General features: G+C 44.3%; 2 protein-coding genes across 2 annotated transcripts; one reads left to right on the forward strand and one right to left on the reverse strand.

The window, feature by feature from the left end:
• Positions 1-10,712: 10,712 nt before the first annotated feature.
• Positions 10,713-32,446, reverse strand: UBASH3A (ubiquitin associated and SH3 domain containing A). Its single transcript, XM_064647016.1, has 14 exons — positions 32,315-32,446; positions 28,796-28,849; positions 27,325-27,511; positions 25,179-25,377; positions 24,505-24,674; positions 23,484-23,692; positions 22,550-22,676; positions 20,280-20,388; positions 19,040-19,162; positions 18,169-18,261; positions 17,094-17,238; positions 14,079-14,185; positions 13,457-13,563; positions 10,713-12,487 (listed from the first exon to the last, which is right to left on the reverse strand). The coding sequence occupies exons 1-14, from the start codon at positions 32,425-32,427 to the stop codon at positions 12,350-12,352; spliced, it is 1,881 nt and encodes a 626-aa protein (XP_064503086.1). The 5' UTR covers positions 32,428-32,446; the 3' UTR covers positions 10,713-12,349.
• A 2,857-nt stretch (positions 32,447-35,303) lies between these two features.
• On the forward strand, positions 35,304-55,303 carry TMPRSS3 (transmembrane serine protease 3). Its single transcript, XM_064645618.1, has 13 exons — positions 35,304-35,546; positions 35,797-35,941; positions 37,884-37,994; positions 38,868-38,984; positions 40,405-40,528; positions 41,574-41,699; positions 42,435-42,478; positions 43,204-43,369; positions 44,849-45,018; positions 46,580-46,675; positions 47,754-47,896; positions 49,306-49,458; positions 53,149-55,303. The coding sequence occupies exons 1-13, from the start codon at positions 35,304-35,306 to the stop codon at positions 53,167-53,169; spliced, it is 1,659 nt and encodes a 552-aa protein (XP_064501688.1). The 3' UTR covers positions 53,170-55,303.
• Positions 55,304-55,934: the final 631 nt, after the last annotated feature.

The raw sequence follows: 55,934 nt of genomic DNA on the forward strand, positions 1-55,934 counted from the left end.
TAGCCCCTGTACCAAAAAGTTGTCACCCAGGTGTTTTAGGAATCTCCTGTGCCCTGTTGACTCAGCTGTGTGGGGTTGCCAGTTAACACCTGGCCAGGTGAATTCCTCCACAAGGACAAGGGCAGGTCTTGAGGTGTCTCTTGGTTTCTTAAAGAAGAATTCATTGGTGACGCCATCATCGTGGCTGGGAGGCCAAGAGCAGCCTCCCGTAATGACAGTGCACAGTATTCTCTAACAGATGTCCAGAACTAGGGTCACTTACAGTAAAGAAATGCCACTTACATCTATGCTGAACTGGTATATGGGAGATGTTCTTCATCTCTAGCACATCCATGGTTTTAAATGCTCAGGATATTGGATTTACTACAGGACAAAATACCAGCTAAGTAGCCAGGTGGGCTTTCTTCTTCATGACTGGACACAGGCCCAGCTCAGCTACAGGGAGGGTACGTGGTCCTGTGGTTGACATTCTTTCCATGCAATAAAGGCAGCACTACAGATGAGACCACAACTCCCTCCCTTTCTTCTTTCCTTCTCACCGTCCTCCCACCCATTCCCTGAGGCTGGATGAGCATTGACCATCTCTGTTCAACACCCAGCACCTGGACACTCCTAAAGAACAAAGCTCCCAGGACAGCATGTCTGGTCAGCAGACAAGTTCCTTTATTCCCCAAGAAGGGAGTCTGCAACTGCTTCCACAATTGGGGATGCTCCAGCGAGGCACAGCTGGCTCTGAAGGTTTCCTTAACAGCCTCTGCTCCCCTCCCATGGCTAGGAGGGCTCAGAGCAACTCTCTGCATTTAGGTCTGAGCAGGGACAAGTAATATTTCTCCTGCTGTCACAAGTCAGGACCTTCAGCAACTTCCCTCAGAGCTGTCCCCATCCACTGCTCCAGCCAGCACAGCCCCCAGACATTCCTGCACCACAGGCTCAGGCTCTCCCCTCTGTGCAGACGCTGCTGATATCCCATTTCTCCTCCCTGAGGGTGAACAGTCTCCACAGCTCCTTCTGCAAGTCCTTGGTGCAGCCCCTGCACCACCCCACAGCTCCCCCAGGGAAGGAGCCCATCACCTACAGCCCTGGGAGAGGCTCAGACACAACATTCCCCTGCCCAAGCCCTGCCTGGGCAGTCCCCACTCACGTGCCAAGGGAACTTTCTTCCCTGCTGCTGGAGATCAGGCCCAGTGGCTCCTCAGCGTCGGTGTCACCCAGTCCCCACTGCTGGGAGGAGAGTTTCTGCCATTCCCCAGCACCCACACACAAGACCAAAAGCTCTGCTTGCTCTTCTCCCATCTCCCAGTGGAAGCAGTGTCCTGACGGAGCAGGCAAAGCCCAGTTCAACACTCCCTCTCAGCAGGCAGAGAATTACTGAACATGCAGCTACTTTCAAATCAAGAATCCATCACTCAGGAAGCAGCCAGTGGGACACAGCAGCTGCAGAACCCCCCTAGAAGCTTCCAGAATCCAAAGGCAATATATAAATAGTAAGTTAAAGGTGCAGAGCAAGTTAGAGCTGCACAAAGTGTTGCACAAACACCAAATGCCACAGACAGATCTTTTTCCCTCTTCTGCAGGTGACTAAAGCTGCTTGGAACCTTTTTCTCCCTCATAATATGTGAACAATACCTTATTTATTGACATGTATCTGTCTGACTTTAATCTGCTCTCTCATACTGTGGGAATTTTGATAGGAATGCTGATGGGCCTGGAGCCTGAGGTAGAGAGTTACCAGCCAGTAGCAGTTTGCTTTTGAAATAAAACCACAAGTCTTGCCCCATTTGGGATAAGATTGTTGCATTGATATTGGTGAAACAGGACTTGCATTTCCTTATTCTTTGCCTCAGAGCAGGAAATCAATATTAATTTTTTTGTTTAGGGAAAAGAGGAAAACATTTTAACAATTTCCCTTTCTCTACAACTCGCAATTTCAGCAAAGATATGTCATAAAATTTGAGGGTTGGTGTTAAAATAGATTAACAGAAAGATATAGAAACAAGTAATGAAACAGAGTTTATTCCTTCTTCCATGCAAGTTTTTCTCCTCTCAGAAATGCCACAGAAAACTCCATGCAATCTCTCCTTTCCTATCTTACATGCCGTTTTGTTTGCAATTTCTTGTTCTGCTCAGGTGACCTCAGTGACCATTTTAGAGGTGGTTATCTTTTCCTCTTTCTGCCTTTTTTGGCAAAGAGAAATGCTACAATTCCATTGTTACGGTAGCTACATCATGGCTTGATAATATTGTGGCTTTTTCTTTTTTATGTGGTCTTTGTATAAAAAAAAATTAAAATCACTAGTTTACTTGCTAGTTTTAATATAGTCTACTGTAAATTTGAGAAATATCTGTACAACATATTTCCTAACTCACTTCCATTTGAAGGTCATCTTGAGCTCAAGTTGAGTTCATTCTTGGATAGTTTATATTCCCTTTTTCCCTGCAGCACTGCACTGTTTGTTAGTACATGAGGGACCTCCAGTGGTACACTGGAAATAAGAAATGCATCCTGTCTGGAATACAATCGGGAAAGCCAAGAACATTGGGAAGTCTCTCATGTGTTACAAAGTGCTCCCGAGAAGAGGAATTGCTCCTTTGGAGACCTGGAGTGCTTTTGTTAGAGGAGTCAAAAAATCCACTCAACTGCTTTACTGCTCACCTGTGATTTAAAATTGTGCAAAGTGAATGGAAGTATTGACTTCTCTGAGTGCTGTCATACCCCAACCAACTGGTGGGGAAGTTACTTCCAAGTCCTGCATAGATTTGCTCATTCTTTTAGGAAACACAAGTCAGGAGCTAGAAGGAAAAAGAAAATGAATGCTGGTGGCGCATCATTTTTCCTGGGGGTAAAGCTCTCCTTGAAGACTGAAAGAGCTCTCTGGAAATTCTCCAGCTCCTTCTGCACTCCCCCTGCCAAACATTCAAAGCAGGGCTAACTCAGAGCAGGGGGTTTAGGACCTTCTTGAAAATCTGCAGAGGTGAGACAGGGACTTTTAGAGGGACAGAGCGTGACAGGACAAGGGGCAATGGTTTTAAGCTGGAGAAGGCGCAGGCTTAGATTAGATATTGGAAGGAATTCTTCCCTTTGAGGGTGCTGAGGCCCTGGCCCAGTTTGCCAGAGAAGCTGTGCTGCCCCATCCCTCAAGTGTTCAAGGCAGGTTTGGACAGGGCTTGGAGCAACCTGATCTAGTGGAACGTGCCCCTGCCCATGGCAGGGTGTTGAACTGAAAGAGCTTTAAGGTCGCTTCCAACCCAAACCACTCTGTAATTCTGTAGACAGCTGTACAATCTCAATCCTCTTTCCCTAAACCATCCATCACCAGTGACAGGGACCTGCCAGCAGCCCAAGATTTTGGAGAACAAGCCATCCCATGATCTGCACGTGCTACAAACCCAAACCAAACAGGCTGAGCTCCCCCTCCCAGCTGTGCCCACCCCTGCCGAGGCCAAGCCATTCCCCTTCCCATCTGCTCCCTTTTGCAAGGCCACACTGCAAACAGGCTCCTAACCCTGCCACGCTGTTTCACAGGGGATGAGCTTCATGTCTGCTGAAGGAAACAGTGAAGACCACCTCAGTCCTTGTTCCTTAGGGCTCAGGCCGTCAACCTTTGGGCGCATTTCACAGGCACCGCTGACAGACCCCGGAATTGCACTGCAGGGACTGACAGGATGGTTTGAGGAAGCCCATTCCTAAACGTTAGGATTTAGGATGGCTATAAGTCCTGCTTAGAGACTGCAGGAGAAAGGTGTACAGCCCTGTCTCTCATTCCACCCTCTGGGGTAACAACCCCCTTTATGCCCCCGGGGGAACAATCCCCTCTGGACTCCAAACAATGCCTGGCACGGGGCAGAGGCACTGCTGGCCATTCCCCTGAGCCCCTGGGGACCCCCAGACATGCTCACCACACCCCAGGGACCCCCAAATCCCAGGGCAGGTCCCCCCACATGGGACACCCTCCCCTCCACCGGCCCCCCCAAGCAGGCACCCTCAGGGGCTTCCGAGGGGAAAACCCCATAAAAATATCCAAATACAGCAACAACAAAAAAAGCCCAATACTTGCCTTTCCAAAAAGAATGAGAGGTTTTTATTTAAAAAGCGTTGCTGTGCTTGGTCAGTGTAAATGTCTTGTGCAGAATTTCATTATTCCAGTCCTCACTTTGCTGAGGAGCAATTGAGATCCTGGCAGCCTTTGCAGACTATGTGAAGGGAACCTACTACTTCATGGAGGTGAAGGGGTGATTAAAAAAGACAGTTGTTTTTCTTTTTCAGTGTTGATACCTAGAATTGGGAAATTGCCCTCCCCACTAGTGGTGTTACTGTTTGGTGCACTTTTTGCTGCCAAACAACTGATGTAGTGTCCTCTTTTTTTCTTTCTTAGAAAAAGAAATATTTAAAACCCTTTCCAATTTAGCAGTCAGTTCCACTGTCCATGGGGGGCCGGGGGTGGCCCTTTGTGACACGGGGGCGCCTTCCAGGGCCCTTTGTGACGTGGGACACGGGGGTGCTCAGAGGCCTTTGTGACACCCCAGACCCCGCCCTGCCCCAGGGGTATATAAGGGGTGCAGAGCTCAGCCCATCTCAGCTGCTCCCTATGAGCAGCTCCTTCTCTTTCTCTCTCTCTCTTTCTCTCTCTCTCTCCTTCCCTCTCCCTTCCTCTCCCTCCCTCTCCCTCTCTCTCTCTGCCTCCCTCACTTGCCCTCTTTGCAGCACAGGACGACGCCAGTGGCCAGGAACAGGACAATGGCCATGGATGAGGAGAAGCCCGCCCAGGCCTCCTCTGCCTCCTCCGCCCCCCGCGGATGGACCTCAGGCTTCCACAGGATGGGGAAAGAGCCCCCAGGATCCTGGGCTTCCCATCGGTCTGGCCGACCCAGCTGGATGGACACTGGGACCAGGATTAACATCCCAGCATGAGGGTAGGGATCGACGCTGGGACAAGGATTAACCATCCCATCCTGTGGATCGACGCTGGGACAAGGATTAACCATCCCATCCTGTGGATCAACGCTGGGACAAGGATCAACATCCCATCCTGTGGATCGATGCTGGGACAAGGATCAACATCCCATCCTGTGGATCGACGCTGGGACAAGGATTAACATCCCATCAGCTGGATCAACACTCTCTCTTCGTAAGCATTTTTTGCCATCTCCTTCCCTCCCTCCTTTCTTTCTCTTTCTTTCTTTCTTTCTTTCTTTCTTTCTTTCTTTCTTTCTTTCTTTCTTTCTTTCTTTCTTTCTTTCTTTCTTCTTTCTTTCTTTCTTTCTTTCTTTCTTCTTTCTTTCTTTCTTTCTTTCTTTCTTTCTTTCTTTCTTTCTTTCTTTCTTTCTTTCTTTCTTTCTTTCTTTCTTTCTTTCTTTCTTTCTTTCTTTCTTTCTTTTCTTTCTTTCTTTCTTTCTTTCTTTCTTTCTTTCTTTCTTTCTTTCTTTCTTTCTTTCTTTCTTTCTTTCTTCTTTCTTTCTTCTTTCTTTCTTTCTTTCTTTCTTTCTTTCTTTCTTTCTTTCTCTCCTTCTTTCTTTCTCTCTTTCTCTCTTTCTCTCTTTCTTCTTTCTTTCTTTCTTTCTTTCTTTCTTTCTTTCTTTCTTTCTTTCTTTCTTTCTTTCTTTCTTTCTTTCTTTCTTTCTTTCTTTCTTTCTTTCTTTCTTTCTTTCTTTCTTTCTTTCTTTCTTTCTTTCTTTCTCTCTTTCTTTCTTTCTCTCTTTCTTTCTTTCTCTCTCTCTCTTTCTCTCTTTCTTTCTCTCTCTCTCTTTCTCTCTTTCTTTCTTTCTTTCTCTCTTTCTTTTTTCTTTCTTTCTTTTTTCTTTTTTTCTTCTTTCTTTTTCATCCCAGGAGGAGCACCTTTCTCTCACTCTCTCTCTCTTTCAAACACTCTCATTTGCTCTCTCACTCTCCCTCTGTCTCTCTCTGCAGGACAATGGAGATGGCTCTCGCTCTCACTCTCAATGGAGATGGGAGGGACAAAAGGATGACAGAAATGAGATGGACAATAATAGGACTATGGGGATGGACGAGGAGAGAGGGGAACCCCAGCTCCCAGCCTGCCCAGGGCCAATGGCTGGGCCTGTGGAGGAGGCCAAGTGGACGTCCCATTGGCCAGAGCGCCAAAGGCGGATGAACACAGAAACCAGGATTAACATCCCATCAGCTGGATCAGTGTTGGATTCTGGATGCAACAAGCACAGGTGATCACTTTTTCTTTCCCTCTCTTTCATAGCAAACAGTAATAATAATGAATAACAATAATAACAAATAAATGTTTAATAGAATCTCTAATTGTTTGTGGACTCTCTGACTCTCGTCGCTCCTTCCCACCACAAGCATTTACGACTCTCGGCTGCTCCCTTTCCCTTATGGCTGGGTTGGCACAACCTGTTCAGAAAAGATGCTGAGTTTTCCAATCCTGCTCCTCTGTTCCTGGTCCATCTCAGGAGCACGGTGGGTGTTGGCAGCAGGGAATCACAGAATATCCTGAGTTGGGAGGGACTCATCAGGATCATCCAAGTCCAACTCCTGGCCCTGCCCAGGACACCCCAGCAATCCCACCCTGTCCCTCAGAGCATTGTCCAAATGTTCCTTGAGCTCTGGCAGCCTTGTGGCCGTGCCCACTGCCCTGGGGAGCCTGGTCAGTGCCCACCACCCTCTGGGGGAAGAACCTTGTCCTGAGATCCAACCTGAGCCTGCCCTGTCCCAGCTCCAGCCCTTCCCTGGGTCCTGTCCCTGCTCACACCGAGTCGAGATCAGGGTCTGAGGGAACAGAGACTCCTCTCCAGATTTCCTGACCCCATCTCCCTCTTGTCCAGCACTTCTCAGAAATGGGACAGCACACAGGGAAACTGTAAAAAAAATCCTAGGTTTATTCTTGCCTCATTTCCCTTGCAGAACCACAATCTCATGGGTGTCCAACACTGCCCGGCCCAAACAGGGCAGGTGCCCCCATGGTGATTGAGGCTGAAACTGCCCAATTCCTCACCCAAGGGGACATATTTTTAGGACTTCTTCTTAATTGGAAATTGTCTGTAAATTTATTTTTTTTTTTAAGAAAGAGAAAAAGAGGAAGCTGTATCATTTGTTTGGCAGCAAAAAGTGCACCAAACAGTAACACCACTAGTGGGGAGGGCAATTTCCCAATTCTAGGTATTAACACTGAAAAAAAAAATACAACTGTCTTCTTTTATCACCCCTTGACCTCCACAAAGTAGAAGGTTCCCTTCACACAGTCTGCAGAGGCTGCCAGGATCTCAATTCCTCCTCAGCAACGTGAGGACTGGAATAGGGGAATTCTGCACAATACAGGACATTTAGTCTGGCCAAGCTCAGCAATGCCTGCAACAGTTCTTGGTATCTCTCAAATCCCCATGGGGACAGTTCCTCAGACTCCACATCTTCCCACTGGGACAGCTCTCAAACTCCCTCAGCTTCCATTGGGACAGGACATTGGTGTGTTGGGAGTTGGGGTTTGCCCTCTCCTTGAGCGTCTCCATGGTCCTCTGCCTCAGAGGCTCCCAGGGAGCTGCTGCCTCCTGAGCGAGGTGCTCTTCGGAGAGGGGGCACCCCAGGGCTTTGCAGTGGGAGAGCTCCCACCACTAGAGCTCTCCAGTGAAGGAAATGGAGGGCACATTAGGAAATGAATGCATGGAACTGTTCAGTATATGGACAGCATCTTGGCTGAGAGCTTGTGGGTCACCAAGGATTTGAGTGTGGCACAATGCAGTGCTGCAGGGAAAAAGGGAATATAAATTATCCAAGAATGAACTCAGCTAGAGTTCAGGATGACCTTCAAATGGAAGTGAGTTAGGAAATATGTTGTACAGATATTTCTCAAATTTACATTACACTATATTAAAACTAGCAAGCAAACTAATGATTTTAATTTTTCAGATTAAAAAAAAAAAAAGAAAAAACCCACAATATTATCAAGCCATGTTTGCTTTGGTGTAGCTACAGTAATAATGGAAATGCAGCATTTCTCTTTGCCAAAAAAGGCAGAAAGAGGAAAAGATAACCACCTCTAAAAATGGTCACTGAGGTCACCAGAGCAGAACAAGTAATTGCAAACAAAATGGCATGTAAGATAGGAAAGGAAAGATTGATTGCATGGGAATTTTCTATGGCACTTCTGAGAGGAGAACAACTTGCATGGAAGAAGTATTAAACTCTATCTAATATTTCATTCTGCGATATGACTTGTTGCTCTATCTCTGCTTTCTTTTAATTCATTTAGCACCAACTTTCAAAATTTGGATATATCTTTGCTGAAATTGTGAGTTGTAGAGAAAGAGAAGTTGTTAAAATGTTTTCCTCTTTCCCCTAAACTAAATATTTAATATCAGTTCCTTACTCTCTGCTGAAGAATTAGGAAATGCAAGTTCAGTTTCACCATTATCAGTACAATATCTCATCCCAAATGGGCCAGAACTGGTACTTTTACTTCAAAAGCAAACCTCTGCTGGCTGTCAACTCTCTACCTCAGGCTCCAGGCCCATCAGCATTCATACCAAAATTCCCAGAGCACGAGAGAGTCCATTAAAGTCAGACAGACACATGCCAATAAGTAACTCCAGACTGGAAAGGCCTCGGGATGGGATTCTCATAAACCAACACAAAACCTGATGCAGTTCAAACTGCACAGAGATTATTTCCAAATCTAGCAGTTTTTCCAAGCTGAGCCTCTTGAGTTTTCACATGGCAGGTGAACATTCCCTTAGTTCCAAACCAATACTGAGGGCTAAACTGAATTCAGACCAGAAATATTGCAGAGAGCTTTTAATTCAGGCAGCAAAAGAGCGCTGGCACAAGCCTTTATCCCACACCACCTTTTGATTTCTCAAACCAATATGAAGCCTGAGGGGGTTTATACCTTTAGAAGCACAAACTACCACCACCTGTGGGAACCAAAGGAGGAGAAAAAGAAGAGAGGAGAAGGCAAGAAATTAGGAGTTTGTCCAAAGGCTTGAAAATAGAAAGCAGAATTAAGAGGTCTAGTCCGGGCAAAGTGCAGCATAACTGCACATTTATCTTGCACCAGTATTAATGATGGCACAAGGGAAAAGCTTAAGAAAAATCAGGATCAGAACATTCATAGAATATTTTTCATCTTGCTTTTCAGAAGAATTGGACTCAAATGTCTCTCCAAGCTCTTCTGCTTAAAAGTAGTCCCAAACTTTATAAATTTTGACGTTACTGTCCTTTCAAAGAGTGTGGACAGAGCATTATTTTTCAAATAAAATTGTTGGTCCTCCTCTTCATCCCTCAATCACACAGGATCTTACTTAGTCCTGTAAGTCTGAGGTTGTGTTTTCCCACAAGGTGTCACCATAGATTAGCTTCACTGGAGGTCTTTATCAAAAGAAGTTGTATTTTTACTTTCAGGTTGTAAAGAAAACATTCAGAGTCTGAAGGCAGTACTAGAAGCATGTATTAAAGTACATAACTTTGTAATGGAATAGGTCCAATTAAAAACCATTGCAATGGAGTAAAGCAACATCTATTTTTAGAAGTGGAATAAAAAGAAGAAACTGGAAAAGAATTTCCTATTTCTTTTGCTTAATACAAAATCAACTTTGAAACTTCCCAGAACATTTTCCTCATTTCCCCTGTGTTTAGTGATTAGTCTCATATTATGTACACAGCACATTAGGAATTCTCTCTCTCCTAAGCACTAGACTGTGCAACTAAGAAACCTTGTATGTTTAAGTTATAATTTCAGCTCTGATCTTAAAATGTGTTTAGAGGTGAGTCTGTGCTCCCACGGGAAGCCAAAAGCAGGGTCCTTGAGGGTCCTTGTGAATAGAAGAGCTTGTCTTGCCCTTCCATCTCAGTCATGAAACTATCTCAGTTACTAAGACTGAGATAGTTTCAATGGCTTGCTGTGTGTGCTGCCTGTTCTTTCTGTTCAATGGAATCAAACACTAGAAATGGAGGAGTCTTTATAAGCTAAATACAATGTTTTGATTAAACATTTGTCCTCATCTACTTAGCACTGTGGTGTCTGGATTAGAAACCACCACAAGAGAATACTTAAGTCCTCAAACCCTCTTTCCCACATGCTCCCAAGTTCAATTCCTTGTTTTCACTGAAGTAAAATTCACTGGAGTGCCTCTGTATTGAAAAAAACGGAGTGCAGTTGGATTTTGGTCCAAGTGTTTTAGTGATATGCCTGTTAAATATATTTGGCTTGTCAATGGTGTTGTTTGTGCCCCATTGGCATTTGATTAGACATCAAGATGGGGTGAACTGATTGAAACCTTCCCCCATATCCCCACCTGTAAGAGGCAGGCAGACACTTCCCCCATCCATGTCCTTCTCCTCTCCTCTCACCTGCCTCTTGGGAGCTGCACACACTCATTATGGATAGGAGCTTGATGGACAATAACAGCATCACAGTGCCATAAACTGGCTTTTAGTAACATGATTGCTGCAGACCAAAAAGCTTGAAAAGCAAAGAGAAATATTTCGTTGCTATTTTGTACACTGTGGCAGCAGAGTAGGAAATCTGATCAAAAAAAAGGAGATGGAGCAAAAGATTCTGTTCTTATGGATTGCTTTTCACAACGGACCCACCTTGACAACATTTCTGGTGCCACTGGGTGAAGGGAGAGGTGTCGCTTGGTATTTTATTTTGCTTTTTTTTTTTTAAAGGAAGACCCAGATTCTTTACCCAAACTGGTGTTTGCAGCACAATCTAAGATTAATATATCAGATAACGTCGAAGAAAAAAACCCCTGACATAATTTCTAAAAAGATAGAGGAAAATTTCCCATGAAAGCACATGAAATTTTATGTCTAATGCTTTAAAATGCTTTAAAACACTTTTCATGTCTATGCTTTAAAAATGACCAGTCTTTTAAGTGGCATTGAAGACTCTTGTCCCTGAAGGAAGTTTCCTTTTTCTCTTTCTTGTCAGTTAGTGCCAACTCCATACCCTGCAGGCAGGTGGGTCGTGCAAAAAGGGGAGCACAGGGCTCACCTGCCTCTATCTGCACTTTTTGTTACATCCCTTGGTAGTTAAAAGGCTCCTGCCTTGGCCGTGGGACATTTGATTTTCACTTGAAAAATCACAGCACTGTCAGAAAATCAAGATCTCAAGCAACTTCACCAGAGCTGGAAAGTCAGAATGAGTCATTTCAGGTGCACGGGCGAGACAGTGAAATCTCTACACCCACAGATGAAGGTGCTTGTCAGACACCTCTGAGCCCCAAAGATGGAATGTGGGGTGGGCTCTACCACTTGCCCCGAGGGGGCATGAATGCAGAGAGATGTCAAATAGGAGCAGGTAGTGAGGAGTGAAAATGAAAACATTTCCAGTCATGCCTAGAGGCAAACATTTCTATTTTTTTCCTTTCACTGAAAGGAAAATTTGTGCTTTCCTGGATGTAGTTATCTGATAACTAGAAATGAACATTATTAGAAAGAAAAACAGGCTGTGGAAAGGCATTTTCCTGCTTGTGCCTAATATTTCAGGGTTACATTGTCTTAATTAAACAAATCACCCAGAGGAGATACAGAGACATTTTGGATGACCCATCCAGGAGATGTGTCACCATTTATACAATTTGGCACAGAACAGCACAAAGCAAAGCTGTTGTCCTGCAAATGCCATCACAGGAAGGGTTCAGAGTTAAGAGTTGTTCATGTCATGGTTTTGTCACCAGTACAGTAACACACTTTCTTTGTCCCAGCAACAGCAAAACCATCAGTTTAGTTTTCTTCAAAAAGGAGGAATTTAGACCCTTTTGCAATATGGATCCCTCGAGAATAGCTGAATGAGGAGCTGCTTGATAGAAAATGAACTCCCTTCATAGAAGAGGTAAATAAAGAGTCAGTGTGGTATTTTCTCTCACAAAACTGATGGAGTGAACAGGAAACCCAGTGGTTTTAGGTAGAGATGATCCCCTCTTCGAGTAGGGGATGACTTTTTTCAGTCCCAGTTTTTGTGTTGTCTGAAAATATCCACGTGTCTGAAAATAAAAAAAAAAGGAATTCTTGCTGCAAGTAGTTTGGTCTTGAAAATACAACATTATCTACTTCAATGCCTTTTGCAGTGGAATTTATAATCAGGTAGTTAGATCCGTATTTATTAAACATTTGTACTCTCAGAAAAGGTTAAAAGGAACTTTCCTCACCACTAGAAGTGTTATTTGTCACTTGAACTCCAGTACATAGTTCCCCTCTTCTCAGTCACCAAAATAAAAACAAAATTCAGGCACCAAACTTGGAAGTGTTTTTCTGTGCTTTGACAACTCGGAGAGGGCATTTCCCACCCACTGTGTGTCTTCTGGATGAATCACTTGGCTGTGCTGAACCATAACCTGCCTTTGGCTCATTTTTGACAACTGCAAAGGCAGAGCTGACCCTTTAATCTTCCAGGATAGTATTTCTCCAGTTAAATGCTGCATTTGCTCCGTGAGTTAAGGTCTTCACTGGTGGGTTGACCATCTGCCACTTGTTCTCCTCTTTCAGTTCTTCACAGTAACACATGCCCAGGGAAGGGATCTAGGAGAGAAGTTACCAGCAGAGTTACCAGCAGGGTCATTGCTTGGGCATGAAGGGGGGCCTTTGCTACAGAAGGGAGAAGATCCTGATATTCTGTCCCTTCTGAAATGAACTAAAACCATTCTGGAGGCGTGAGGTGAACTTATCTCTCCACATTCATGCTTGGCTTTGATGACCAGAATATATTCACCCCTTCTTATGCCTCAACAGTGGTAGTAAAAATATATCTAAATATATCTAAAGGCTGAATAAAACTGTAGGTTACACTCACCATGAGGAGGAGAAGGAAGCCCTGTTTCACAGAACCATGGAATCACAGACTGTTTTGGGTCAGTTCCAACCCCCTGCCATGGGCAGGGACACCTTCCACTAGCCCAGGTTGCTCAGAGCTCCATCCAGCCTGGCCTTGAACACTTCCAGGGATGGAGCAACCACAGCTTGGGCAACTTGTGCCAGGGCCTCACCACCCTCATAGTAAAGAATTTTTTTCCTAATATCTAATCTAAACCTACTCTCTTTCAGCTTGAAGCCGCTCCACCTTGTCCTGCCAGTCCTGGCCCTTGTAAATAGTCTCTCTCCATATTTCTGGTAGTCTCCCTTTAGGTACTGGAAGGCTGCAATTAGGTCACCCCAAAGCCTTCACGTTTCCAGGCTGAAAGGAAGGAGGATAGCTCCAGGTTTCCAAATGTGCCTCTTGGCTGTAGGTGTTACATGGCATTGACTTTCCGGGGGAGTTGGTTGAAAATCTTCTCCAAAGACATAACTGCTAGTCACATACAAAGCCTCCCAGATGAAATCCTTCTCTTGACCTCCAGTGCTTTGCTAAAACTGCGTGAGATTCCCTTTGGAATGAGAAAGCTGACGTCATTGGTATTGGCGTGCTCACGTGTCTCCCTGCACAAGCAGGCTCCCTATTAGAGGTACAATAAAAAAACCCAAAAGCTTCCTGATGGCAAAGAATCCTCTTACCTTCCGTACCATCTGGGCAAAGTCACTGCTGTCTCTGCTGGGGAGCCCCATCAGAGGCCGGGTGAGAGATGCCAGGGAAGAGCCGTGGCCCACGATGAGGATGACGCCTGGTACACCCAGAAAAAGCAAAGAGGAGTAGTAAGGGAGCTGCAGCACTGCCAGGCTCCTCATCAGCAGATGGGTTTGAGGTGCTTTCGGGGATGTTCATCTCTCCAGACCTTTTTGATCATGTGGCTGGGTGTATTGTGTCAGGCAGAAAAAAATCAGATGTGTTGTAGCACATCAGCTAGTGAGAGAAGGAGTTTGCTAGTGAAAAAGAAAAAAGCTTTCCAGAAAAGTGTATTATCTTTTGCTGAGCTACAACCCAATGTAGAAATTCCAAAGAAAGAGCATACTCTTGCAATTTAGTACTCTACTGTCTCAGTTTAATTTTACTTTTTCTCATTTCTAGCTCATAAATTGCATGTATTTTTACTTCAGTGTAGCCCAGGACTTTCACTCAGAGTACTTTAAGCTTTGTGCAGTACCAACAACTCACATTAAATGTGATTCTGCTGGCAAATCTCTGCCACTTCCTGTTTCTGAATGTCTGACAGAATATACAAAGATCTGAAACCTTCACCTTTGCTGGGGCAGGCAGTGATGATCTGTTTCATAACCACAGAGCTTCGGCTTAAATAGTCTTCATAACTTTCCGATGGCACCAGAGAAGAGAGTGGGAAGTTACCCCTGACAACAAAATCACAAATATGTTAATCTAGGTGTCTGCTGGGAGGCTGATAGCACCCCTGAATGATTACACCAGAGAAAAGGCACTTGGTTAAAAGCTTTGTCTGCTGTCTTGGCTGACACACTGTGACCTCAGCTTGCCTGGAGCATTAGCTTTCCACTGGTCAAATGGATAGTAAAGACTTTCACTCCCAGAGTTAAAAAGAAGGTGTTTCCAGGAGAATTTATCGCAATGTATCCCTTCTAAGCACCTGAGCACTTCTGCTGAGACCAGGCATTTCTTCTTTCTTTTACATGCCAAAGCTCTTCCTGCACTGAATAAATATTTTCAAAAAAATAAGAGTCAAAGTGCTGCGAATCAGGGAAGCCTCACAGGACTGGTGGGGCTTGGGTCAATGGACAACATTCCCCCTGCACAGACCCATCCTAGGGTTCCACAGCAGCTTCCAGGACACCAGTTCTGCCCAGCCCCAGGAGGAGGCCTGGGGACTGCTCCAGGCCGGCAGCAGCAGGGAAGAACCTGAAGGGCCCTGATGCGCCCTGAGGTGCCAAGGGTAGGTGGTTGGGAACACCAAATTCCCACTGAGGGGAGACCCTGTCAGCCTTCTGAGATCTGCAGGACAGGCAAAATAGGCAGCAGGACCACAGTCATTTGCTCCTCTCACCAGACTCCTGTCTTTGATACCTACCCACTTAGCTGATGCTTGAACCAGGGCTTCTTGGCAACAGAATAAAACCTCCCCAAACTCATGTCATCCATATAATCTGTCTTCTCCAGGAATGGGAAGTGTTCACTACTACAGCTGGCAAATCCTTAGCCATGTGTTGTGATACAACACAGGGTGTTAATTTTTTTCTACAAACAACTGTCCCCCCTTGCCCTGACTTGACTGTCTCCTTATTCAGTGAACAGGCAGGAATGAGACTAGATTAATATATTGCAATAAGGTGTGGTATCATAGTGTTCTTTCACAGGTGAGTCCTCAGTACATTAAGTCATCACAAATGGCAGAAGTAGAAAGTATGTAAAATCTAATATTTATCTTGGCTAGATCAGACAAGTCTAGATTGGGGTGCTCAAAACTGGTCTCCATTTTGGCAGAGCTGCAATTATTTTTTTTTAATGTGTTGTCCTGTTGGCACCTTTGTCCCTTCAGTATTAATCATGCTGTTAACCAGCTGTCCTGCCCCAGAACTGAGCATCTCCAGCACCAGCCCAGGTGGTCTCCAGGCTAAATACCAACAGGAGTGCTCAGCCCAGGCTAAGATCTCACTGAGAGTGCTGTGTCCAGCTCTGAGTGCTACAGGCCAAGTGACACAAGGATCAACAAGCAAAAATCCAGAAAGGACCGTTAACAGGGGTCCAGAAAGCACAGCCCACAGGGGAGCACAGGAAGAGTTCAGCTCAGAGGAATGGCTGAGAAGGACATGATAACAGTCTGCAAAGGGCTGTTGTGGAGAGGGAAGGTTCTGTCATCCATCCAGAAGATGAAGAGGAAAGAAATAAGGAGATTTCACAGCAACTCGAAGTTATTAACAGCAGGAACAGCCAAGGCAGAGTTTATTTTGTCCTGCTTTGGGACAGAGAGCACAGAACCTCTGCTTCTGTGAGAGTGTGAGAGGAGAGGGAGGCAGAGTTAATCCCACCCAGCTGCCTACAACTCAAGTGTCTGGCAAGGTCAGTGGAAATAAATAAGGTCCTGCAGAGGGAAATTCATGCTATCCTAAGTGCCTGACACAGGTTATCTATGATGGAAAATCAGTGTCTTGGGAGTCCCCTTCTTTCCACCATCAAGAAGGCTGCTAGGTAACCATCACAGCCCAGGCACCCAGCTCCTGGGTGGTTTCATCTCAGCACACACCATGTGAGAAGCAAGTGTTTCAAGTGCTCTCACGTTGCCTCTTAGTGGCACTGGAAACAGGAAAATTTGAAACTGGTCCACTGCTGACAGGGAACAACCAGGGACCTAACCCAGCTGAAGGTTGTCATTTGCACAGGCGAACATGGTCAAACCAGACCCTGGGACCTGAGGATTTTTAACCCTGCACGTGGTGGGAAGAAACTGGCAACACATGTGCAAGTTTATAGTTCATCCATCCCGGTTTTGCCTGGACCTGAGTGAGCTGGGAGGGGCCTGAACACTGTAGTTAGCATTGCTTCAGAGCTTCCCTTCTGAGCTGCTCAATGCTGTCACTTTTGAGGCAGGTGATTTTGTGCAAAAAAAAAAAAAACAACGTAGGGAAAACAGTCTGTTGGTGGAAAAAAAACCACACCAGAAAACCCTGTACTCCAAGAAAATGAAGGATTTTGTTCCTTCATGCAATCTCAAATGAAGATGCTTGTCTGTAAGAAATGCATTAAGACATAAGAGGTTTCCTTCCCCCCTTTCTTGAATATGTGGGAAATCCCAGAGACACTTGCTTTTATCAGCTGAGTAATTTCCTGGATCTGGCTGTGCACTGCAAACACAGAGCAGCCTGGTTTGAGAGCAAGATGAGGAGCTAGATTGAAGTGGAGCCTCATCATTTCCTGCCAGGGTGTGGTTTGCAAGTGCTCAGAAAAGGCATCACCTCTCACCCCACCAAGTTATGAGGGCCCCAAAAAGTCCTTGCTGAGCACAATATTAATATTTAGGCAAATTAAAATAAAATAAAAAAAACAACCTCTCAAACATGAATTATAGAGAAACACTGTTGTCCTGCCTGTCCCCAAAATCAGGACAGGTGGCTCATGTCAGGCTCACCTCTCCCTCCCCAGACCCTGCGTACTCTGCCCCAGGGTGCAGAGAATTTGATCAGGATCACTCCATCTTTGCAGTGTTTGTAATGATTTATGACATATAAAAGGATAAGAAATCTTAGGGAAAAAAACCTCCACAACTTTATCAGCTAGAAATGGAACAATTACCTGTAACTTGTATCTATGTTGTAAGATGCCTCTGCCAGTTCTGCCACAGTCATGAAGTTAGGGATTACTTTGCTTGCTTCCCACTTGGTCCATTCAAACAGACCTGGTTCCACCCTGATTTTGACTTTTTGATTTAATTTAAGCCCTGCAAGAACAAGAAATACATCTTAGGAGAAAGGTACACCCAAAGTGCTGCATTCAGGCTATACATTCTCCCTTGTTTGCTGCAGTACTTTCATTAAAGAAAACAAATTACTTATTGTCAAACAAAAGAGGATCATGTTGATTAAATGAAGGCACTGTTATATTCTTGTCTGACTAATGTTAAGACAATTCAAATTATTATTATATTATTATTATTATTATCATAATCATCATAATTTCTGAAGCTCGCCCTCTTGTGATGCTCTGCTAGAAGAAAAAAAATTGAAATCTGAATAAACTTTGGACAGGAAATGTTTTTACCATTTTTATATAGCATTTTGCTCGGTGTTCCACAGTGGGGCAGTAAATTGTCTGATGGTGTTAGAAATGGACTTCCCTTGTCAAAAGACACATTTTTTATTTTATTGAAAAGGGACAGGAAATGAAAAAAGAAGAGAGGGAAAGGAAGGGGGAGAAAGAGGAGGAAAGAGGTTCTACAATATGAAGGCATTAAAATAGTTTGGCTTGCAAATGAAAGGAAGAAATCTGTCTCTCCTGATTCAGATCCTTCAGAGCGCTGGAAACATCTGCTTTTTGGCTCCAAAGGTTTTCCAGCAGAGGTGACAGTGGCGATTTGATGAGCAGCTACCAATGTTGAATTCAACCTGATGTGAAACACCTCCGTTTCATACAACACTAGATCACATTTCACTGGTGAGGACTGGAGTTAATGGGATTATATCCCACCAGACTGCACACACGGCAGCAGGTTTGTTGCTGCCTGCGTTATCAGCGAGTCAAAACCACCTTGACTTCCCTGCTTAAAGATAACCACTAATAATAACCACAAAATCTTTTTATTTGCTTGTCTCAGAGACTTCACAGAAGTTTGATGAAGATATTTTCGCTGTGGCTGGTTTTGGTGCCTTACCCTGCAGCACGTGTTGAGCTGTCTGTACACAGCGGAGGGCAGGGGACGAGTACACGTAGCTGACCATCACCTCCTGGTTCCACAGAGCTTCCCCTGGATGGGAACAACCAGGTGTGACAGATGAGAAACTACTACAACATACTTCCTAAAAAAAAAAACCAACAGCTTGGAGCTTTGCACTTTCATTGACATGAGATCCATTGACAGTCCCTTTCTATTCATTTTTTCATGCTACCTGCTGACTGAGCTCATTAAAAAGCTCGTTCTGGTGGAAACAGCAAGTTTAAAGTGAGTGTTGGAAAGATAACCACAGAAGAATCACTCCAAATCTGCAAACAGCAGTTAGGCATTTGGCTGTCCCCACGTACCTGAACCATCAGAGACAGGCATTTGCACCAGGCCGGCACCGTCACAGTCAGGCACCTTGCTCAGGGAGCACAAGCAACTTCATCTGGTGAGTGAATTGAGTCAGACTAACCCACACCACCCATCCTTCATCTCCCTGTGACAATGTGACCACACTCTGCTGACCATGAAGCTGCTTCCTCTGGCCAGACCCTTCACTCCTCACTGCCCATTCAGTGACAACTGCACAAGCCATTAATCACTTGCAGACAAGCAGCAGGGCATAGACAGTGTTGTAGCTTCTTTCTTCCAACTTTCTTTGCCAGGAACTGGCAGTTTGGGCCCCAAAGACAAGCAACCAGCTGTGTACAATCTCTATTGTACTATTTGAGATCTTGCAGAGAAGCCTAACCACAGTGAGTGCTGGTAGGAAGTTTTCCTATCACAAGCCAGCATGAGCTTTGGCAGATGGTGGCAGCCTGCTTCCCAAACCCTTAGATTTGCAGTAGGATATTATCCAGCTTACCTATAAGCCTTGACTGGAAAATACCACAGCAAGATAAAGGAGGATCATTTTCAAACTGCTTCATGCTGTCTTTCCTCTTTGGCAGGGCAGAGGGGAAGTTCAGATCCGCTCTGTAGTATTTTCCTAAAAAGAGGTGGGACATTTTGCTGTGGCACAAGGGAGGCAGCAGCTGTATTATGTCAGTACTGCAGACACAGCCAGTATCTCACTGATGAAAAACATCCAGTGCTATTACCTTAAAGGGGTTACATTTTAAGGTCACAACACTGGCTTGGGGAACCACCTGTCCTAACAGAATAGCACCTCTTCTGCCAGCTCAGAAGGAGCAAATGGGGAGGAGGAGAGGCAGAACAGGAAAGCATGAGAATTCAGCTTTGTGGGGCTCAAGTGAAACAAAAAACTCTATATTCTTTTACCATTGCCAAAATGACAGAAACCCAACATTTACACTGAAGAAAAATGAAAACAATGCATTGATTGTACAGCCAGAAGGTGCCCACCCTCCTCATCTGATGTGAATTTCACCCACTGAACATAGGGAATCTCCAGCATAGCAAAGGTGTGACTTTCAGCATAAAGCTCTTGCTTCTGAACTCACACCTTCTTGTTCCCCTCCTTCCTCCTGACACAATTCCCTGTTTTGTGTCAGTTTTCTTCACCTGAAAACATACTCTTTGTTTTTTTGGTTTTCTTTGTTTGTTTGTTTTTTGGTTGTGTTTGTTGTTTGTTTTTGTTTTTTTTATTTTTAAGAGAGAGAGGGAGAAGGCCAGGAAATTTGGATTTTAATTTACGTCACTTGCTGGCATTTCATTTCCACCACAGGTTGCTCTTGCTCACCTTCCCCAGGTTGGACTACTGATGTGTTGTGACTCTGATCAAGAAACCATAATTCTGACTCAGTCATGGAAAGGTGGAGGGGTCTGACGACCTCCACCTTCTGCAGTGAGTGGTGGTGAATGTGATCTTGTGATTTGTTCATCTGCCAGTGAGACACACTTCTATCGGTAGCACAAGGGCTTTGTTTGTCTGCAGGGTTTATTGAGCATAAGCATGGAAGACTTGGGGAAGTTATGACCTGGTTAGGTGGAGGTCAAAGCAGTCAAAGCTGGGCCTGCCTTGCAATGGTATTCACTATTTTGTGTCCATGTTTACAATAACGGGTAGAAGATTGAATCTCTTGTACCCATTACGGGGGTTAATTAGCTCTGGTTTGCTAAGATCCTCCTGTTATCTCACTCACCATCTGCAGTCAGGCACTGTCGGAGCCAAGATTTGCCGAAGACCTGGTCAACTCTTTCCCCGTGGCGCATCACCAGCACCGCTCTGCGCAGGGGGCCGTTCTGAGGCAGCTGTGGGAAAAGGGGTTTTCATTATGATGTTACACATAACCTGCATTAAAAGTCTGGATTCCCGGACAGGGTGGATGTAATAGATGCCTGTCTTTAGGACAACAATAAGCCTGACTCCCTCTCCACTGAAGGCAAGAGAAAGAAACAGAATTATGAAATCATTAAGGCTGGAAAAGACGTTCAGGACATCGAGTCCAACCTTTGACCAATCAGCACCTTGTCAACTGAACAACAGAGCACTGAGTGCCACGTCCAGTCATTCCTTGAACACCCCCAGGGATGGTGACTCTACCACCTCTCTAGGCAGCCTGTTCCAATGCTTGGCCACCATTTCATTGAAGAAATTCTTCCCAATGTCCAACCTGAACCTCCACTGGTGCAGCTTGAGGCCGTTTTGTCTTGTCCTGTCAAAGGTCAGATTCCCGACCCCTGTGGGCTACACGAGGTTTTAACTCTATTTACACTAGTGAAAGGTAGTGCTGATAACAGATCTTTCAGTCCCAATGTGGGAAGGAATTACAACTTTAATTTCTATCATATGGTTGATATAAACAAAAAAAAAAAAAGGAAAATTAGCAAAGATTTAAGTGACAATGCCCTTTTCTACACCAGGATTAACACCAAGCTTCTCCTTCTTTTCCTAATGAAAATAGTGCTTCTGATTTTCATAACTGTGTGGCCAAGTCAACAGTGAACCCAGATCTTCTATGAGGCTGCTTTTTTTTTTTTTTTCTCAGACTGCACGGAATTACAAATAAATGTTAAGCAGTTTGAGGTTAGCGTACAACGCACATTAAATATGGACGAGAACATGAGGAACAGGTCAAAGGCTTTAAAACTTTAAAAACTGCATTACTGCTGCAGCCTTGAGGTCAGTGACATGCATCTTCAGCAGCAGAGAAGGAAATTCTTAAGAAGCTTTATGAGATGGCTATTCATGTACTCTGTTAAACACCATTGCATTTCTGCCATGAAACACCAATCAACTGCCACAAGATCAGAGTTTAAAACCAAGGTTTTGTGGTCTTCCTCTTCTGCTTGAGAGGAAACCAGAGGCCAGGAAGACTCTAGACTGGAGAGGTGCCCATCTGCACAACATGTTCCTCGGGCCAAGTGGTGGCTCTGCCACAGATCTGACCTAGATAAGTGAGACCAAGAGCAACCAAGAGCCAGAGGAAGGGGATGTGACCTGTTCATAATTTTCTGTCCCACAGTCATACACTGACAGCATCCTGCAGGCCCCAGGTGGAAGTTCCTTCGAGGTGCCCTCAAGTTTCTCTGACATTAACACAAACAAGCCTGGGGTTATCCCCCAGCACAGCAGGAAGAGAGGCTGTGGGGCCAGCAAGCCCAAAGGAGTTTCTGCACCATGTCAGTGTGCTGGAAAGGACCATCTTGGCATCCCTGGCAACCAGAGCCAACAGTGCAATGCAGGTGCAAATGTGCTCCAGGTAAAAGTCCTTATTTGCTTTGTTCTTTCTACCAGAAGACCAGTGGAAAACACTGTGAAAAATTGATAGCTGTTGATTTTGAAAGTCAGACAAAAGTGTAATCCTATCAGTGCTGCTAACCACTCCAGCTAGCTGTTCTGGGCTGTTATTTGCATTAGCTACATATCTAAAAAAAATAAAGAAGAAAATTAAACATTTAAATGTGATCTGGAACAATGGAAACCATGAAGATGACAGCTGTAGAATCTGGACATAAGAGCAAAAATGAAAAATGAGCCTGATTCAGATAGAGTTGCTCTGCCTTGAACCTATGTGGAAGTCAGGAGAAGTTGTGCCTGTGTGTCACTTGTCAGACTTGTCTCCATACCTCTGCAGAGCTTGCCCAGGAAGGCTGTGCTAAGAGAAACTTGAGCAGGGAATTCATGTGTTGTGCCATTTTGACAGGAACAAAAAGAGTGTTATGAAAGGCAAGAGGGTATACATCATATATACACTACAAAATATTTATGAGATACTATACCATACAATAAGAGCGTGTGTATGTACATATATATATATATATATATGCATTACAACATAACATGAAAATGTGAGGGAGGAAAGGGAAACATTTACTAAATGTACATTTACATTTATTATTACATTTACTTTTAATTAGTAATTTATCTGCACAAGCATGTGGCAAGGTAAGAAATGGAAAAAACAATTACCTGAATAGAAAGTGCATTGGTTCTACTCCTTGACATACTTGGATTATGGGCTTCTCCATTCAGCTTTACATTAGATTCCCTTTCAGTTTGGGTGAAGGATCTTGAAGCTGTCCCAAAAACATATTCCCTGCAGAAAAAGCAGAAGCAACACACACACACACAGACAAATATATGAGCACACACACAAATAGAAGAGATTTTTGAGTCATGATGATGTCTACAGGTACTTGTAAGTCAGGATTCATGTTCCATTCAATGCTTCTTGCACACTTGCAATCCACTTCATCACTTTGCTCTTGATTTAGAATATGAACTGATGGCACATATTGGGTGTAACCCTGCTAAAGTGGGACCTTCAAGCAGAAAACACTACCTGGTTGCCTCCTCCCTGCCTCTGAGGGTTCAGCAAGAAATGCATCTAAACCTCCCTGCTTAGAAAAATCAGCTCTAATCTACAAGCAGCATCAGCAGTGCTGTCAGCTGCAGAGTGACGTGCAGGAAGCCAGGCAGGTGCCTTCCGATGGAGGGTAAATCAACAAGATGAGGGTACTCTCAAGGTGGTAGAGCAACCTTTGTGTGGCTTCATTTCAAGTTAACTTTCAGAGCTCTTGAAATGAGTAAAGAGAAGAAAGCAGAGATCCAGGCTGAAGGCTCAGCCTGCCTGGCAGAATGTGGTCTTTTAAAATTCATTAGGGTGTTCAGGTTGTTCAGGAGCAAACAGGGGTCATCCCTCTAGCAGCTGAACTTGTGAACTCTGGATGTCTGAGGGTGCATGTCCTGCCTCTTCTCTTTCAGAAGGTGTATTATCATCCCACCCAGACCCTCAGTACCCCACCCTCCTCTCCTCTGCCCACGGTTCCCAGCAAGTAGGAACACCTAAAAATAAAAACAAAGTGGCTGACGTAAAGCAACACCCACAAAATCCTGAACTCACCTGTGCTTAACCCACGTGTCTGACTCGTGGGCTTTCTCAGTGTAGTTTTCTGGAAGGAAACCCCTGCAGCCGGTGCGGTGCGAGGTCCCGACCACCCAGCCCTCGCTCACGTCGCACTGGTGCGTCGGGTCAACGTAGATGAAATCCCCGGCGTTGATCATGAGCTCATCAATATTCTGAGGCTTGTACTGGAAGAGGGCCCTCAGCCTCTGCGGGGGAACATGCAGCAGGGTCAGGATGCTGGTTCTGCAGCAGCTCAGGGGATGCTTGTTCACCTCTCGTGGACACCGCAATGGGTTTTATTTTTCTCTCTGCAACGTGCTCTTTGGTGGCAGACAAAAAGGAAGACTCTACCACTCTTGTAGTATGTGTAAAAAAGGCACTTGGTTTTCATAAAAATACTTTTCCCCCCTCTGTAACTAGCACAGACTTATTTGAAAGCAAACACAGCAAAAGCGTTATCAGCTACTTTTGTGATCACCTGCAGCTCTCCTGAGCGTGACTAAAATCCAGTATGAGACCTGGGACAAAGCAATTTACTGATCTGGCAAAAAACTGTTGATCATTCCATAATTTAAAATTAGAAATGAGAACTGGAAAAATGTTGACCGGTTTTAACAAAGAGTCTATCAAGCAGAAAATCGTTAATGAGAACTGAGCCTGTGCAGTTTTCATCATGGCTGGAACAAGCAAGAAAACTAATTTTGCTGAGTGGAATTTTACTGCAAATACTCAATGATCATGGTTTCCTGTCTCTTTTAATTTTTCATGCCATGGTAAGATTATTTTTTTTCTGATGGAGTTTGGAATTAGATCTTGAGACATGCAGGTCAAGCAGCCTACCATAAAGGTATTGTCTACTGATCCACGAGTCCAGTTTTTCAACCCAAAAAGGCAATTGAAACAACCATGCTCTTTGAAACACTGTGCTGACCATGCACTGATTTTCTTAAGGAGGGACATATTGTAGCAAAGGGTCCGACCACAGGCTCAGGAAATTCAATAAATGTGATTACAGTACCTGGTAATGCACAAAACGCATGTCCCGTGAGTAGAGAGCAGCCACCCACTGGCAGGGCTCCCCAGGGTTAATGCATTTTGCCAGCTGTTCCAAAGTCTTCTGATGGTGAGGATAAAACTTGTGAGCCAAGGTAAGGTGGAACTGCTTCAGACAGGGCTTCACATGGCAGTCTAGGGATGAAACAATAACATCACAATGTAGAAACAAAGGTCATTTAAAGCTCTTTTTGTTTTATACCACATGCTTTGCATGATGCAGGAAATATCACAGTAACTAGTAGTAGAGTAGACCTACTACTACATCTGCTAAATAATGGTTTTGAAGGGTGTCATGGCTTTAATATGCCAAAATAATTCACAAACATGGACTAGATTTGTTTCCTGGCTTCGCATGGAAGGAAAAAAATGCACAGGGTTTGACATTCCTCTTGGAATGTCAGTGGAGTGGGTATTAGGCAGAGACAATCATTTCAGCTTCTAGACAAAAGCACTGTGTCTTCAAAGTCTAAAACATGATCCTGTAGCCACTTTGCTTTCAAATCTGGGGGAGGAAAGGGTGCTTGCTGGCAGTAAAACATCAGCTAAGCTCCCCTGGAGACGCAGCAGAGGTTTTCAGTACTGTGCCTAAACATTTGTGCTATGACTCACCCATCTTCCCTCTGATGTTGGCCCTACCTGCCAGGGCCGAAGCCTCTGATGAGAACGCCAGAACAAAGTCTTTGAGGACCTTGGCATGGGTCTCATCAATGAAGAAGCCAAGGTAGCTGGGGGATGCATGTAGTGTCAGGGAAATGGATGGTGGAAAGCACTGGGAAAAGCTGTCACCGACCCGCTTTAGGGTGTCATACAATAATTCCACTTTCTGGTCTTCACACTGAAAGAAAACAGAGGAGGAGGAGTAGGTTTTACCCACCAGCTCAACAGCCAGCACTGTAACCTCTGCTATACAGTAGAAAACTATGGGGCATTAAACTGCCTGAGAAACACAAAATACCTATGAATTTGCCTGGAATTCCTGGCATTAAAATCAGTAATATCAGGCATTTTGGTCAGGGTGTTGCCCTGGTTCTGTAACAGGAGACAGAGCCTTCAACCCGAGGTGTATATAGCCTGGGTAGGAAAAGATTTTACTGTCTGACAGGTGTGCAGCAACCTCTCTGAAATGAGGAAGGGATCATGACTTCCCTCTTCAATTCTAAGTAATAATTTGTGTTATTGTTACCCTAAAGTCCTTCGCTGAAATCGCTCCTGCCAAAACTCCAAGATTTCAGACGCTGAGCAACACACCCAGCAAAACTCCTGAGGCATCTTTGTCAATGTGATCCAACCACAGCAAAATAAAGGATTGTACAGAGCCACGCTTCCTTGAAAAAGTTGCAGTTAAGCAATATAAGAAGTGAAGAGACAAAGGTGGGATTTGTGCCATCCAGACCAGAGGGAGGAGGGGATGCAGGGGGCACTGGGCAGATTGGGTGTAGGGGGGCAAGGGCAGGGGGGAACCTACACCAGGGCTAGTGCCAGGAAACAACAGGGCTCCTCCTGGGGCTGACAACTCTGGGAGCTGCAAAAGACATGGGAAGCCGGGAAACAGAAGAGGGCAGGTCAGGAAAAGGAGGTGGGAGCCGGGTCAGTGAGTCTCACTTTCTGCCTGTGAGGTGCCCAGGTCAGCTCTTGCTGACAGCCAGGGAGCAGAGAACAGCCCCAGGGGGCACATTTATCCCTGGAAATACGCTACCTGGAATGGGGCAAAGATGTGCAAGGTGAGGAATTAGATCTTGAGACATGCAGGTCAAGCAGCCTACCATAGACATGTTGTCTTGCAATGCAGTTGTCTTTTTCAGGCAGGCCTTTAAACCTGACACCTTCCAAAAGCATGGCATTCTTTACTAATTAATGACTTTTGTTCTGTATAGTTGTGTTTAATGGCCAGAGACCACCATTCAATATTTTGCAACAAAATTTCTTATATTCACTGTCTATATTTTTTGGCATGGTTTAACAGAATAATTTTTGTCCAGCTGCTCTGGCTCATGCCTGTTTCAGCACATCTCAGCTGCAGCTGTACCATCAGCATACAAAAACCAGATTCCAGGTGGCTCCAGAGCTTTCCCAGAGCAGCGACTCTTTGCTGGACTTTGCTGATACTGACACATTCACCTATGCAGGAGAGGCAGCTCTGCTGGGAAGTTCTCTAGGGGGTTACCCAGCATACAGAAGGAGGACAGCAGCTTCTCTAGAACCAGAAAACAGCTCACCAGGAGTCTGGATCAGGAGCAAAACTTCCAAGTTAACTTATTGACAAAGTTACTGACTTGCACTGCTGGAGTCCAGCCTGTCTCCCCTTCCATCCCTGTGACTTTTACCTCTCTCTTTTTCACAAAATCTTCAACAGAAAGGGTAACATCTCGGACGTGCCACCCTAGCAATGACCTGCTGATGGGGGTCTCTGGGAAAGGCAGAGGTTTCCCTGAGATTCCCACAGGCATGATACCAAAGCTGTCTGCATCCTATAACACTGTCCCTGCTGGCTGATCGCAGCCAGTGCTGCCCTAGCCAGGAAGGCTTACAGTCCTGGATCCATGAGCCATGGACACAATCTCTGAAGCCTGACAGCAGCCTGGACTGCACAGGTTTGCTCTAGATGGACACGTGTCACTCAGCTACCCCCAAACATCCCACTCAAACACTGAGCAACGCTCCTGGACCCGGGTCCTGTCGTTTGGTCACCAAGGAATTCTGGTGTCAGACAACAGCAGGTGGCCCAGTTTCACCAAACATCACCCAGCTGACATTTGCCCCTTGCACGCCTTCCGAGCCTCACCGTGAAGAAATCACAGAGGGTGATGTGTGGGAAAACCTCGTGGGCTCTGTTCTTCCCACACTGGCGCTTGCTCTCCTTCCAAAACTCTTGCAGGCGGTCGAGCAGGCGGCCGGTGGGACACAGGTAAAGGGCATATTCCTGAGGGATTGGGTCATCCAGAGAGGGATCATTGCAGTGGGAATGCAACCTGAAATCAAGAGCATATCGCTGAGACTGAGTGCACGCGCTGCTTACTCTTGTTTTCTGTGGTTGGAAGTATCCATAGCAGACATCAGAAAAAGGAAAACACAATTTTATTATTTTCTTGCGAACCAAAAGCTGAAGTAAAAGCCCCTTAAAAATTTTCATTCTGAAGTACTAAATAATGGAGAAATTTTTTCTGCTTATTTTCGGAGCGCTTTACGTTTCATTATGTGCCTTCACTTCTATCAATGTCTGAAAATGAGAGACAACAAAAAAACCCCTTTTTTAGGTGTTTGGGGTTTTTTCCCCCTTTTTCATGACTGGGAACAGAGGACTGGAGGAGGAAACAGGCAATGGGTAGAACATGTTGAAGAGTGACAAAATGGAATAAGTAAAAATTCACTGAAGATTAAAAAATACTCTAGAAGAACCTTTTTATTCAGCCCTAAGAAAAATAAACAAGACAAATCAGAAAATGCACAAGCGAAGGTCAGAAACTCATATGCCATGTGATATCCTTCACATTTTCCTTCACATACTGTGTGTTTGTCTTCACAGCTGTAGGATTGGGAATGATTGTTGGAAAGTGTGGTAGAATCCCTGAAAAAAATTACTAGGAAAGAACATGCCATTCTCAAATGCCTCCTCTGGCTTTTCACAAAAGGAAAAAAAAAGAAAAAAGAAGTAAAAGGCAACAAAACCAAGGGGAGGGAAAAGCAGAACAGAAAGCAGAAGAAAATGCAAGGAAAGACTGGATTTAATTTGATGGTGAATTAAAGCAAAAAATAAAAAATCAATTAACATCACATGAATGACATAAAAACACTCTGTGAGGGTATTGATAGAGAGGAAAAAATGTTGTGGGGTTCAAACTAACATATGATTTTGATTCTAATAATACCTCCCTCTGACCACCAGACTTTCAGCTTGCTTTGTAAGCTGAGCCTTTCTGTTTCCCTTCAGTCATTGCCATTTAACCCTATATTGTTACTGCACATGTTTGTAACCCCAGTTATGGGTAAAAGTAGCTGCTTCTGCCCAAGACTGCCCTTTCCTCCCCTGCTTTTTAATTTACCTTGGACCTTCTGCAAGTAACCTTGCTTCCCAGAATAAGTACAAATACAAATATTTCTCTCTCTGAGTGAAATAAACGGGGAAAAAAAATCTCAGATGCATGGTTTTGGGTTCTTTTTATGGCAGCTAACTTCAGTGACAGGATCAGCACATAAATGAGGATTTTTAACCAGGTTTAATGCAAAATCTCGCCTTAGAAATCACAGATGTTTACCATTTTGCTGCATCTTCTATTGTCTTTTGTCCAGTAGCAACCAAAGCTTTTTGCCTAGAAAAAAAAAGCTAAATCAATTCCTCATAATAACAGAAAGAAAATTCCTAGAAAGTAAAAGTGTTTAGTGACTGTGGTCACCAAGTTTACTTTCCAGCACAGGAAGGACCTTTAGCCACTAGGTTTTTTCCTGGCATATTTTAATGTTCTTGAGACCCTCTAGGCAGCTTTTTCCACTGCAATTCTTTAATTCCTTGACAATTGGTAACCTGTCTTCCCCACAGGATCTTTTGTGTTTTCTTAGCAGCCCTATTAACTATATGGATTTCCTTAGGGTTAGGAAAACCATCCATCCACACACTGTAAGAGCAGAGTTTTCTTGGTTCATAGGAAAAAGTTCTGATTCAAGATGCCAGGCCCAAGCCCATATATATAAACAAAGCAAAAATACTTATATTGGGGTTTGAAATCTGCTCTGAGGGTCTCCCGTAGGTCAGCAGAGAGCCAGATCTAAAACAGCAGCTTGGTCCAAGATGAGAGACAAAGTCTCACTTTTCTCTCTGTTACTGCAACTTCCATCCTCTGGGGTTGGATTTGATTCACATTTCCTTTTCTCACTAGAGCTTTTAAAATGTCAGCCATGCGACTCACGTGAACACGTATTTGTCCCCCACAGGTGATGTGGGGAAAGATTCCAGTGTTGAAGCAGCATCTGCACCCATGAACCCCATTTCCACCCCTGAAACCCACGTACAGACTTCTCAGAAGAAACATGAAGGGGAGGTCGAGACAGTGGACATGAAAAAAACCCACTGAATTACTCAGCATCTGTTCACATCTTTCCTTCTCTCTTGAGGCCATCCTTTCTGGCCACTGCATCCTGATGGCATTGAAACATTTTGTCTCCTCTCATTTTTGTTCTCTGTCTATCCCTGTTATACCCAAACATGCATCAGCAGTGCAATGAGTGCACCGAGCTGCAGGACTCAGGTTCATCCCTGATGCTTCCTCTGAGTCTTCTGACTTCCCTTTAGTGTAAAAACTACAAACAGGCTTACTAAAAACATTAAAATGTGTTTATATGGATGTGCAACTGTGCCTGGTTCTTTAGTGGGGGCTCAGCATGGATGAGGGCTGAGGTGAGCCTTTCCACTCAAACTTTACCTTTTGCCTTCCTTCTCCGTAAAGTAGATCAACTCCCATGCCAGATCACTTCAAAACCACGAGTTGGCTGGTTTAAAGCTACCCTGTGTCCTCTGTGACTGAACACTGCATGTTTCCCTTCCGTGCCTCTGCTGAGCCCCCTCCTTCTCCATCACATCAAACACGAACAAACTGTGTTTTTGTCGTTCTCCCCCTGCACCCCTTCCTGTAGTGTCCCGTGGAAGTGTCAGTGCCTGCTGCCACCTGGCCAACGATGCCAGGCTTTGTTAACCACTTGTTGCACCTCAAAGTGAGTGTTTTATGGCTTTGTGCCATGCTGCTCTTCCCACCCAGAGACAAGCTCTGCGCAAACAGCCCTAAAGCCAAAATGGCTTCATCTTCCCTCTGCCATGGGGGCCTTCAAAATCATAAATGTAATCAGACAAGTGAGACCTCAGGCCATGAACTGCTCAGTACTATCTCGTTATAACCTGTGCTCCTCTCTATACCTGTCTCCACCTTTTGTCTCATCGTATATGTTGGCTCTATGATGATTTCCATCACGGTTTACAGAGCTCTTAGCACTAGGAGTGCATGAGGCTGTGACTAAACATCCTATTCTTCCAAGATGAGCAGTGAAGATTGAACAATAATGCACAGAACGAAATCTGCATATACCAATTTTTCTCATGTAGAGAGTAGGAATAAACCATTGAAAATCTGTATTGAAAGTATATTAAAAATAAATTTACAGCGAGAATAAACTGGCTCTTCCCTAACACAAAAACTGATGGCACAGTTCCATCCTCCATAAACATCAGGGGAGGCCCAATTTGTTAATCTAATGCTAGACTTGACCCTCACATATTTGAGTTTTGTTCTTTGGGAAAATGTTGCTTTGGCTTGTTGGTTCTACATTATGAAAGATTTTGTAGTACTTCCACCCAGCCTCGTACTTCTCAGGCCAGGACATCTCAAAAGAAACTTTTAATTTATGGTTCAATCCAGGAACAACAGAGACAGCCAACAGGTTTTATAAAAACACAATCAAAATTTTGAAGGTCTTCAAGTCAATAAAATTAAATAATTTTTTTTAAAAAAATTGCTTTTTGATATTTTGTCATTTTGGGTCAGTTGCATAGTATTTCTGTCACTATTTTTTGGTTTTGACCTGGGAAGCACAAAGCCATCTCAGTAAGAGCAGAAAGTGCTTTGAAGGGGACTAGAAAAGCATGGCATACAGGACAAAAATATGAAGAACAAGCCTTTACTTTGGGGCAACCAAACTTACAGTACTACTAGAGAAATGACGAGCCAGATTTTCAGCCCACAGCTAAAATTCCACTTTGCATAACTGGGAACAAGGCACCCACATTTGCCCTGTAAGCTCTGCTCATCATGTCTGATGTTAATTGCTAACACAGCTGTTCCTAAAAAAGCAACACAGCACTTATAAATGGAGCCTTTCCAACTAGTTTAATTTTCAGTCAAAAGGGAGATATTGCTCTCCTTTCTAAAATATATTTGTGAGGGGTTCTTCGACCTGATTATTATTTCAATAATCAGATTTATTTTTTGAACTGTTGTAACCAAAATGTCTATGCTTTCCCTTCAGAAGTTGGAAAACCCTCCCCAAAACTTGCCAGTCCAATGAGAGACATGTTTGGGAGACGAGTGACCACCATGTTTCTTTTTTATTAACTTAGTTATCTGCCTCAATTAATCTCCCATTCATTTGGGTTGCCAAGAATAGACCCTCATTCTTTACTATTATATATTCTAGCTAGAACAAGAGTTTTTAGAACAAGATTCTGATTCAAGACAGGAAGAAAATTTGACAGACTTAGGTGGCATCTTGTTAAGGATTAATCTTAATCCTAATCTTAAATTAAAATTAATCTTTTAGATCAATTTCCAGCAGGAAACATCCAAACAATATCCAGCAGAAGATCTTTATCAGGCTTGAAAAAACTTTGGATAGAAATTTCATCCACATTTAACTCTCTTATAATAAGAGTGATAAGTAGAAAAAAAATGAAAGATGATGTATCCCGAGAGCAAACTGTGGCCAACTTCTTAACTCACCGTGAAGACTCTCAGGCTCAGGATGTGGAAGGGTGTACATCTTCAGATATACTTTAGATATATTTATAAAAATTGATATTGAGCAGGTTGGTTTTGCAATGTGAGCAATAAACACCGCTCTACATGAAATTTGAAGCGAGAGAAGTCTGATCCCTGTACAGGGACTTCAACCCCAGGAGCAGCACATTGTCCTGATCAAAAAAAAGCGAGCTGCCTGATGTCAGGGTTTTATGGGAAACACCTCATGTCTTAAATAAATCTCGCTGTGCGGAGGCAGCCGAACAAATTACTCACGCGGTATGAGCCGGGAATCCTTTGGCGAGGAGGGACTCGAGGAGGGCAGAGGTGCTTTTGCTCCTGTGCTTGTTGGACACCTTTGCATAGAGCTGCGTCTCAGCCACCGCCATCTCCTCCGCTCGTCCCCTGACCCTGTGCTGAGTGTGACAGAAACCGGGAGGTGGGAGGAGGGTGAGAGGGAGGGAGGGGGGGAGGAAGAAAATGAGAGAGAGAGAGAGAGAGAGAGAGAAGCAAATAAGAAAAAAAAAAAGCCTCAAACCTCTTGTGATCTTTTCTGACAGAAGCTGACATCCTGTTTTCACAGAGTCTGAATTTTTGTTGCAGGGTGGCTAAAAAGGCAAAAGCTGTCTTCAGGCTTTTCCTATCCACCCTGGCAGAACAAGACTAGAAGCCCAAAGGTAACCACCACAGTGAGAGTGGACTCGCTGAAGGGGCTGATATGGAATCTTTCAGCCTTTCAATTTAAACTGTCTCCTGAAAGCCAAGAAATCCACCTCAGCTGTGACTGCACTGTGTGAGAGGCAAGTGGGGCTGTCCTGCAGCATGTAAGAAGTTAGTCTGTAGGCCAGATTCTTTCCTTTTAGGCTCAGTTTTCATGTCCTCCTGTCCCTATCATATTTGGCTCCTGCTTTGGTCTTCTCAGCCAAAGGCAATGGGCAACCCAACAGTGTGAGATGAATGCCAGTGTCCCATCTAGACATCACACCCTGAGGCTGAGCTTGGAGCAGCTCAGGGTGGCAGCAGGGAGAAGAAGCCTGTCCTTTCCAGTTGTGCCAGTCCCACTGTGGGAGCCTTTGCAGAGTTTCCATGGCTAGTCCCCAGGCTTTTCCAGCATGGCCAGAGCAGGTAAATTGGTTGGAGACAGTTTTTTTCTGGCTTGGGCTGTCCTCACTGGAGGTATCACCACTCCCTGGGGAGCACAGGACATCTCACCCCATGGACTGAAAGGATAACCTGAGCTGCTCATCTCCTGAAATAAGCCCTCACTTTGTCCCCTCTTTGGCTAAAGTTTCCCTTGGGGCACCTGGTCAGTTTGAGCTGCTTGTCCAACCATTTGTCTCTGAAGCCTGGTGGGGAGAATGTCAGAGCATTGTGAGCAACTCAAGAAATGCAGCTTGTTTTATACATCTTTGTCTGATTTCTTATTTTATTTTTTTCTTATCTCCCCCTGTGTTCCCATTTCCAGGGAAGGCTATTGAAAGAGTGATGTAGGAGATGATGAACAATTCCTTATGTCATGGCTTAATTTAACAGGATTATGATATGGTGTCCTCTCCTTTGGAAGTGCCAGTTTCCATCGTGCACAGCGAAGGGACTGAACATCTTCCCTCATTGCAGCCATATTCCAGGGACATGGGTTTTGTCATGGAAAACCTTCATTTCTTTCCTGGCCTCTCAGCAGCCTTGTTTCACTTATGCTGCCGTGGCTTTTTGCTTCATGTCTCCTCCTCCTTCTTCCTTGACCCCTCCCTCTGTCATCGATCTCTCTTCTTGGTGAAAAAAACAAGCCAAATTATTACTACTCTTGAGCATTTGTTGCAGCTGAGAATACATTTTCATTTCCTAAATCCCTGAGTACAAGTGAGTTGCTACTTCAGAAACACGAGACAACTGCTTGCAGAGTACTTCCAAAACACAGCGCAACATTTAATTACAAAAATCATCCATAACTAAACGATGGGTCTTTTTCAAAACCCCCATGCAGGCACACAGCAAAGGCTGCAAACCAAGGGAGGGAAGAGCAAGGCGTGCTGAAGAGATGAAGCTCTGGGGCTGCTGCCTTCTGCCACCCACAGCTCTGGACCACCAGGCTCCTCAGCTGCGCAAGCTTCGATGAGGGTGTGCTGCTTGTGGTGCTCCTTTGCTGAGGGGTTACAGAGAGGTTTGCAAATGCCACGATATTACTTGGCCTTCTTAGGCTAATTAGAAAGCATGCTGAATTTTTATCTTCCCTTTTCCGTAGCCAGGCCACCTGATACCCCTCACCAGGTTGGGTTACACGGGCTGCTGCCGTAACGCTGCACGGAACAGGCTGAGCGGGGCTCGGTGGAGACCGTCCCAGAGCTGAGCAGCTCAGCAGACTCAGAATTTCCTTTTGGCTGCTTTTGATAATGAAGAAAGAAAACAGTTTTGCTTTTAGCTATGACTTCTCAGGAAGAGGTGAGTGAAGCTTTGGGAGCATGTGATAGCCTCTAAATGAACGAAACTCAGCGTCCGTCTTTCGTGTAATTTGCTTCACAATGCTGTTTTGTCTCCTGATGGGTAAATTATGTGCCAGTCAGAAGACTTTTTTTGCTTTTTAATGTTTAAAAACCGTGCTAACAGGTTCTTTACGAAGTTTTGTTTGTTTTCATTGAAATACACGTGGAATTTTATCAAATGAAAGAGCGTAAACCCTATTGCAGTTGTTTGCTGAAAGGTGAAAAGATATTCCAGGTGGCTTGAAGAGAGTGTCACAGATAAAACACGTATTCTTAGCCTAAAATTTGTCATTGTAAGCCTTTTCTGGAAATGACCATGAAAATATGCTGCTTTTAGAGCAGCTTTTTACAGCAGCTTTTACAGCTGCACTGTCTTTAACAAACCTGGACCCATTTCACACCACTGTGAGCTCGAAAATCTGACCCCTTTTGCCAATGTGCGGAGCCAGAAATTAGCATTTCAAATCTATTTCCCCTGAATTCTAGTGTAGCTCATTTTAATTGTGGGGTTTTTTTTCCACTGCATGGTAAGTCATCAATAGTTTACTGGAGTAAAATTCAGGGGCTCCTGAACGAGGATCCTGTCAGGTTCTGTGCAGTTGTCATATTCCTTTTAGTCTCCTGTTTCCTACTGCAATTATAGAGCAGGGGATGGATTTACACCCCCAGTGGGAGATATTACAGGTAGATATGGTGCTTAGAAAAATATGAACAAAAATTAACCTCAATAGTTTGCTGGTAAATTAATTATAAGTGCTCCTCATGTGAACATTAACTGCATAACAATGTACTGTGTCCAGTTCTGGGGTCCTCAGCACAGGAAGGACATGGACCTTGCTGGAGTGAGACCAGAGGATGACACGAAGATGCTCAGAGGGCTGGAGCATCTCTGCTATGGAGATGGGCTGGGACAACTGGGGCTTAGCCTGGAGAAGAGAAGACACCGGAGAGACCAGTTTGTGGCCTTCCAGTACCTAAAGGAGGCTATGAGAGTGTTTATTTTCAGTATTAGGAAGAAATTCTTTAATGTGAGAGTAGTGAGGCACTGGCCCAGGTTGCCCAAAAAAGCTGTGGCTGCCCCATCCCTGGAAGTGTCCAAGGCCAGGTTGGATGGGGCTTGGAGCAACCTGCTCTAGTGGGAGGTGTCTTTGCCCATGGCAGGGGGTTGGAACTGGATGGTCTTTAAGGTTCCTTCCAACCCAAACCATTCTGTGATTCTATGACAACATTTTACAAGGTGATTATGTTCTTTCTCCTTTTTTTCTCTTGTTGAGTCAGGTGCAAGAGACAAATCCCACTACTGGAAGTCTTGAAGTCATCTCTGTTGCAGAAGATGAACCTCCAGCACCACAAATTCAGTTTACCTTCAAAAGATTTTTCTTCATACCACAAGCCAGAGTGGACGCCAGTGCAGATGGACCTGGTAGGGGTATTGCACAGCTTTTTGACCTTTGCAATCTAACTGGGTAATGCAGATATTTAGCCTTGCAAAACTATGCTTGCCCACTCAAAACAATCACTTAGAGGAAGAAGCAACCCAACCTCCCTCCCCCAGCTGTGAGGTTTGCCAACTTAGTAACGTGACGACATCTTGTGTTGGCTTGCACACACAAGCATTTTTCACAGCCACATTATTCATACGCTTCAGCCATGCAGCAAACATTCCAAAGGCTTTTCAGGAACATTTCTGTATGGCTTATTTGAAATTATACCAACCTGGAAATCGGTCCATTACAAAATCCAAATATACAATAGAGCAGCCTGGGAGTTTGTTGCTTCCCGTAGGTTTCATGGCAAAATTAGCTTCAACATTAGCTTCAACAGAGGCAGGCTGAGCTTCAAGAATGGAGATTTAATTTTCTGGTCCATTAGCTCCTACAGCTGTCTCAGATTTTTGGCATACCAGGCACCAATTCCACTGCCAAAACTAGTTACTCAGCTTCTCCTGAGAGAGCCTGTGTAAGCTGGGATTTACTAGAGAGTCTATAAACCCTGGCAGACACTCCTTATCCTTGACTGATTGCAAATGTTTGCCAATCTGAAATTCAAAGCTTGAAGAATGAGAGGATGAAGAGCAGTATGAACTAAAATTGAAGACAAGGTTCTGTCAGTCCCTGTGTAGCTGTGTTTGCTATTTCCCCATAGTTTGCCCCTTGTATATCAGAATACATTTGAAACAAGTGAACTGTTCATTATTTTCAGTGGAATCTGTTGTTGTCTTCCAGATTGACAATGGCAGGTCAACTATGGAGGTCAGTGGCTGGTGAGCAGGTCAAGCTCATGAAATGTATTCAGCAGTTACTACCAATCTATATTTTAACTTTAGATACATATTTTTTTCACTTGAAAACACAAGACTCGACCTTGAGCCATCACTCAGTTCTCTTCTTGCCTTTATGGCAAAACTTTTAACAGATCACTTTTTCACACAGTTTTCAAGACCAGTTTGGGCATCCTGGTTTTTTGCTAATTTAGCTTTCTATAACTTTCAGTTAATCTTGCTTCCAAGTCCAAAAAGACCAATGACTCTCCTCCTACTTCTCTTGAGCACCTATTTACTAGCTAATCCTGGTTTTTTTTCCAATATTCCTGCTTCTGTTTGAACCTGCGGGCTCCTCCTACTCATTATTGTGTCTCCATTACCCCAGCTTTGGAGGAATGCATCATATGTGGGACTTAGCTCCCCAGTGCATGAGGCAGAGCTATGTGGCCTCTGGCCTCATCCCAGAATTCCCAAAATTCCCAGGATTCCCAGGATGCCCAGCATCCAGCTGGGGCTGTGGTTGAAGGGAGCACCGGGAGCAGCAAGAGTCAGGAGACATCACTGAGGAGAACAGTCATAAGGAGGAGACTCAAACTAGTTTGTTCTTTGCTGCTTCCACTGAAAGATTTATTAGTCCACTTGACTTTCTGAAGCCTTCAGAGAGGATACGTGTGCCCTGCACACAGGTTTGATTACACAAACAAAACTGGTCTGAATTTCACTTTTATTCCGGGACTCACATTTTCAGCAGAGGTGCTCATGTACTTGAAAAGCTCACAGTGTGATGTAACCCCTGAAAATGAAAACTTAGAGCTCACATTCTTCTCTGCATTGAGGACAAGCCAGGTGCTCTGCAGGGGCACAATTCAGAGCCCTCACGAGGCAAATGCTGAAGGGATGTCTGAGAGCACCCACAGCCCCAAAGCACTTGGAGCCTTCTCAGTCCCTGAGACAGAGGATCCCAACCCTTCCAGGTCAGGTCAGCTCATGAAGTGTACTCAGGAAGTTCTAATGCCATCTAGTGTAATGTTAGATAAATCTTTTTCGTTGCAAACTCAGTTAGGTTCAACTTCACAGAAGCTGTTCTCTGTTTGCTTTCCAGGAGATATCGAACCACCTTCGATGTGCCATGCTTTTGCCTCCCTAAAATACTTTCCATATATCTGTGGTTTGTTCCTTGCAGTAATCCTAGCAGCTGCCATTGGCCTGGGTGGTGAGTGCCATTAGTTATTCATTAAGTTCTCGCTTAACCGTTCAAATGCTTAATTTTTCATGAGCCTTTTACTGAGAATGGAATTAAACTACTGCTGCAGCTTGTTTGCTGAAGTAAAAAATCTTGTTGATGTGATGGCTTTAAATTTTATTTACACGTAGGTCTGGCACTCCTGAGAGGATTGGTGTAATATTTACAACACTGGGGAACACACAGCTCCAGGAAACCTTCCTCTAGTAAAACTTCACTGACTCCCCTCGGGTGATGAGCTGAGTTTAGAACCTAGGGGAGGCTCCACGTAGCTCACACCATACTTTTGTCCTGTAATTCACTTCTCTAAGCTTGCTTTCAAAGAATTAAAGAACTGTTCCCTATCAAAACCAACTTCTACAAAGGAGAAGAAAACACAGAATGAGTTTAGTTGCAACTGGGAAGAGTGACCCTCCCAGGTCTGGAGGCCAAATACGTGGATGTGTCGTCACACCTGCAACAGGGATAAGCTCAAAGGAGGTTGAGGCATCCCATTGGGAAGAGCGTGCTCTGGCTGTGTTTTACAAGGGTGTCCTTGCTTGGCTGCTGAGGGACTGAGGTACCAGGCAGCAACTTGCCCTGGAGTGAAACTTAAACTGGGTAGAGGGATCTGGGAAGGAGTCAGCACAGACAGCAAGGCTGACTCCTCCTACGAGTCATTACTAATGGATGAGTTTAACAGCACCAGGTAGCAACCTCCAGGTTCTATTTCAAAAGTTCCTAGAGTACAGAAATTGCCTTTTCCTTAGCCAGACTGAAATCTGGCCAGATAATGGAAGCCAGACGTGTTAAATTAATATCCAGGTGTGTTTGCATCACTTTGTTTTCTTTCATTCTTGTTAGTCCAATACAACTGCATTGGGAAGTTTCGCTGTCGATCGTCCTTTAAGTGTATCCAGAAATCAGCCAGGTGCAATGGTGTCTTCAACTGCAAAGAAGGGGAGGATGAGTACAGATGTGGTAATTTAAATTTGATTTAAATCCCTCCTACCTCCTCCTGTAGCACTGGCACAATGCATGCTGTAAAGAGTTGGGGTAGTTTGAGACAAGAAAGATAGAGACAGATGGATTATCTAAATCACCGCTTCAGAGGAACAACCTCTCTGAGGTACTGATTTACAGTTCATGAGAAATCAAGCTGCTCTTAAGATAAATAAATGTGATGATTCCTAAATATTGCAACTGCCATATCGGGCATCTTTCTCCGTTAGAAGCCCAGATGCTTTTTGACTGCCAACATTTCCTCTGCCTGCAAGGTATAACACCACTGCATTACGTTGTATAAATACAGAACTCTATATTCACTGGCACACAGTTGCACTCTGTTGGTTTTGAAGATTGTAAAAGCCTGACATTGTCTTAAAGGATAAGGTAATGGGAGACACCAGCAACTTCCTTTTGTACATAGAGTGATGCAGAGTTTGCTGCTACATGTGAAATTTATACCCTCTGTCTGAGTTTCTCTCTGTGATGGTTTTGGGCATCACAGGGCCATTTTAAATGGTCCCTCTCTGTCCTGTGCTATGGAAAATTTTTGTGGTGTTCACAGCCACTGGAGAGAAAGGAGTCTAATATTAGTAAACAGAATAACTGGTTTTTAGATCAGTGAACTTGTAATTCTGGCTCCTGTACCTAGAGGTGAGGAGGCAGCAAAAGTTTCCCTCTGTGCGGTACTAGGAATGAAAAGACCCACAAGCTTTTGGCCCCATCTAACCCCACACAAGATGTTCAACCTTCAGGCCTCTGTGGAGCCTGTGGCAATACCTCTGCTTTTCCATAACACTGGCTCGTGGGGACAGGTGGGAAACCCCTGTTCAGCAGTGACCACGTGTGTGGCCTCCCTTCTCCCTGGGGACACCACATAGATGTGCCTTTCCCAGGTCCAGATGCCTCCTGGGCAGCTGGGCACAGGGGCATCTCTGACTGTGCTGTGGAGTGCAAGGAGGTGCCAGCCACCTTTCATCACTTATCTTGACCACAAGTTTCCTCAGAAAATTCCTGCCAGGAATCTGCAGCTCCAACCCACTGCAATCAGCAAGAATTGCTTAGGCTCGCTGGAGGGCAAGGCAGCCTTCTCCACCTGTATTAGAGCTGGCATTCCCTACCCATTCCCATGAGATTTTTTTTTCCTGGTGGTTCTAGCTCAGCTAGAACATTAGGGAAGGTTCCCTTCCTTCATGGGGAGGAAAAAAAAGCACAGAAAAATTCTGTCAAAGAATCCAAGTGATGAAAAAGGCAAGCAGTAAAAATTCGGTGAGCTAGAAAACACAGATACCACAGGGGTGCATTGATGCTGCTGAGTACCTGTTGTGTTCCTCTTGTGTGCCTGATGGTTCATCTTCACAACTCACTCAGGTTTCTCTTCTCCTGAATCTCAAAGTCAGGTTGAGTGGCAAGAAGGCAGTGCTGCAAGTGTTCACTTCTGGATCCTGGAGAACAGTCTGCTCTGACGACTGGAGAGCAGAGTATGGAAATACTACCTGCAAACACCTGGGGTTCTCAAGGTATGAACAGCAAATGCCAGAAACTGTATTTGGCATTTTGAACAAACTCTGATGTTTTCAGTGTTTTTAATGAAACCTTGTATTAGCTCACTCTTTAAAAGAAAAATGTCTTAACAATTCACATTTGTGAGATTCACATTGAGATTTGAGATGATGTGGGAAATAGTCCTGAATAATTGGGCACTGCAAATGGCTTTTATTACTGCTACAAATCCTGCGTGATGGCTGAATACAGTGGTTTGGTTAAATCATGCCTATGGGGTGCAAGTGCCTGAATCCTGTCTGTCACTCCAGTAGCTTACAGCCTGTGGGGAGGCACAAAAATCATATGAGCATTTTCCATTTCTTTTACTTCCTCTGTATGAAATTTGTATGTACAAGTCATGTCATGACATCTGGTAGGATTTAAGGTCCACCTTACAATTACAAAAGAACTTGGTGACGTGGTTATTGCTGGATTGATCCCATTCCTGAAAAAGCACCCTTTCTTTCACAAGCTTTCACAAAACTGAGAAAGAGTTGGAAGTCGTGATTTGCCATGATGTGCTGTTATTTCTTACAACAGCATCATTCTAATTTCTGCACATTATAGTTAGCACTATAAAGCCTCTTTGAATAAACTCTTGTTGCCTTTAGGACAAAATGCATCTCAATTGTTCAACAATGAAGACAAGAGAAAATTACAAATTATTCATCCGCCCTGCTGCAAAACATAATTCTAGAAAAAGGAAACAATGAGCTTGTTAGTGCCTCAGGAAATGTTCCGACCACTTACAATAAAAAGCGTTGTTGCAATACTAGAATTAAAATTTACTTTCTCTGCCAGTTAAATGCATTTCAGCATGTGTGGCTTCCACACATGATTATGTAAGAAATACATGCATGTTGTAAAGAAGCATAGGGGGAGGATAGAATTACCTTATCGAGTGTCAGAGTCTGATTATTGTGGTTGCTACACTGGGTTTTCATCAGTGGAACTGCTGAATTATTTAAACAGATTGCTGAAATGCTGTCTGAGGGAGCTGTGTTTATGGTTTATTTGCAGTTACGTGAGTTCAGGTTACCTGCCCGTGGCAGCAGTCGAAAAGCAGTTTCAAAGACATTTTGTATCCCTCAGCCAATGGTTTTCAGCTGATCAAGTGACATCCCTGCACAATGCAACAAACCTCAGGTATGCCTTAGCTCCTTCCTCCTGACAGAAAGAGAGAAGTCAATAAAAGGGGAATTACCAATAGTTTGGGATTCTTGCTATTTTTTCAGACGTGTAGTACTTCATAAGTGGTTGGTAGTGTTATGCATCATAGAGCAAGATTCAGCATCAATCTTGCTGGAATATGAATTGAGTCTGATCCAAGACCCATTAAAATCAACAAAGGCTTTCAAATGAGCTATTTGAAGAGACTGTTTGTCCCAAGATCCCATTTTTGCAAATGGATAGACACCAGGCACTTATCTTTTTCCATTATGAAGCTGTTTGTTTTGGTTTACAGATCCTTATGTATTTCCCAGTGGGTTTATGAACCCTTTATGGTTCATTTCTTCCTCCTGACAGATGCTTGTTTTTCTTAGTTACCTTCCACTGAGAAGGAAGCTATGGATCCAAGGAGACTACAGATCACATGTTGAAAACTGCTGATGAGCCTTCCCTCATGGAAGAGTGAACCACTCTTCAGCAGGGCAGCATATGGTCTGCAGGCTCCTGGTGGTGGCCAAGCTCCTGACTTAAGTATTTCAGTTAAATGCCCTAATTAGGTTGGATGAGTTCATGGCTTTGTACCTCTTTCAATGTTTGAGTTATTTATATTTATGTGCACAAGAAAATGACACAATGCTGGAAAAAAACAAACAAACAAACAAACCAGTATTTGTGAATTGGAACTAATGTTGCATTGTCTTTTCATCTCAGAGAAGAGTGCACTTCTGGCAATGTGATCATCTTAAAATGCTTGGGTAAGAACCAGGAAAAATGAAAATGAAATCAGAAATTGTGCTTTGTCCTTCTTTGTCCGCTGCATGTCAAGAGTTGGGAGGAATTCTGTGCTCAGGGCATACTATACTATCAGTTTATCAAACCAAAGAAAAATTATATTTCTTGAGTAAAATTTGAAAGAATTTCAGCAAGTGAAAATAGTCTGGGAGTGCAGACTGGGAGCATCAAATAGCAGGAGCATTTTAGTGAGAATCCCAGAAGGAAGCAGACATTTAAAGATTGTGAGTTGAATCCCTGGACTGATACTGTAATTCCTACTCTTTGCCACATCGTCAGGGAAAGGGAAATTCTGCCTTAACATTTGAGCTTTCATCCCACACTCTTCCATGTCAGCTATATAAAAAAATCAAAATACAACAGCAAAATCATCACCAGGGGAGAGGAGATGCTTCAGCCTGCCTGTGTGGGACCTGTGCATGCAAGAAGGGTAGAGCAGTGGGTTTTACAGCTCAGCTGAGCACTCCCTGCAGGGGAGAGACCTGACCCCCACAGCCCCCAGGCCACGAGCGATGCTGCAGGGATGGGAGGGAGGAGGATAAACTCCTGGGAGCTGCCGCAGCCTGGTGGGGTTGGGATGGGGATGATTTGGCTGCAGAGACCTCCCAGCCTCCCAGAGGAGGGGCTGAATGTGATCAAAACCAGGACTGTGTTTCCTCCACGGACCGTAACCTTTGGTTCTTGGCAGCGTGCGGGACACGGGCCAGCTACGGGCCGCGGATCGTGGGGGGCAACGCGTCGTCCCCCCGGCAGTGGCCCTGGCAGGTCAGCCTGCAGTTCCAGGGGCACCACCTCTGCGGGGGCTCCGTCATCACCCCGCGCTGGATCCTCACAGCCGCCCACTGCGTCTACGAGTGAGTCCCCAAATCCCCCCGCTCGGGGTGTCCCACTGCATGTGGGGCCGCTGCTAATGCACCCTGCTGTCTCCTAAAAAGAAACTGCAGGATTGGGTTATCCTTGTTTCCTGGGCTCCAGAACATTTGAGCCATTTCTCTCTCTTGTCACACGAGACTTTCTTAAAAAAAGCCTCCCCTAGAAGTGATCCCAATCCAGATCCCCTGTTTTCAGGTGTTCTGGTCACTCCCAGCTTCATGGGAGATCAGCTTACAACCACATTTAAGTGCTAGATTTTAAGTATCCTGATCTGCAATTTCTGTACATTGCATACGAGTTAGCAGCTCAACAGGAACTTGTATTTGGCTCCTCTGATCCACTGGAGCTCCAAAATAAAAAAAAAAATCATTTTTCAAGGTGACAGGATCAATCAGTGGTTGTTAGTCAGTTGTGCTGAGCTTTGTACCCTTTGCTACATACTCACTGCTCCCTTTCATGCAGTTTGAAGAGGTCTTATAGTTGTAAATAGATGTTAAACAGTTATTTAAACTCATCTTCTTTGCGAAGTTTAAACTCATCTTCTTGACAAACACAGCCCTCTCATATTTTTAATGAGCTGTCTGGGTTTGCAGTCTTGTTTGATGCTAATAGTGCAGGAGAGCTCTTCTTGCCCTTACAAACTCCAGGCCACTTTCACCAAAGACATTTAGACAGCTAAAATGGGATTTTCCTGACCACTTTTAAGCACCCACAACATGGATGCCTTTTTCTGAGCAAGTCCTCTAGCGTGTTTTTAATTCAGTAAAGACAAAGGATGGGACAGACAAATCCCACTACTAGATCCTATTTAGAGCCCTCTGTTGCCATAAGAATACTTACGCATTAAGCATTTTAGGACTTTTGTCCTTGGCTCTGTCCCCCACAACCCAGTTGGTCATGATGTGTTTAAAGGCTGATGGGGATGGGAGCTGGCAACACAACCAGCATCCCTGGAGCCTTTTCCCAGCTCTTCTGCTATGCCAGTGGGGTGAAGCCAAGAGAAGAGGAGCTGCTCATGTGCTGGAAGCTGAAAGGTGTGCCTGCTCATGAGCTGGGGGCAGAAACACCTTCCAGAAGGAAAGTTTCTCCTTGAAAATGCCTTGCCACAAGTGCTGGGGGGGGTATGGCTGAGCAGAGGTGTGCCAGGCAGCAGCTATGGGCTCTCACAGAAGGACAGACAGTTGGGCTAAAGCAAAACTCTCATATATTTGTGGAAATATACAGATATTTGCACAGATAATATATCAGCGACCCAAAGTCTTAATAAGATTAGACATTGTTTCTACATTTTTAAAAGTTAGGTGCAAAACATAGCCAGTATTAATGGACAGGTAAGTAAATACAGCAGACTAGAGCTATTTGAGTGTAGAGTTTTATGTGGTCCGTAAGCTCAGAGGACAACTAGAAAACCTGAGGGTTTTCTTGAAGGTTTTTCACTGTCTTCTGCCTCTTTATTTCAGCCTGTACTTGCCGAGCTCATGGAGCGTGCAGGTCGGTTTTGTGACTCAGCAAGACACCCAGGTTCACCCCTATTCAGTGGAAAAAATCATATACCATCGAAATTATAAACCCAAGACAATGGGAAATGATATAGCCCTGATGAAACTGGCAACACCACTTGCTCTCAATGGTAATTATCTCTGTTGGTTTTCACTAGACTTTCTCACCTTTCCAGCTAAAAGAAAGAAGGGTCTCTCCTAGTACAGACAGGGAAACTTCTGTTGATGCCTATGCCTGCCCCAGGACAGTGGAGTGGATTCCCATCCCCTCTAAAATCAATGAGAGATGTGCAGTGTAGATGTGGCCAGACTGCTGCTGTGATGGCAAGGCAGTGATTCCTGTTCAGACAACACCAGCAGAAACCACCAAACCACCCTGACCTGTATCAGGAACTCCTCTGTACTCCCTCTCCAGGAATGGACAGCAACAACGTGCTGCAAAGTGTTCCCAGTCCACCCCAGTATTGATTTACTGAAGGTATTTAATAATAGGCAAACATTAACTTTATTATTTCTAAATATTTTTCCTATCTAAAATAAACGCCCTGCCTCATTTTACTTAAAGGTCACAGAGATTTTTATCATGTCCCTTCTGTGAGTATCGGGATATCCAGCAGTGTCCAAAGCTGAAAATCAAGAATAAATCTCAAAGAGGAGAAAAGGCAGTTCAAATATAGTTATGTTTTTAAATTAAAACTACTTTTATTTTCTCAGCAGGATGCTACCTGCAGCTGACACACCGAGTTGAAATAATATATAATAATATTGAATGAATTTACAGGATTACCTGCCAATGCCTCCTAGTCACTGTGAACTCTCTGCAAAGGGGAGCAGGTGCTCTCTGATACTTCTAGATTGTCAATTCCAAAATCAATTCCCGTGTAATACTTTAAACTTTCACATTTAAGGAAAATTAAGTTTTATTTTGTTCTGGTTTATAACTCAGTTGATGCTGTTTTCTTTTGCTCGGGAATAAGTTTGGGAGGCTGCCAAGAACAGTTGTGGCTCTGCACCTGAGAGATATACCCACCATGCCCCAGGGGGCTTGGATGGTCCATGCTGGGGGCTTGATGTTTGAGCTGGGGCCACTGTGGAGAACTGAACCACTTGGAGCTGCCCAGTAATACATTGTATTTTCCCTCCCTTTACTCAGCGTTGGCTCATCTCGACACGTCAGTTTGTCCTTGCAAGGATCAAACACTGATTATATGACATGACATCCCATAACCCAGAGCACAGAGACACAGGAACTCCATGAGCTGATGGGTGGGGAGCAAAGAGCCCCCCAGGGTGTCTGGTTGCCCTTTCAGAAGAGCACAGGGAGTGCACAGCTCCTCGTCTTGCCAGAGCAGTCATGCCATGGGGCCCCTGATCTGCCCATCAGCTGCCCACACCGTGCATTTTGTGTTTGCTCTTTCTTCAATTTACTGACCTTCTGACACCTCCTTCTGCTGCTTCATACTCAAAACTCATTGGGCCCGGCGTGGGTGTTGTTTCAAACCCCTCATATTGGCCGTGAGACAAGAGACCTGATGAACTGCCAGGCTATTTATGTGGGGAGTGGGTGGTGTTCATAACAACTTCGCTGAGAGCCAAATCTTCCAGTTTTTCTGAGGCATAAATTTTTTTTTGCTAAATTATAAAAAGCAATTCTCTCCTCTCTCTCTCTCACTTTTTTTTTTTTTTAAATAGGTCACATAGAACCAATTTGTCTGCCTAATTATGGTGAACATTTCCCAGCAGGGAAAATGTGTTGGGTATCAGGATGGGGAGCAACTGTGGAAGGAGGTATTTTAAATGGTCTGCTGCTGATTACACTACATATAAACATCTTACCCACAGTAAATACAGGACTTGGTTGGGGCATGGTTCAATGTTTAATTTTCTGGAATATCAGTGGGGTGGGAAGGGGGAGAAAGAATACATATTCCTAAATTTTATGGTCATCCTGAACTGCAAAAATTCTGTAGAAACATTTATCACAAGGAATGGATGAGCACATCCTCTGAAACAGAGAGGCTGGGCTCTTTATAACTTCAAGCACAGAAAACACAGCAAGAATGCAAGAATTGACCATCCCTACATTTTCAGGCAGGTTGAGTGATGCAGAAATTGGATCTGTGAATAATGTGAGAAAGAAAAGGGAATTATTTTTTTTTTCTTACCATGACTCACAGGTCATGTTAATCAATAATTTACACTGGATCACTTTCATGTGAAAATACGTGAATTCTCAGGTAATTGTTCTTTATCATTCCTCATTTGTGTCATTTAACGTGTTCCCTTGTTCAGAGAACAAGAACAGAATGTTACCTGATCTACAGATAACAGTGAAAGGTGGGGAGAAAATGAAAACAAGGCTTGCCACATAAAAAGTCAGATCTGATCTGACAATAGGCAGTGTGCAAATACTTCCATTTATAGCAATGATCCGTTCAGGCTCGGAATAAAATAAAATAAAATACATATTTATAAGAGAAACCAGATGTTTGCAGATGATTCGTTGACTAACAGAACAGGCGATAACTTTGAAATTAATTTTGGCACTACTATTGCAGGCAATGTTCAACTAGTTTTTTTAGTTCATTACTGTCATTGATTGTCTAGTTTAAAGTGGAAATATATAATGAACAGATTTTATTATACACTGTGATAGTCCACAGCTATATAGAGTGGATAGTTACTGTATGCTATAAGTGATGAGACACCAAGTTGCCTTACTTGTGTGTTGTCATTTTAACTGTATTTCTTTGTTCCTTGCTTGCCAATTCTTTGTATACTAAAACATATTCTGTTTGCAAATGGTGATTATTTTCAAGGGCAGCAAGTTTTTTTTCCTTTTTTTTTCCTTTTTTTTTTTTAACAGGTGATACATCTGACACCATGAATTATGCAGGTGTTCCTCTGATCTCTAATGCAATTTGCAATCACAGGGATGTCTACGGTGGGATCATAACTTCTTCAATGCTCTGTGCTGGTTTCCTAAAGGGAGGGGTGGACACCTGCCAGGTATGGAAGTTTCCAAACTGCAACTGTGCTCATTAACACCAGCAATGGAAAAACATGAGTGATAAGTTATCAGAAGGCACTCCCAGGCTTTTCTTGGGCAAACATTTGGGTTTGTGCCATTTATTCTGCTCGCTGCGATTATCAGTCACTGACTGTGCCTGCATTCATATGCTACAATTTCCTTTTTATGTTTCTTCAGTGGACTTTATCTGCTACTTCTGAAGAAAAATTTACTTAGGGCATATTTTGATTAGTTGCATGTGCTGCAGCATGGTGCCATCCTTTCTTTGCCTTGGCTGTGGCCTCTGCACTGTGCTGGGTTGCACTTCCCCGCACTGTGAGCAGCTCCAGAGACCTGCAAGTTGTGGAAAGCCCATGGAGAAAAGCAGCCAACACGTGTCTCAATAGAGAAGCAGAAGTGTGTGATTTTGAAAAGAGCAGTGAGACAGGGGAAGGAAGAAAGGGAGAGGTGTTTGAGTAACTCAGAGGGCTAGTGATGACTCTGGGGAAGGGAGGTTCAAAGCAGTGGCGAAGCAGAGCATCCTTCACAACAGAGTGATGATGATTCCAAATCACTGTCAAAGTCTTGATGGTGCCAACCTTGGTTCACATGTTGTGAACTTGCCTAACTAGTCATGGAGCAAGGACTGGGGAGGAATTTCTGTTAGAAGGTGTCCTTGCCCACAGCAAGGGGGTTGAAACTAGATGATCTTCCATGTCCTTTCCAACCCAAACCATTCTGTGATTCTGTGAACTTCATGTTTTCCGATTTGCTCGGTCTCAGTCATGCAAGGGACAAAATAAAGCAAAGGCAGTGGGTGCATAGATCTTCCTTTAACCCTGTGTTTGCACATAACCCCCCCAACAAGGTACCTGGCACCAGCACATCGCTCTGCCTGGGACTGCTGCCCAAAGGCAGCGTGCTCAGCACACAGCTCCACGTGACACAGGGAGCCATACTCACCACTGGGAGAGGCTTGTTACAAATTCCCTTTTTTCCTGTTGTTGTGCTGGCTCTGATGCTCATAGGGCAGAGAAAACAAAAAAAGAGAGTTTTCAGTACTTAGTTGTGAGTCCATTGAGTAATATTGGCTTAGCAAAATGTCTGAGAAGGGCTGTAAAAGAATGTGGGAGCAGGCAGGCAAGGAGGTGAGACGTGAGCTTGTTGTTGCAACCCTGGGCTCAGCTCAGCTCAATAACCATGAGCCAGGGAAAGAAAAATATGATCTAATACATGTCTCAAAAGTCTCCCAACTTCTACTGTAACATATGCTTTTCCCAGGACACAGAATAGGGCAGAAACAAGAAACTTTGAATTACTTTGAATTAGTCTCTCCCCTACCTGCCCAAATAGATATTCCCCTCATTTTCTGGGGCATTGATGTTTGTTTTAATTCTTTGTCCTCCAGGGAGACAGTGGGGGCCCTTTAGCATGTGAAGATATGAGTATCTGGAAGTTGGTGGGGACCACCAGTTTCGGAGTGGGCTGTGCAGAAAAGAACAAGCCGGGTGTCTACAGCCGAACCACTTCCTTCCTGGACTGGATACATGAACAGATGGAGGTCTGGTTTTGCCCTGTTCCTCCATCTCTGGTTGTTGCTTTGCTCCTATTGTGCCACACAGGGCTTAGCTCATATTTGTCACAGATGAGTTATGTTGCATGGACACGTGTGACTCAAGGGTGCGTTCAGGGATCGGGGCAGGTCCTCAGGCAGAGCAGGGTGCAGGGGTTTTAGTGAGATACTGGGAGCACCCTGCAGGGGTACAGAGCAGAGGAGAGTATGTCAGTACAGGTGGGAATGACTGGGGAGGGGGCCTGGAGACAGAGCAGGGAGGTGTGAAAGGGCTGAGTCAGGACGCCAAGGGAGGAGCTGACAGGGGACTATGCTGTGCACAGTTCTGGTGCCCCCAACATAAGAAGGACATGGAACTATTGGACCAAGTCCAGAGAAGGGTCACAAAGTTGGGAAGACGACTGGAGCACCTCCCCTATGAAGACAGGCTGAGAAAGTTGTGGCTCTTCAGCCTGGAGACCTCAGAGCAACCTTCCAGTATCTGAAGAGGATACAAGGGAGCTGGAGAGGGACTGTTCGTCAGGAACTGTAGTGACTGGCCAAGGAGTAATGGGCTCAAATGAAAAAAGGGGAAATTTACATTAGATATTAGGAAGATATTTACTGTGAGAGTGGTGAGGCCCTGGCACAGGTTGCCCAGAGCAGCTGTGGCTGCCCCATCCCTGGAAGTGTCCAAGGCCAGCTTGGATAAGGCCTTGAGCAACCTGGTCTAGTGGAAGGTGCCCCTGCCCCATGGCAGGGGGGTTGGGAGTAGGTGTTGTTTAAGGTCCCTTCCAACCTTTAGCATTCTGTGATTCTATGGCTTTATTTGAAACTGTGAGGCTGCTACAGAAAATCCTGGGGAGTGAAAGCCAAGTGGGCCAAAGAAATCGCAGTGGGAACATGTTGACTGGAAGGAGAGGAGGGCAGAGGCAAGGAAGCTGGGGGACACTGCAGCCACCTTCACCTGACCCAAGGGTGGCCCACTGTCTGGAGACCAGGTTTGCTGCAGTCAGTACTTCCCCAGTGCTGCCAGAGGGATGCTGGGTTCAATCAGCTGAGCAGAGAGAGCAGTTGTGCTTCAGGTGGGACTCCCAGGCAGTGTTCCATTGCCTCAGCAGGGGCATCCAGAGCCATTTTAGAGACCCTGGGCTGTCCTGCCTGGCTCACAGGTATTCCTGCAGAAGGACAAGGATCTACAGCTAGCCCTGGGTTACATCTACTATCCCTGTGGGGGTGGCTCAGATATCCTGCAATGGCTCAGGTAGATATGGGAGATCTGAGACCTTCCAGACCAACTGCTGGAGGTCAGGCAAAGTGCACTAAGGCACCTCAAGTGGCAGTAAAAGGTGAAGTGAACCATCCTCCACTACCCTGGTAGGAGCCTGGGCATGTAGCTCCCAGGTAGACACCTATGCACAGCCTCTTAATGGTCATTTTTTGAGCTTTGTGGTAAAGCCACCCTAAGCACCAAAGGGTGCATCCCATCCTGCTCTGTCTCATAGACAATGCTGCCAGTGCTGCTATTCCAGCACCCAGCTTGCTGGAATGAGGGAATGAATGAATAGCAATGATGCTACTCCAGCACCAGCAATACAGGCACGTGATGAGAACACTCCTGTTCCCATCTCATTTGTGAAATATGTGAGACTTCCTCCTCAAACCAAAATGCCAATATCAAACATTCACTGATAAGGAAATGCCCAAAATAAGGTTATGTGTGCAATTTCAGCCCAGCCCACGTCTGTACATTGTATGACACACACTGTTTTCAGAACTGCACATGAAGATTTAGGCTTTCACAAGCCTATCTGTCACTCAACAAAGTTAAAGAAGACAGGATAACATTTCTAAATCTGTAAGACCTCTAATATCACTTGATTTCCTCCCCCTCAAATGTATACATCATTTTGATTCATTTGCATGTACAAACACCCAGACATTTCAGATGAAGAGCTCATATCCAATGAAAGCACAGATCTCCCTTATAAAGTGATCAAGGGCTTCCAAGTGGAAGAGAGTAGGGTTGGATTAGATACTAGGAAGAATTCTTCCCTGTGAGGGCGGTGAGGCACTGGCACAGGTTGCCCTGAGAAGCTGTGGATGGTCCATCCCTGGAAGTGTCCAAGGCCAGGTTGGATGGGGCTTGGAGCAACCTGGGCTAGTGGAAGGTGTCCCTGCCCATGGCAGGGGGTTGGAACAAGATAATCTTTGAATCTTTTTGAAACTAGATGATCTTTAATGTCACCTTCAACCTAAACTGTTCTATGATTCTATGATAAATGCTCCTGATCTGCTCTCACCTGCTATTGCTCACCACGGACTGGGTTCACTTGGTGTCTCCAGAAGTTTCTGTGCTTTATTCAAAGAAAATTAACTCCTGTAGCAAAGGCTTAGGAAAGGAGTTAGGAAAATGATCCATTTAGATCTAAGAGATGCAAAATTGCAAGATGAGGAATTTGGCCATCAGCATGCCCTTAAAACTCTTCTTCTGGAAATTATAACAGCTCACCTGTTAGGGCTAATCATCTAATGCAAGGCATGATCAAAAAGAAGGCAGTGGTGCTTTCTGATCTTCAACTTCCAGTATTGGAAGCTGAATAAAGCACTTCTGTGTCTCAGCTTTTTGGGAGAATTTTGCTAAAGGCTCTCTCCTGTGAATGCAAAGAAACAGGTTTTTTTATTGTTTTCCACTAAGTGGTGAAAATAATTTATGTCCTTTAGCAAGATGTTAATCCAATATTGTGAAGAGAATTTCTGCCACCTTCTTTTTGAACAGCTCTCCCACTAGGGAAGAAGCAAAAAGTTTATAGCACTAAGGGGCGTGCCAGTGATCTACACACATTACTGTCTGAGGAATACTATGCTTCAACTGTTAAATCTGAATAGACTTGAAAGGTTTCCCCCTAGCCAAAAAAAAAAAAAAAAGGAAAAAAAAAGGAAAATCAGCAGTGGAACAACTGAGAGGAAACAAAATAAACCTCTTCAAGGCCTACTTAGCTCCCTGTATGAATTTCTCATGCATGCAGTATCTACCACTCTTACTAATATATTCCTCCACCCCCCACAACCATATTTCTTTATGAGCCTTATGTTCCTGTCTCAAGTCATGTAAGGCTGAGTACCAGTGAACCCCAGTGGGGACAGGAGCTCATGGCATTTGCTCAGATTCGTGGGGTCCACAATGGAAACACCTCTTTTGTCAATGTGGAGCATTTTGCTGGAGGATTTCCTTCCAGCTCCTGAAGGGAGCCTACAAGAAGGATGGAGAGAGACTTTTTTACAAAGTCATGTAGCAATAGGATAGGAGGAAATGGTTTCAAACTGAATGAGAGTAGGTTTAGATTAGTGAGTAGGGAGAAATTCTTCCCTTTGAGGGTGGTGAGGCCCTGAACAGGTTGCCCAGAGAAGCTGTGGCTGCCCCATCCCTGGAAGTGTTCAGGGCCAGGTTGCATGGGGCTCTGAGCAACCTGGTCTAGTGGAAGGTTCCCTGCCTATGGCAGGGGTTGGAACTAGATGATATTTGAAGTCTCTTCCAACCCAAACCATTCTGTGATTCTATGATTCAGCTGGCAGGACTGGCTCCAGCAGCCTCATGGTTCCTTTGGAGGCCTTTGTACAACAGGAAAAACCCTTCGGAGTACAATGGGCAGAAACATGAGCATTTGCAACAGATGCATAACTGGTTTTTCTTCCCAGAGAGAAGAACTGCAGACCTGAGGAGAGTGACGACGTTCAGGGCTCCTGAAAACCCACACCATGCTCCAGCCCCATGGACGGACCCACCTCACTCCTCTGGTCACCTGCTCTGAGCTTCGGACCTTCACAGAATGCTTTTTACCATTTATTTTTGGTACTGGCAACTGTACTTGATGCAGGCTGTTGCACACTCAGCCTCTTCTGGATGGAAGAAGCAGTAGGATGATGGATGGCAAGCATGTGTGTTTACTGTCAGCTACAAATTTCACATGTAGAAAAAAAGCTAAGGCTGATAACCCAGGATGCTGTCACGATAAAGTTTTGCAGGCACCATGAGCAAAGGACTAGAGCAACTTCAGATCAGGTTGCAAGATATTATTTTAGCACTTACCTTCCAAGATCTGAACCACAAAAAGAATTTTTCCTCCTGGCAGTTTTCAAATATAAGATCCATGCTCTGTTGCACAGGCAGCAGCAGCTTTCTTGGAAGCCAGGAAACAAGCAGGAAGCAGGCAGTTGGTAATTTTGGCAAGTATGTTCAACTCCTGTTAGAAAAAAAATCTCAAAATTCAAATATTTTATCACGTGGCTGTGAACAAAGTCCCTAAAAATTGAATCTTATGTGCTTTCCTGTGGTAAAGAGCTCTGAAATGACCAACACACAAGTTGTAACTTTACTGAAAAAATTCTGAACTTACTGAACAGTCTTAAAGGGAAGAGTAGCTTCTTTATGGCCTTTTAATAGGCTGGAGAGCCAAAATCATCCCTCTAACTATGGTGCACCATGTAGTGCAATAGCCACTGAACATTCCCAAGCTAAGCACCACATAGTACCATCACCAAGGCTCTCACACTCAGTCACCTTCCCTGCTTTCCCTCCCTTTCTCTGCTGATGAGACAATATAGATCCCTCAGTCTTTGTATCTATTAATGACATCAGTGTGTGGATGGACTGATGGCAGCCAGGCAAGGGACAAAACATCTGAAGTGCTGCTGTGGTTTCCTGATCTCAGTTTTAATATAACAGTCTCCTGTTATTAGGCTGGGAAATCTCTGGTTGTTCTGTGCTTGCCCTTTGTGAAAATCCTGGGATGAAAGTTGTTAATTTTGGAATTGATCGCCGGGGCTGAGGTAGGATGAATAATTGATAATATTGTCAGAGCTTTTCAATATCAGCCAAAGGTGATCTTATCATCTGATCATCAAGCTGATGATCTGCTTGAAATGTGGTTTTGGATGTACTCTGTATGCTTCTAAATCACCACTGCTGCAAGAAAACACCAGCAGAATCAGAACTTCATTCTCACAGCAACATGTCGGGTCAGAATTGAGAAAGAACAGCAAACCCACATGAACTGTCAACCTCCACGTTGTTCCGTGGATACAAACTCTGACATCACAGGACACTGCATCAAAAGTTTTCGCCCTGGCTAAAGAAACTGCAGTACAGTGGAAACAGCACTTCCCAAACCAGCATGTTGTTAAAAAGAAGAGGGAAGCATTACTGCAAAACTGACCCAGAAACTGGAATTAATTTCAACTTGACAGAACCATGGCAGAATTAAAACAAAACTCTGAGACATTTTCAGACGAGTTTTAATGTTCACTGCTTGTTATCACGACATTTTCACATCCCAACATGGCTCATGTCTTAACACTATCAGCAGTCTGGAGATGAGGGCACTGCTCTCGGAGCTGACAGGGTTGTTATTTCATAGTTCTGAAAGGACCCCTGAAAATTCCTTTCGAACTCCTCTATTTCCATAAAAATACTGTATGATAAGTATCCATTGTGGTCTGCTTTTTTTATTAAAGAGAAATCCAATGTAAAATGTAGAAAGCTACTGAACTCTTCCCAATAAGAAGTTGCATTGACCCTGAGACCAGTGACAGTCAGTTATGGGTAGAGACAGCCCAGTGAGCCTGTGAATCTTCCCTCTGATTTCTGTTAGGTCCCTTGCTGTGATGTCTTACTTATGCATAGGCATGATTTAATATCATAGAATGGTTTAGGTTGGAAGGGACCTTAAATATCATCTAGCTCCAACCCCCTTATCATATAAAAGAGTTACTCTGCAAAGCTGGATTTTCCTCCCTACTTTATGTCATTAACATGCATGCCAAAGGTTTTGAAATAAATATAATCACAATATTAGCATATTTCTCTGTGTTAAGCCAGGTGAAGGTACGTGGAGGTTTAGGACATTTGCTGTGGGAAGGGTTTTGTACCAGAGATGGTCATTGCATTTATTCAGAGAGAGGTGGGACTGGTCTCTACTAGTCATCAATATTACAGCTGGAATGAACTGGTACACAGAAAAGTAACTTTTCAAGGAGGTTTTATGGCAGTTTGCCAAGCCTTTCCTTTTCCTTGGAATTTCTTCTCTTCATTCAATGAAAATAACTTGCTACACTTCACATGCTTGTAGAGAGGCCTGCCAAGCCAGGTGGGGCTGAAGGCAGCTCTGGTTTAATTAATGCTGATTAGGAGTCTCACGGTAAACACCTTGGAAGTGTTTAAGGTCTTTATACTGGGGAAGTATTATATTTGCCACATTATTAAAGAGGCTGATGAAACAGCTTCTGGCTTGTGAACTCAGATCACTGGTTGAAATGGTTGCTTTAACAGAGGATTGTGTTACAGCCATAGTATCCCTTGGAAATACAACCTGCTTGCAGGCACAGCATCGCATCACCACGTAACAGACCCTCAGGAAGCTAATCCAACGTACAGCTTTGCAAGAAATGCCCAGCATGTGAAGAAAAATTCCTTTGCTGTTCGTCAT

Source organism: Pseudopipra pipra, chromosome 2 (assembly GCF_036250125.1).
Source record: "Pseudopipra pipra isolate bDixPip1 chromosome 2, bDixPip1.hap1, whole genome shotgun sequence".
In the NCBI taxonomy this organism is placed as follows: domain Eukaryota; kingdom Metazoa; phylum Chordata; class Aves; order Passeriformes; family Pipridae; genus Pseudopipra; species Pseudopipra pipra.

Coding starts and splice junctions, on each gene's coding strand:
- TMPRSS3 (XM_064645618.1), top strand. CDS start 35,304: ATGTACTGTGTCCAGTTCTGGGGTCCTCAGCACAGGAAGGACATGGAC. Junction 35,547..35,796: donor TTAGGAAGAAATTCTTTAAT/GTGAGAGTAGTG, acceptor TTGTTGAGTCAG/GTGCAAGAGACAAATCCCAC. Junction 41,700..42,434: donor CACAATGCAACAAACCTCAG/GTATGCCTTAGC, acceptor TTTTCATCTCAG/AGAAGAGTGCACTTCTGGCA.
- UBASH3A (XM_064647016.1), bottom strand. CDS start 32,427: ATGGCGGTGGCTGAGACGCAGCTCTATGCAAAGGTGTCCAACAAGCAC. Junction 27,512..28,795: donor ATAGAAGATGCAGCAAAATG/GTAAACATCTGT, acceptor TCTTGATTTCAG/GTTGCATTCCCACTGCAATG. Junction 18,262..19,039: donor TTTCCAGTCAAGGCTTATAG/GTAAGCTGGATA, acceptor GTTCCCATCCAG/GGGAAGCTCTGTGGAACCAG.